Below are 69073 nucleotides of genomic sequence, written 5' to 3' on the forward strand. Positions count from 1 at the left end.
GTGACCCTGACCAGGACCAGTGGTTACGGTGAGTGAGTGGGAAAGGGTGGCGGGGGGGGGGGGTCATCAGTTGGTTTCTTCATTTGTTCCTTGGTTTATTCATTGGTTCTTTTGTTGGATCATTTGTTCGTTCGTTGTTTCGTTCGTTTATTTGCTGTTTTGTTCATTGGATCACAGTGGAGGCTCCTGCAAACTATCTGCTGTCAGTCACACATGGACTGGCAAACATGTTTATTATTCAGTGACTCTTTATTTACACTGAAAGGGTTTTTTTTTTTTTTTTTAAAAAAAAAAAAAAAAAAAAATCAGTTTTGGTAGAAGCTGATTTTGTATACATTTTTGCTCAGGAGAGTGCACTTGAAGCTCAGATTATGTTGAACACTGATACATATTTTTATTGGGCAGCAGAAAACACGTCAACATGTTTCAACAGTTTATATATGTAGAATTAGCCTACGCAGAAGAGCTGTGAGCACAATTTAATGAGAAAATCATTGTGTGCATCACATTTTCATACATTTTTCCCCGTTTTTATGCCCTAGAAGAGATCAGTGTTACGTGTTTATTTAAATAAATCTTTTTTTTTTTATTTTAAAGATACATTTCATGCGCCAACATTACCCAAATGTATAGAAGCAGAACTTATCCTGAGATTTTGAACAGCAGCACTTTGCTCACAGCGAAAATTCTTTGCCACGCTGTTCAATTTGCCTCCCATGATCCAGTTTTAACGTGACGTTAAATACCATCACAAACAATGTAAGTGGCAGGGATGGGGCTACTTTCCTTTGGCCTGAATTAGTAATGTGAGTCACTGTCCAGCCCACCGACACACCTGGCCTCAGTCCCAGCATTCGCTAATGCTGGAGTCGCTCCGGCCGTGGGGGGGATGCCAGCCGTCGGCTCCCTCGATGATACGGCGGATCACCGTGGCGGAAGTGATCAGCATGTGTCCTATGGCTTGAAGCAGCGTAGAGGCAACGCGGAGAGCCTCCCTGCAATGTGGCGGGAAAAAGAGAAGAGGAGAGGGGAGGAAAGGGTTCGTAGAGGCACCTGAATTCCGTGAAATGAACTGAAACATTATTTTTATTATTATTAAAACTCTATCCAAGTTAACCATCACTTTCTGTGGTACACTAAAAAAATTAGCAAACTGTGTTGCCCTGAGAGTGACGAAGATCTTCAGCGTCATGGCAACGTATCAGTTTACATTTATTTACTTATTTAGCATACACTTTTCTCCAAAGTGACTTCCAATGAACGCTATGTAGTGTTATCAGCCCACACACCTTATTCACCCTGGTGACTTACACTGCTAGATACACTACTTACACTGGGTCACTCATCTATACATCAGTGGAACACACACACACACTGTGGGTGAACTTGAACGACATGTCTTTGGACTGTGGGAGGAAACCAGAGTACCCAGAGACCATGCAAACTCCACACAGACTGAGCAGGGATTGAACGCACATCCTCTCGCACCACCCAGGACCTGTGAGACAGCAGCGCTACTCACTTACTTTAGTTTAACTACTAAAATACACCTACTTTCCAACAACAAAAAAAAAGAGCGACAGTGTTCACAGGAGTTACACCTGTGCTTGCTCGAACACCCAGGGGGTTCACATTGTGCCCCTGCTGCGCTTGAGGTCATCAGGACACCCTCCGGCAGCCCACGTTCCTCACCTGAGCACCTTCTTTGGTCCGAGGCACTTGAAGTCTGCACTGATCGAGTAGAGGCCCTGGAAGGTGGCCTTGACGCTCAGAGAACCGAAAACATCACGCGGGTTGAGACGGTAGAGGTCAAAGGTCACGCTCGCTATGTCGCGTCCGGTTCGGGGCTTCTTGTTTCCCATGGAGTACAGAAGAGCGCCCTTCTTTGAGCCCTAATGGGATTGTGAGGGATCTGAACACACTTGCAAAAAAGAGCAGTGTAGCAGCACTATGCAGTTTAGCTTCCACTCTGTCTCTCACAGTATGCAGCGTGTGACACCTTTACCCACTCTTGACTACCACACACTAGCAGATGGACACGCACACAGCCGCAGTCATGCTAAGTGACAAACGTTCTCACTGCTTGTGGGCTCCACGTCTGTCCTGGTTCGAGGGCAATCAGCACCGTGTTGTCTGGCAGGGCGAGCAGGAAGTCGTCGGAGTCGATCTCGGTGCCGTCCTCCTCGCACACAAGACACAGGGACACGGCCGAGAGGAAGAGGGCCTGAGCGGCCTGTGGGAGAGGCATCGCGTGTGCTTCTTATGTGACTCACAAACCGCTTGTAACGCTTTGTGTTTCAGCCATTTCCTGGTGAACTAAGCTTTGCTTTCAATCTGCTGAATCGGCGCTATAAGTTATGATTTTAGAGAAATGTTTAATGAAAAAAATCAAATCCTAAGCATGATGGCATCACACATGTGAACTGTACCTGTCCAGTTTTTTGGGTCCTTCATCTGGTTCAAGTGAATCGCAGGGTTAGAGCTGTACAGTCAGTCTCTACTCTTGCCACTTACCCTCTCTCTGAGCTCCTGCAGGGTACCAGCCGTCACGCCCTTCCTTGAACCCCTGTCTTGGGAGCACACCCTGAAGGGCTTTTGGGGGACCGACCACACACGCCTCGACACGGACCTGACATCGTGCGAGAGGAGATTTCCTTCACTCGCTACATATGCTGAAGCTCATGTGACACTTTGGAGATCTGGAGCCAAGATCACGATCCCCACCAAACATTACAACGTTGGGAAAAGCCGAAGGGAAGATAAGGAGTCGAGCAGCGGCCAGACGGATGGACCGAATCGCAGCGATGACGGACACTAGTGGAGGACAGACGTCTCTGACATCAGATACCGTTTATGAGATACTGCTTGTGTGGGCAACTATCTCAGAGTCAACGTGGACTCGACGACGCTTTAATAACGTACACTGACCGTTCGAGAGAGTGGACATGAACGGAAAGGGTTAAACACATATTTACACAATTACTACCGCTAGCTGGACTTTGTCATCTGGATTTTCGCCTTTTTCCCTGAGCGGCACTTTTATTTAGCCCCCATGTTTATAAAATGCTACATGACAGGGCCTTGAACCAATAGGCCAAGATTTACCAGAAATCAAAGTGATCAGTCAACTCTGAACTGGAAAATATCTTAATCGCCAGTGACATATTCTTTTTTTCCCCCCAGTACCAACCTTTAGTCAGGTAGAGAGAGAGAGAGAGGAGCCCCTGAAAGGATTTAAAAACATGGTAAAACACAGTAAAGTCTAGAGGAACCGGGAAGTGAGTGAGAAACATAAAGCTGTGCAGAAAAGAACGCTGCTTACATATATATCCTAGAGCACTCTGTATCCCTTGATGAAGTGGGTGTCATAACGTGTAATTTAACTTACTTTATCAGAGATGAGGTGGCTTCCATTCCTATGTACTGTATTCCAGGATTGATTTATCCTTCGTTTTCCTCTGACTCTTCCTTTCCCCTGCGTGTCTTTTTCAAGATCTCACACTCTCACAGGGAAATGGTGTGGTGTTCGCAATGTTCTTCTCTTTGGCTCTCGAAGGACTTTAGACTGACCGCTGTGATTCAGACACACAGATAGAGTGGAGCAAAGTCCCTCCGGAATGCCCTGCGTGTCCATCGCAGGCAACCCTGCTTACCTTTTTATTTTCTTTTTTTTTCTAACATTTTTAGAAACTATTTATTAGATACATTTTCAAAAATGTACCAATGTTTTAAAACATTTTACCACATTATTTACATACTGAGTAGCAGCTTACAGTGTTATGCTACAGTGATTTACCCATTATACAACTGGGTAATTTGTAATAGCGCAATTTTAGGGTAAGTGCCTTTCATAAGGGTACTGGAGCAGGAGGTGGATCGTTGTAGGACAGAGGTGGCAGCAATAGCAGTCTTACAGTCAACAAACTAGTATAGATATCACATTGGTTTAAAAAATTTATGTAGTCTCCTAGGTCTTGTGTGTATGATGTACATACCTTGCAATTTTGCACTTAATTTTGATATGTTATATATTGAATCACTTACTTTTACTTCATCTGACAAAGTAAGTTGGAGATTGAGGACAATTAAAATTTTTAATAAAACACCAAGAATTACACTGCACATGATGAAATACAGCAAACAGTCAACAAACACTTAGCGATTTAGGAACTGCCTGTCCTAAGCTGTGTCAGAGTGGAACAAAACTTTTTAAATATATGTTTTGTATTTTTAAGAGTAGACATGATTTTCTTATCATCTGCATGTTACATGTAAAAGAGTCACTGAAATTCGATGAAATAAATCCAACCTTTAGGGTGGTCAGTGAGCTGCCTGAAGCTGAAACAGCTCTCAATTTGGAAAAAAGAAACTACAAATCCCATCATGCACCTCTGCGTAGTGACGCTATGCCTGGAAACAACACTTCCGGTATATCTGTTGGCGGGACTGCCGTTGGTTTTCTTTTTGTTGTGTCGCTTCTTTTTCTTGTAGTCATTTGTAAAGATTTTGTTGTTTTGCCGTTGTTGTTTAAAGTGGCAATTGTTTCCATAAGCTCGGATTCGAAGTAGGGCATTGTAGCACACAGCTGCGTTTTTAAAATCATTCTTTCTTCCGCGTAGTACTAGAAAGAGTCGCGACGCGAAGAAGAGATCCAACAACATGGAAACGCGACGGGCCGTAGCAAAGGACGGGACAGGTGTGTACTTCACTTTGACTTTCCCTTCACTACACTACAGTAACACAACACAACACATCGAACCGAAGTGGGCTGAGGACGCGTATCTCCAGGGCGGCTGTCGTCGTGTCGACCGGGTTCTCGTCCGCTCGCTGACGCGTCTCTCTCCCCTCCCATCAGCAGTGCGAGTTTTTACCTTTTTTATAGAGATACTTTATTCTTTACGGTATAAAAATACTAAGCAGAAATGTGCAGTCAAGCCCCACGTAACACAGCTGTGAAAAAAGCAGTGTGTCTCTATGATCACTCACTGCATGGTTGAAAACTGGACTTCCAAGTTCGCATCATCATGTTCTAGTAAGTAAATAAACAAACTGTTAAGAGTTCTGGTTTTCAAGTCATAAACAAGGTCAAGTTATAAAATTGAAATAGTTGTTGGTTTTAATTAAGGCAGTTATTGCCCCACCAGGCTGGCTGTTGTCTAAGTTGACTTATGTTAATCACACACACAGTAATTGACTATTTACACAGCAAGGTATTTTTTACAGTGTCAGCTGAGGGTAAGTACTTTGATCAAAGGCACTGCGGGAGGAGGTGGGATTCCAACCTGAAATCTCTATACTGTATTAATTGCAGCCCTAAACACAAGGTCACTGTCTGTCCTAATACACATTATTGTTCTTTCATTCAGAAGTGCTTTTTTTTATTCTGATTTTGAGACAAACAAGGCTTTTATTTGCTTTGCTGTAAAATAAAATGTGCTTTTTTTTTTTTTAACTGAGTTTATTAAACTTGCACCACACTGAGGTTCTTCCATTGCAGTGTTACTGTACTGCTGGTGCTTAGTACACTGTTGCTCACTCATACACCACAGGTGTCCCTCGATTTACTAAATTAATGTCTCCTGGTGCAGATTTTAAAATTTTAGATGCCAGAAGCGTATTTGCGGTAATTTTAAAGGGGAATAATAACAATGTATCCCCAACCTATCTGAAAACCCCAAACCAATTTTCTGAAATATCACTAAAATATATTCAAACACCTGTATTTATAACATCTCTATGTCAAGCCCTGATTTCAGCACGATATAAAACATTTACATTTGTTTATTTAGCAGTTGCTTTTTTTTCCCCTTACAAAAGCGACATCTCAGAAAACAATACAGATGTGCATTACACCTGTTACCTTTGCTGTCTTGCTTCCTCAAGGTACAGAAAACTCCAGGGTGGAGTTATTGCTCTGGGGTAATTTTCACTTTCCTTTTTAATTGATTGGTTCTTTGGAGGATGAGGAGTAAAACCGAGGAGCGATCCAGTGGGCTTGTTGTGTTTATTGTGAGCAACTTGCTAAAACTGTGCACTGCTGCTACATTACTGCACCTTTGGATACATTTCATTGTAATGATTTCTTTTTATTCTATCAATCAAAAATTGGGTTTCAAAAGCAAAGAACCATGATACTGAAATTTCAGATGGTTCTTCAATTGAGGGATGCCTGTATAGTGCTTTGGTGTTTAGCCAGTCTGTCTGTTAGCTTTATAGAAGTTATACAGTGAAGACTAATGTCTTGTTTTTCTTCAATGCCAGAGGAAGCTCTGCCCCTCTCCTCACTTCGCCTTTTAGCTCCACCTTTGCGGCTGGTCTCGGCTGCAGTGTGGCAGGTGATGAAACGACGAGATGTGCTGCATTATGGGAAACTGGAGGAGTTTGTGACCTCAGTCTCAGAGACAGTCCCTGAGTTGCTGAGCCAGAGACACAAGGCCAAACTGGTCTTGGGTCTGAAAGCAAGGGTAAGAGGCAGAAGGAGCACATGAAAATGGGTTTGAAACTAAGAAAGAAGCAGGTGGCATGAATTAAAAAATTCCTTAAGTGATCAAGTTCTTATTTTTCATTCAGTTGTTGTTGTCTTGCAGTTGGTTCTTGAGATGTGTCGTGGACAGACACCCCCTGACCCTCATGTCATTCTGCCTCACCTGGAGCAGATCCAGAACCCCATCCCTCCTGATCGGCGTAAAAATGTAGGGGACCTTCCACGGACTTCGGCATCTCCCTCAGCCCATGGATTACTGCTTATGTGTTGGCAGAAAATATTCAGTAACTTCATTTTAAAATGGGCCTCTATTCCATGAAACACTCTGTTCTTTGTTTTTCTTCTTTACTGTGCGTCTACACTGTGGTCCAGAGGAAAGACAGCAAGGTGGAGACGTCCATCTCCAACTTCCATGAGTTGGTAAAGACACTCCTGAATGATCCTGCACAAAGAGAACATTTTTTCCAGGTAGAGCTGCTCATTTTGGGGTTGATTAGTTTATTATGTACTTGTTACTCAGCGGTATAAATGAGTGAATATTTGTAAGTCTGTTACCATTACAATAAATGTATAACTCGTGCATTACCACCTAACATGCACTTTTTAACCATTGGTTTGGTTTAAGTTAAACAGCCTTGTCATTACTTTGGCTTCAAATTTGAATCCTTATGTAATATACCTACTGAATAGCATTGTGTTGACCACTTTGAATCTCACCTGCTGCTGTAGTACTCTGAGCAAGGTATTTACCCTAAATCGCTCCAGTAAAAATTACACAGCTGTATAAATAGGTAAACAATTGTTGGTAGTTTAATAGCTCAGCGAATGAATGTCATATCCAGTAGTGTAACCAGTTGAACAAAATATGAATCTTAAGCATGTGGTTATTTATGTTCACAACAGTTTTTCATCTGTGTGTTTTGTTTAAAGTTTAACATCCATCATGGCATATGTCTTTCTGTCTTTATTACTACTGTGTTTTGCTGTGCCTCTGCATTCTTTCCCTTTGCATCTCCAGGAGGTGTTCCCAGTAGAATATGGCCCCCAGTTTGAGCAGGCTCTGGAGAAGCTGCTGTGGGAGTTCCTGACCAGACTGGATCAGCTTTTGCCTGTGCCCGACCTAGCTCAGGTATGAAAATGCAGCACCGTTCCCCTCAGTGGTGCCTTGACCATCTTGAGCACACGCAAAATTAAGAAGTTTTGTTATGCCTTTTATCGGATTAACGTGTTTCATTTTTGTTACACGTTTATTTGTGCATTATGGCTTTTCATCAGACGGTGTCATGGCTCAGCTCCTCACCTGCTGTCCTAGAGGAATGCGCGCGGTCTGTCTCCCAGCCCGAGTTGCTAAGATCCCTGCTCCAGCACCACAAGTGTCTCGGACATCTAGATGTACCTGGTAGGTCACTGTTGGAGAATGCACAGATAACACTCCGTAGTGCCAGTTGCGGTGGTCCTCTTGTTCTGTTCAAGTCCCTGGCATTGAGCCTGCTGTCACTGAAGTATTATCTACTTTACTTTTTTGTGTCAGAGCTTAAGAATTCAGACACTATAACACGTATTAGTCATTATTTTGTGCCATTTCATTCTCTGCACCACCTATATTTGCCTCTGCTTCCTCTTTACCCCTCAGGAAACCTGCCATCTACTTTGGGAGACTCCATCCTCTTGTCCATGTCTCTCCCACCTTCAGGCAGAGTGCAGAGGCCTGAAGTGCTGACCGAAACCAGCAGCCAGCTCACAGACAGTTGCACAAAAGCCTTAATGTTGTCCAGTGACAAATATGGCGCTGATGCTGGTTCCCCTGTCCAGCCTGTGATGGAACAGATGAAACGCGTGGAATTGACTAACACAGTCTCAGCAGACAGGATGTCAGGTGGTGCCCAAAGAACAGCCAGAGGGGCAGGTGAAGAGTCTCAAAGTGTTATTGACAGTTCGGGTGACCAAGAGGTCAAACTGAAGTCAGGGTCACATTTTGACAAAACTGGGGAAGAAGATGATGGTTTGGGGAAGATGATGGAAGGAGGGGAAATTCAACAAAAAAAACATCAAAGACTCAAAAGAAAGCGAGAACAAGACGAGGAAGATAATGACGGAGATAATAGCAATCATGACTATAGTGATGATGATGTTAGAAGTAGCTTTAGCAGTGGTGATGACACGAATGCTGAGCAAGAGGAGCAGGGTGATGCAGTTAATGGGCAACAGAAGAAGAGGGGAGTACTGCCTGAAACCCCTGTCCCTCAACAGCACCAACAGCTGGGTGAGGAGGAGCGCTTGTCTCTGATCGCTTGCTGCATGAGTCACCAGCCACGGGTCGTGATCCGCCAGCTCAGCCTCTCGGACACCTCCATCCCCGTGCGGTCACTCCTTTGTCTACCTGGCGACAGATGTCACAGTGCAGCATCTCCAGAGAAAAAGGACAGGGGCTCACCAGAGTGCAAGGAACAAGCGGTGGCCCAACAGCAGAGGCGTAGGAATAGAACGGTGATGCCCAGGAAGCAGTTGCTGGAGTCATTTGATAAAGAGTAAGGAAGTGGAATGAGAAAACTCCAGCGCACTTATGCTTGTACTGCAGTTTAACATTGCTCCAATAAAGGTCTGTTTGTGGTTATGTTGTCCCTGTTCTTGTAATGTGCAAATACTGTTGTCATGCACAATAGGAACTGTGCCGACTCCCTGCTAACTTTGAGCGCATCGCCTGCCTTTTCCCAGCGGAGTCAAAGCAGAGGTAAATCGTGTTCTCTTACCGCAGTATTAATGTCTTGTGTATGGCTAAATTAGGTTCTGCCGTGTTTACAGCTCACGTCAGTGTGTGTTTGCGATCAGTGTTGATGGGATGTATCGGTCAATAACTGGCATAGAATAGAAGTTTGTGGATAGTGTGTGGTTTTTAAATATTTTCTGTCATTTTAAACTAGTCTTAATTTTAACGTGACGTTAATACAAACATTAAAATGAAACTGTTTTATTTGTTATAGGTATATCCAAAATTTTGACAGACCTTACTTGTAAACAAGATGAGGAACGTCTGCACTATTGCTCTTGCTGATTTCATACATAAAGAAAAATGAAAAGTGGCCAGAAACTGATGGACGTTGAGTTTGTGATGAATCGGCGAGCTGTCGAGATGGCATAGGAAGTTGTGCAATTGAATTTTTAATTTCACTAAGTTTAAATTCGGCTTAATTTTAATGCAGTTTGAAGATAAAAATTGACTGTTCTGTCCAGGGTGTACCCTGCCTTGTACCCTGTTCCTGGTTTCTTGGATAGCCTCCAGACCACTTGCATTTAACAAGCTGTTATTGATAATAATTGGAAGTGTTGGAGTATTTGATTTATGTTCATCCGGGGTTTCATTGGAACCTAATTAATACATGTGTAGAGGACTGTACTGTGCAGCTTTGATTCATTGTAACAAACACTAGTTGAATTATGTTGTAAACTGAGGACCTAAGGTCCTGTAGTAATATTCTCGTAAGGTTTATGTACTGTCTCTATATACGCTGTAATAACTATTGTTCAGTGATGTACAGTCATGCTATACATGTGGCTCTAACTTTCTCTTCCTTAGGCAGGGCTGTCAGGACTCCAGAAGAGGATGATATTGTGTTTGATTCTGAAGATGAGAGCACAAAGAATTTCAAAGGACGGGCAAGTACCATGTTTAACAATCTCTCCCGTTATTTCTGCAGCATCAGACAGCTCTATGCAAGTTAAAGAAACTGATGTGTTGTCTGGTTTGAGAAGTGGAGTCTGTTGGTGTTTTGGAAGTCATAACTTCTTTCCCTGTATCCACAGCTGTTTCTGAAGCGATACTACAGGACAAAGCATAACACCTATGTCCCCACACTCAGAGAGTTCTGGAAGCCAAGTCTGTCTGTCAACCACAGCCTCAGATGAGCAGCTGAATCCCACCCCAGATATTACCTCCTTCCCTATGTGTCACTCAGTAGTGTCAGGACAACACAATCTGTGCACTTTTTTTTAGAGGAACAATAGGGTTTCACTTGGAGAGTACAATCCAAATCCTGCACCTCATCCCAAGGCTGGTCAGTCTTCAGTATTTTATTTACAGTATTTTTGTAATATTGAGACTGAGTTCACATCTTTTAAACTATCATGGAAATAACCTTCCACAAGCACTTTTTAAATATTTAACTATCTAATAGCTTTTTTTCCCTACAATAAAGTAATTTAAAAAGGTGGGTCCTTTTCTGTTGGTTCACCAGCTTTACTTCACCTAACCTGGTCTGGCTTCTTGTGCTACCTTGCCGTTGAAAGGAGCCTCCATAAGCTTAGCTACAACAATATTCAGAGACGTTTGTCTTCAAGAAGCACGAGTCCCTGGACTGCCTTTTTCTGTAACACATACGACTAATGGAGTTCTGCTTGAAACACCCTGCTTTACAGCCCTAGTTACCCCTCTTGCAGTATCAGTTTAACAATTTTCTGTGGCTGCAGAAACCAGTACAGAAGAGTCTGGAACAGGATACAATATTGGTGATTAGGAGACAGAAACAGGGAAGTAGAGTACAGCACTTTATTAGAGATACATGATATCACGAATTACATGAGGTCTGCATTTGTAATGCTGTGGACATGTTCACGTTTCAACAACAGTGATCTTTTTAGCTAATTTTATCTGAAGGTTCCCCTTTGGTTCTCAACAACCTGGTTTGGTTACCATTATCTCCACCCCCTGAAGAACCAACAATTTGGGAATGGCAGGCAACTACCTGAACTTGGCTTCTCCTCAAGGAGGTTTGGGTTAAAATGTTTGCTCCTCCTGTGTCCTGCATCATGACCTCAGAGTCTGGTGCCCATTCCTCCCGTCACGGTGATGGTCTCCCCCGTCAGGTAGGAGGCATCATCAGAACACAAGAAAGCAATGACTCTGCCCACTTCATCTGGTTGTCCAATCCTGCAATGGCACAGCTGTCACCATAGTTGCCAGCACTAATCTCCTCACAGTCTGGCTCAATGGTGAACAACCAAGACTAAACTACAACAAACAGCACTAGTAAGTAGTCAATCACTTTTCACAAGTCTGTCACAATAATGCTACAAAATTGTGCACAGGATAAAAATTGACATTTTGTTTTGTTTGGCTGATGTGAAGGGTCACCTTTTGATGGCCATTTGTCTGTTGAACTCCTCCATAATGCCTTCATTCTCCCAAAGCTGAATGAAAAAAGCAACAGCAGAAACAGGTGACAAATGTGGAGCTCCATGCATTGTCAAGGAAAATTATTTGGAAGCTACAATTTGCACGTGAGCTGAAAATCTGTGAAGCTTAAGTGGGCAGGAGTAAGGTGTGCTCCCTGAACAAGGAAGGCAAACGGTATGGTGCTCCTCACCGCGGAACTAAAGCGGGTCTTAATAATGCCGGGGGCCACGCAATTCACCCGGATGTTGCTGTGACCGAGTTCTGGGGCAAGAGCGCGGGTCAGTCCCAGCAGCGCGGTCTTACTGACGCTGTAGGGTCCCAGGCCCTGTGGAAGCAAACGTTCACTGCACAGTACTGACAAGAAATAGTATCTATCAAATAGCTTTACAAAGGTTGCTTGTGGGAAAAACTAACAACTTGGGCAGCTTGGACCCTCAGGTCTGTTTAGAAAGAAAAATAGACATTTTAAAAATAAAGGTTGATTCCACCGTGTTGCAGCCCATGGTCAAGTACACATAACCCTTCCTAGCACCCAGTTCTCCCGCTTCCCCTCACCTGCATGGGCTGGTATCCAGCAACTGAAGAAATGAACACGATGGAGCCGCCCCTGGAACAAAAACCAATCAGACGTGTACTTCTGAGCTACAGACCATACATCTACTATGTAGACAGCCTTTTTTTTCTTGTGTCTTGAGCACATTTAATCTGTTTTATTGCATTTTCTCACACCGTTTTCCTACCACCACCTTGACACCCTTGCCTTTTCACCAACCCTCCTCACCCTTTCTTCTCCATCTGAGGCACCACCAGTTTGGTCAAAAGAAATGCTGACTTGACATTAACATCCAGGATCTGAGGGGGGAGAGAGAGAGAGACAGACGCACACACATGCACAACAGGTTTCTATCTGAAGAGCAGACCGAGCCATCAGCTAACATTGATTTGTACATATAAATATTAACGGTGACACTGTCTTCACAAATCCCTTGTAATTCTTACCTTGTCCCAGACTTCTTCTGTAGACTCCATAATGTTGCCAAAAAAGGGGTTGACTGCTGCGTTGGAAACTAGGATGTCCACACCACCGCAGTGCTCCACTGTCTGTGAAACATTTTAATAGTCAATAGGAAAGCAACCAAAAGGCCTCCAGCAGTATAGACGTGGCAACTGGAATACGCTCGGCCCCTGCTTAGTGGACCATCACTCTACAGAAAGACTCATCAAAAATAAAACTTTCTTCGCACCACACGAGTCCCATCATGATGGACAGATGGCCAATAATAACAACAATATAGAAAAAAAATGTCAATTTTTTTTGCATTTTTAAATTCAGTCTGGTGTGAGATTCCGAAACTGGGCAGAAGAGGTGTCTTTTGTAGTCGAGGGCTCTCTCAGAGAAAGACAGAGAGGGAAAGTGTGAGCGCGCGTATGAAAAAACGTTAAAGACACTTTAATGTTTACTGTTCCAATCACGTTTCACCTTTTTCCAATCGCTTTATTATTTCCTCTTCAGTTTCAATCGTTATCGTTTCCCTTTTCTTGGATGCATCACCATAACTTGCATCAAATTTACACTTTGGTGCCATGGTTAGGAGGGTAAAAACAAAAAATGAAAGCCAAATACAGTAAGTCATGAGATGCTTAACAGGAAAAGAAGTCTCTGTCCTACCTCGGGCTCATGTGTCCTGCCCACAAGCCTACAAACCGCTGGAGACATCCAATGTTTTGATGCGCACTGCAAAGTAGCGCTTGTTCGTTATTACGAACCATTGTATATACCGTAACTAGAATTTTTAATATAATAGTCTTAATTATGAAGTTTTCATTTGATTGTTACTTAAGGGTGACGACCAAAAAAAAAAAAAAAAAAAAAAAACAAACAACTTCTGGTTAGTAAGGGGGTGGTCTGCAAGTATGGGTTGTACGTAAATCGGATGTACGTAACTCAGGGACTGCCTGTATATCCGTCGTCGTTCACAAGTGTAGGCGCCCTTGAGAGAGACTGTGATAATGAATGACTTTACACTACTACATGTGCACCACTATACCTTTTATGCAAATCACTACTCAGTGATTTGTGCATATATTTGTATATCAATTACACAGTGAAATCTATTATTCAAATTTTATAACATGTTGCATACCATGTATGTTACTGTGGTCTTTTGCACAGCATAAGAATTTGCAGCATGTTTCACATTTAAGTGGAAATAGTGATATAAAAGAATGCTTATATTCTTGCTAATATTTAATTTGAGCATAAACCAATGTTTTTGTTTTGAATTGCTGAAAAGGAAAATTACTCCTATGCGTAAAGTTGAAAGCAAATCTCTTTTTATCTTTGAATTGATAATATATGCATGGGATTAGTAAAAATGATACTTTCCATTTTAATTTGTATGAAAAACCGCATTCGCATCTGTACGAATTAGTTTAAATTTGACAGTTGTGGATTTTGATCAGCTCTGTCACATCCCTAAATAAACAAATGATTTGAAAATAGTATGAAATATTTTCAGGCTCATGTATGCACTTTCTTCTGGCACTGCCCATGTTGTCCCCCATGCAAAGGGGACACAAGGGAGAGTCTGATGTGGAGAGAAACTTTTGATTGTTGCTCTCACAGTGGTTAATGTTGGTAAAAAAAAAAAAAAAAAAACACACGTTATAAATTGTGTGGGGGGGGGGGGGGGGGGGACTGACATGCTAGGCAAAAACGGCTGTTGTTTTTGGATTCAGTGCCCCAAAATTAGGAGAAAAAAATGTAGTCTTCAGTCAGCAAAACTGATGCAGGGTGGCCTAATCGCTGGTACATTAAACTACACTGCTTGGAGAAAAGCGTCAGATAAATATACATGTTTTGCACCGTATCCATCATTGCTCAAGTCACAATGACCACGTTTCGGTTTTGTGGGGGAAGCTGCTCAAGCTAACACTGCAGCTCCATAGTTCCAAAGTTAGGTAGCCATGTACACAATGAAACAGTCATCTCTTCATGCAGTGCTACTGCGATAAACTGTAGTGTATTCACCTACTCTTCCAGTGCATTAAAGTCCAGTGTGGAAATATTCAAGTGCAGCAAGAGTCAATACTTTTACCATGTTCACCAGTCTTTCTCTGTCCTCCCTCTTTCCCACGTTGCATGTAGTGCCTGTGACTTGTATGTTCTCAGCCTGCAGTAGAGACACGGCTTTGTCAACGTTCTCCTTGCGCCGGCTGCTCACCACCACATGAGCCCCTCTCTGTCCTAAGGCTCGCGCTGCAGCTAACCCTATACTGCAAACAAAGAGTAAAACGGCAGAAGTACTGTGAATTTCCCACAGCTTGATTAATGGAGTACAAGATGGCACACTCAACGTTAACTCTGCACACCTCTTTAAAATGTATACTTTGAAAAGAGTATAAGCATAGTATAACCTTCTGAGCACGGTACTTACCCTAAATTGCTCCAGTAGATGTATAAATGATTGGTTAATTCTAAGTAGATTAACATCGTAAGACGCTTTGGAGAAAAGTGTCAGCTAAATGAATAAATGTAAAACTAAACCATACAGCAGTATCAGTAGCAGGTAAAGATCAGTGCTACTGCCTATGAGCTCAAAGGACCCAGGTTCGAATCCCACCTCCTGCTGTAGTACCCTTACACAAGGTACTGAACCTGAATTGATACAGTAAAAAAAAATACAATAATTGACTAATTTGAAAAAGAGGGTAAGTCGCTTTGGAACTAAATAAGTGCAAATATACCCATCTGTTGATGCAGTCACTATGGCGATCTTTCCTGCTAGGTTGCCTTGGGACATCATCCTCCTCCCAGTGGCGTAATTCATCAGCAGAGACCTGGCTACACACTTCAACATTGCCTAGGAAAAGGGGGAATTGCGAAATGTATAGAAATAAAATATACTGTAACACAAGCAGGCATCTGTTTTAAGTTTGCCACCGTAAGCCTTATTACTCATCTGTCAAAACAGATTAGTCCTGTTCCTTTAAAACAATGTAAATACACACACACACACACACACACACACACACACACACACATTGTCTGAAACCGCTTGTCCTATACGGGGTCACGGGGAACCAGAGCCTAACCCGGCAACTCAGGGCACAAGGCTGGAGGGGGAGGGGACACACCCAGGACGGGACGCCAGTTTGTCGCAAGGCACCCCAAGCGGGACTCGAACCCCAGACCCACCGGAGAGCAGGACCCGGTCCAACCCACCATGCCCCCCACAATGTAAATACTGAGTATTAAAAAAATTTTAATGTAACACTTGAGCTGGCTTACAGAATAAATGAAATAGAATAAATCTGACATGACACCCCAGCCAAGTTCAAGGAAGTCTGCTATTTTTTGTTCTGCAATACCTGACAGGTTATTACACTACTGATAATATCACAAATGCATGACATGTGGATGTGGCACATTAATTAATGGAAATTAAAGACACAGTAATGTAGAAACATGCCTCTCATAATTTTTATATCAATTGTATGACTTTACTGTTTGCTTGGGCTGCGTATCATCTGTTCAGGCAGGCATGGAGGATGGAAAAGGACTGTAACAGTACAGTATACAGGGTAAAGAGGACGCCGGTCTACATTCTAGCCACAGAACAGGAGACACACTCATTGTAGGCACCCCGAAAATTAATTTATAACTATTGGTTTGCCAAAAAAAAAAAAAAAATCTTTTCTGCACATTTCAAATGAGGTGGCTCTACCAGCCATTAACCATAAGTGTCTGGATTCATTATTGTGATTTTTTGACAATTAACACATTAACACAGCTCCAGCTGATCCAAATAAATGTTAATATCAAACCTCCATGAAAGTTCTCCAGCTGATACAAAACGCTGCTGAGCTGTGTTTCACCTACCAAAGCGTTTCCATATATCCCCCTGCTCGTCGCTCTCCAATGGCTTCCTGTAGCTGCCTGTATTCAGCGTAACACTCCGATTATGACCTACGAAACCATCAACAGATCTGCTGTCCAAACATCTGATCGCTCTCTACACCCCCACCAGACTGCTGTGCTCCTCCACCTCGGTGGACCAACGTCAAAACGTCAAAGGTTTTCACTTCTGGCACCAATGTGGCTCTGAACGGCCTCCCTCTGCCCCTCACAACTGCTGAATCCCTCGGTATCTCAAAAAGAGTTTTCAAACTCCACTCTTTCAGACTCAGTTCTTCCTGACCTCTTTTTTGCTCCATGATATTAATTTGCGTGGCGTTACCTGTCAGAATTAACCTTCAGATTTTCTACCAATTCTATATGCTGCCACAGTAACGTATGTTGAGTTACGCGGTGACGTCACACTCTCTCACGGCACTTAAGCAATGTTGTGACTCTATGAACTAGCGCACTTTGTTTTATTCTTGACTTGCACCTCGCTGTGAATACTGTGTAAATGAAGAGAAGTCACTACATTTTAGTAAGATGTGTTAAACATTAAATGTTACTATTTAAAAGGCCCGTGAGACGAACTTACCACCGCAGAGCAACACCAACACGGCGACCGGAGCGCGAGCGACACTTTTTCTGCGCACGAGTCCGAAGTCCAAATTGCAGCGCGAGCTCCGCTGACGACGTCCGCTCGACTTCCATCGTAACTGGGGGTCACGTGTCCTGGATGTTCTCGTGTTTGGGGCGGGAAGGCACTTCCGGTCTGTGGCTTTAAAATAATGGCGCAAGTTTCTAAGTGAAGTGAACGTTATTCTCACTTTACTTGACAAATGTGTCGTAGTTTAAAAACGTACCCATTAATGATTAATGTGTAGAGTGGAGAATATAAAACATGTGGTGACGTAAAAATCGCGATCCAAAGCTGTGGATAAGCCGGCACGAGGTGCAGAGTGTTTTGTGATTCGGCTTCGGTAATAATTGGAAATATTATTAAAAATACTGCATTAATAATAATAATAATAATATGAAACGACTACAGACAGTGAACTAGCTGTTGAAAGACTCAGGTGTGGAAAGGAGAGTGCAGAGAGGCTCTGCTAGACACCTGAAGAGGGGGGAAGGCAGGTAAAATAAAAATTTGTAAAACAAGGTTTGGCCAAAACTGGCTGTCATGAAGTTGACATTCATGTCCTTGAGGGTTCAGTGACACACCAGAAAAAGAAACTGAAGTGGAACATGGAGGAGTGTTTCAAGACAGCAGCCGGTGAATAAAAGTATTCAAAGCAGATATTTCTTCCCTGACTGTTAATGTACTACCTGTCATCGGGTACTATTACCTCAGTCATTACCGTGTGTAGGAATTCAAAAAATACACGGGGACAAGTGACAGCTGTAGACGAGCGCAGTGCCGCTTGGGTGCGGGTTTGAGTCCAGCTCCGATTGCGGAGTTTGCATGTTCCCCTTGTGTCTGTGTGGGTTTCCTCCCGCAGTCCAAAGACACGTTTCAGGTGAGTTGATGACTCTAACCTGCCTGTAGTGTGTGAATGTGTGTAGCTACCATCCCGATATCCAATCGTAGTTGTACCCCTCCTAGTCCGGCACACAGCGATTCTGGGATAGGCTCCAGACACTCACAACCCTGACCAGGACAAGCAGTTAAAGGAAGTGAGTGATACCTGTAAGAACTGAACATTTTTTTCAAAATGCAGCCCTAACATGGATGCATTCAGTGTCCTTTTTGTCTGTACTTGCATACAGTACTTTTTTTCTAAAGCAGATTTTGTAGAAATAATGTAGGTCAGCATTGGAGAGAAAATTATATTCTCCATTTTGTCTTTCGTACCAGGGGAGTAACAGAATGTAAGGTGAAGCACCACTGGCAGGCTTTTGTCACTAAAAACCTGCTACACACTGTTCTTCTGCACTAGTATGATGGCAGTATTGGATATCATTTGTTATTCAAAGATGGAACGCTGAACATGTGCACACGCAGCAATCAAATTGGCACACAGTTTTATTCATACAAAGTAGAACACTGGAATGTAACATTTGGATCACATTCTGGCTCATTCCAGAGGAGATACCCTTGGTCTCACTAGGATAAATATGATACGGAAAACCTATTCATGTAACTTCGCTATTACCGCACCAACAGAAAAAGCTGCACTAAACTGCAACTACAACTGCATTAAAGCTTAAATGTTGTGTTAAACACACTATACTTAAAAAAAAAAATTAACCCAGCTTTATCCTTCCCTTTATCTTAAAAGGGAAGAGCCCCTATCTTGTAAATGTTTCAGAGCAACAAATACCAGCTGCAGTGGAGATTTTTTACAAAGCCAAAAACATGCATAAACCCTAGTGGTGGTGCATATCAGGAATTATGTATTTTATTACTTATTTTTTACTTTAGTCTGTTGTCAAAGACAGTAACGAGTTAATAATTTAATATTAAAATGTTCCCTCCTACTGTAGGAGTTTGGTCCTAAGTTAAAATTACTTGGGTATGTTTGCACAGTTACTACAGTGGACCCCCTACACAAGAGCAGGGAGTCTGCACTCCTGAATTTCTTCATAGATGACTGTATTTTGATTATTAGAGCATTACATATTGAAAGCTTGACTTGTATATATGGAAATAAATAAAACAACTAAAGCTGTTAAAACAGGCGGTGTTTCTATGGGTATGTGTGCGTATCCGTGAATTTGTGGGCGCACGCGAGAGACAGCTCATCTTGGATTCCCTGACTCCAGCGGCCTGGTTTTCTCTTAGCTATCATTTCCAAACACAGTGTTGAGCTGCTGGGTGACTCTGATGAAGGTGGTCCTGCGGCTTAACTCTTTCAGTTTGGCGGCACCCACGTAGGTGCAGGTGGATCGCACCCCTCCCAGGACATCTCGAATCGTTTCCTCCACCGGGCCCTTGTATGCCACCTCTACCGTCTTCCCCTCCGACGCCCTGGCAAAAAAGCACCAATTAATAGCAATGGAGCCCTTGCACACTGGCGCACACACAGAGAAAGAGCGATGATGGTGCCTTCAACACGCAACACCTTCATCGGAGACTGAACTGTCTCTCCTAAATGGTCATTTACCTGCAATACAGATGTGGCTTAAGATCTTACTGTCATCTCAACTTGCACTTCTACAACCACTGCAGCTTTCATAGACCTTTCATCTGAGTTCCCACTGAACTGCCAGCTGGGTCTTTGTTCTCACCTGTACTCCGCCACCCCTCCAGAATGCTTCTTCATGGCTATGTCGGAACTCATGCCGTAAAAGAGCTTGTACTTCTTCCCGTTCTTTTCAATGACCTCGCCTCCGCTCTCGGAGTGACCAGCCAACATCCCGCCCAGCATGACAAAGTCTGCGCCGGCACCTGCCCGCGACACGACGCAAGCAGTGTGTCAAGCTCTCTGCGCATCAAATACAGTACATCGTTCCTCTGCCCCAGCAGATTGTAGCAAACTACCTGTGAAACGACACTAAATTTTACCTATATTTACATTCCTATCTTTTCAGGTGCTCCGACTGCAAGGTGAGGCCTCTAAGTACCACGGTGCCTCTGTGTCAGAAGCAGTGCATCGCATCCTAAGGAAACTCACCAAAGGCCTTGGACACATCACCTGGGCAGGTACACCCTCCATCCTGAAACACAGATGACATAATGTGGCGACGAAAGGGACACACAGGAACGTCTGACACTAAAAGCAACAGGTGCACATACAATAAGAACGACTGAAATTGATTGTATAAAATCTAGCAGCTGGTAGCGTAGTTGTTACAGCTGCTGGCTTTGGAGCAAAAGGTTGCAGGTCCGAAGCCCACCTCCAGCTGTAGTACCCTTGAGCACAGTACTTGCCCTAAATTGCTTGAGTAAAACTACCCGGCTGTACAAATGGGGACATACTGTAGGTATGTGATTGTAAGTTACTTTGATAGAAAGTTTCAGTTAAATGTAACAACCACCTTGAGAGCATAAGGCCCAAATGAATTGTAGTAAACGTGCGGAACGAAAGAGTCTGACGTGTTTTACCAGTGTAAATGACTCACAGATATGATGTGTCCCCCAAGACCATGGGCAGCGTCAGCGCACTCGATCACAGCACTTAGCTGGGGGTACCCCACCCCGGTTTTCTTGCGAGTTGTGCACACTGAGCCTGGAGGCAGACAAACAGCAAAGATCAGTTAGGAACGCGTTTGGAAAGACGGCACACGGGAGAGAAGGCGATGCAACGCGTCCGAGGGCAAGAGTAATGGTACATCACCTGGTCCAATGCCGACTTTGATGATGTCAGCACCAGCAAGAATCAGCTCCTCCACCATCTCTCCGGTAACCACATTCCCTGCCTGTGGCACAGTCATCATCATCATTATGAGCATTCCAGATGTACACACGCCACCTTTCGAACTGCTCGTATCCTTCTAGAAACACCTCTGTGAAGCGTTGCTCTCGCTATGTGACCGAGACGGACCACCAACCATGATGGTGTGGGACGGGAACTTCTGCCGTACGTCCTTGACGAAGTGCACAAAGTGCTCCGAGTAGCCGTTGGCCACGTCCACGCAGATGTACTGCAGCTGGGTCACGGCAGCCAACACGGCACAGAGCCTCTCAAAGTCAGCCTCGCTGGTGCCCGTGCTCACGGCCACGCTCTGGGCAGAGGGGATGAGAAACCAACCACATTCGTCAAACAAGGTAAAATGTAATGCCTCACACCAATCTGTCACTGGTACTTCAAAGCACAGGTTCTTAACCCTTTTCACACTGTGGACCCCTTCGGCAGTGCGGTGAAGCCTACGGACCCCTTTTCATGGGGCAGCTGGCAGTATAGTGGTTAGAGCTGCTGCCTTTGGACCCAAAAGGTCGCAAGTTCGAATCCCACCTCATGCACCTAGATGAAGGTACTTACCCCAAGGTGCTCCAGTAAAATTACCCAGATGTATCAATGAGTAAATACTGGGAGGAGCTTAACATTGTAAGTGACTTTGGTGAAGAGTATCAGCTAAATATAATTATGTATTTAAATGCATAAAATATATGTAGGATTACAAAGGAAACCACACACACACACTGTCTGAAACCACTTGTCCTGAGCAGGGTTGTGGTGAGCTGGAGCCTAACTCGGCAGCACAGGGCACAAGGCTGGAGAGGGAGGGGGCACACCCAGGACAGGAAGCCAGTCTGTTGCAAGGCACTCCAAGCAGGATTCGGACCCCAGACCCACCAGAGAGCAGGACCTGGCCAAACCCGCTGCACCTCCACAAAGGAAACCAATTAACTGGAAAACATATTTTCTTTTTTTTTTTTTTTTTTTATTGAAGGAAATGCTACATTTCAGTTATATTTATATTTATTCATTTAGCAGACACTTTGTCTAAAGCGACGTACATCTCAGCAAAAGTACAATTTATGCATTACAGTTAGCAGTCAGTGGAAATAAAGATGTAAATTTTTTCCACATCTAAGTTCAAGGACCCCCCGAAGGTTAAGAATCACAAGTTTAAGGTAAAATATCACCGTTCCCCACTGTTGCAAAGATTTCTCTGCTTGCACTGCATTTTCCATTGTGAATGAAAACATAAGCGAAACGAATCAGATTTCAAATATAAATAAAAAACATCTGAAGAGAAACTGTCCCCTCAATCCATACAGATTCAACTGCAGCAGTAAATTCTGTTGTTCCTAAAATGCAACTCTCAACTAAATCTTCCAGTTACAGTTTAAATGAAACTTGGAAAGTTATGCCACATTTTTGGCTCTCCTGAGATAGAGCTACACGTTTCTGCATTTGCTCGGTGTTTCAGCTCTGTCTCTACTCTCACCTGTTGCTTCAATTAAAAGAAAGCCTAAATTTTAATGTAATCACAATCTGGGCTGTAAACTGTGAAACGGTATGACATTATGTAGTAACATAAAACAATATTTATATCATTTATTTAACATAACAGACGTATACGGCACCTCCAGACACTGCGGATGCTGTGCGCCGAACTCCTTCCACTCGTCCACCGAGTAGTGCTTGTGGACGGTCGTGAAGAGGGAGAACTGGGGGAACGGGAGACACAAAAAGGTCCGTAAGGACGGGAATTGTACCGCAGCGGCGACCGGCGTCGGCAGGACGCAGCCATACCTTGTGCAGAGCCAGAGCCATCTCAAAGGTCCCCACCGTGTCCATGTTGGCAGCGATGATGGGGATCCCTGTGTAGCTGTGCTTCGAGTTCCTAAAGGTAAAGCTGCGCATGAGGTCCACCTGACACACAGCGGGGGTGGGGGGTATGGGGGTGACGAATGTGGAACATAAAGATTACTAATGGGACCATAGTAATAGCCTTCACTGGGCTACTGGTGTCACACAGTGAGTCTCTCCAGTTATAACAGTAACTTTCCATTTTCATCACTAACCCTCCTCATGAAGGGTCAGTAGCAGCACATCATGATCTGTTCATATATGATATACTGTGTATATATATATATATATTATATAGATCATATTTATTCATGTAGCTGACTCGACTTGCAAAGGTACTTACACTGATTTACCCATTTATTCTTATTATTCCTAAGTACTTTTACTGGAACAGGGTAAGTTACCTTCTCAGGCTGCTACTACTAGTACAGCTGGAGGTGAGGCTCGAACCTAAGTCCAACTGTTTAGGTCCAAAAAGCCTAAGCAGCAGCTCTAACCACTGCACTATCTATCGCTGCATCAGTCGAGCAAGGCAGCCTGGGCACTACGGGCAGGGGCGGGACTCGACCCAACAGCCGTCGCGCGCTCCGCTCCCCCACGCACCTCGCTGCGCGACTTGAGCGTGCTCCTCTTGGGCCGCAGCAGCACGTCCTTGAAGTCCAGCTTGACGTCGCTCTCGATGCGCGGCATGTCGCTCGTGCGCTGAAAGGAGCCGCGCACGTGCGTGAAGCCGCGTGAACCGTCAACGCGCAAACGCGACAAACATCCTCGGCGGCGCCACCGGCGCGCACGTGCGTGCCCACAAAGTTATAAGCTACTTTACTTACCGTGCAGTCAAACGTCAAGGTTAATATTTCAGTTGGGTTGACGTCGATTGACTCACCTCGAAATGCTTCAATTGTGAAATTAAAATATTCAAAATCCTACAGTGCAGTAATTAACTGAATGGGCAGGTACGTTGTTAACACAGGAAAATGCCCCCCTGGCTCTTAAACTTCCGTTATGTGTTTAATTCCCCTCTTCGCTTCTTTCTTCCGGCACTAAGAACGGAAGAACCGGAACCAAAGTCAAGGGCGCATTTTTTTTACACCGAAATTGTTCGGCCGTGACCAGACAGAAGATGTAGTTTGAACGCCATGTGCTCTCTTGACTTAGACAGAGAAGCCGTTTTCTAAAAAACTACAAATAGGGGCATCATGGGACAGCGTGACTTGAGCAGCTCATCCGGAATGCGAATTGGCTCCAGGTGAAACTTGCTTGTTATTAAACACCAAACGTTAATCCCAGATATACGAAAATAAATACTTTTGAATGAGGTTATGTCATTTCTGTCTGAAAAGTGCGGAAAAAACTAAACGCATTCAAAAACTGGCAAAATGACAAAGTGTATCCCTCTTGCGAGCCTTTCATTTAAGTAAACCAGGGGGATGTATACCGCTGTTACACAGGAAAAAAAATTGCGCTATGAAGGAGCGGGGAGTGTTTGTCTCAAAGTTATAATCTGTTCACTTACATCGAACGTGCGCTCTTGATCTGTCTAGGCTGTTGTTCTTCATTCTCTCGATATTACAGGACTTTAACATGTTAATTAAAGTTAAGGTAAGACCTCGTAATTTTTTTCCCCCTTTCTAAAATAACCATCATCATGTCATTGCTACTTGCTTACAGGATTTGTGTTTATATCTAGAACGTCGCATTAATCCGTGTTTCCTCTCGTTTAGACTCTCACGGGCAAAGAAATAGAGATCGATATAGAGCCCACAGACAAGGTAAGATCTCAGTGTGACCAATCATCAATCGAAAGGTGCAGAACAAACTTCTTGTTTTCCCGGCGTTTTTGTGTGCGGGGGGGGGGGGCTGCTTTAATCATTAAATTAATGGATTATTGCAGCACGTGACTTGTTTACATTAGTTTTCGCCGGAGTTATTACTCAGTCCGTTGAGTCACTACTGATAATACTAGCTTGTTTGTATTATTATTATTCAATTTATTATCATTGTTGTTGTTTAACGTGTGTGTTATCTATTCAGTCCACTGTGTGACTGTTTGGAATTCACTCGCGGAGCTTCTTCTTTGTAAATGAAAATGTTAATCGAAACCAACACGCAACAGGAGCCCAGATAAATTTGTTAAACGTTTTATATTATTTTTACAGTACTTTGCATGGTCAGTGGAACGCAGTACACCAGTTCTTCAGTTTCGAAACACTGTTGCGACCGCAGCTTTTGCGCGTAACTCAAGTTGTTCGTAAGTCAAATCATTACGTCACAGTACGTAAACGCTTAACCATACAAACGTGCTTCAGGTTATTTGCTCATTAGGCAGTGTAAAAACACCTCTGGGAAAGTATAATGCTTTAAAAATGAGCAGTAGGGCTGTTTAATTTTCATGGGCTGCTCATCCTGTGCAGAGTCTTGGCGTTGCTGTGTTGAGGAGAGAGGCGAGGCTCCGGACCGACCCTTGACACAGCACACCTGTCCACCGGAGCATTTTTATTTCATTGTCCTCTATTTACTTGAAACAGTACTGACGTTAGCTCTACTTTAAAGCGGCCAATCACACACCTGTTGTACTAGTTTACATACTTGTACCAGTTTTTATAATCAGAGCCAGAATTTGTAAATGGAAGTACATTGGTTTTTTTGGGTGGCATGGTGGTGCAGCGAGCAGTGCTGCTGCCTTTCAGTGTCTGAGCTCTTTGAGCATAGGTTCAATTCCTGTTCAGTCTATGCTGAGTTTGCATGTTCTCCCGGTGCCAGCGTAGGTTTCCTCTGGGTGTTTTGGTTTCCTCCCACAGTCCAATGATAGATCAGGTGAACCTGCAGTGCTAAACTGCCTGTAGTGTATGAATGAATGAATGATTGAATGTGTGTGTATGTGTGTTTTTGGCTACTCTGTGATAGACTGACAGAGGTGTACATCCAGAGGTGTACCCCCTTTAAGCCTGGGGCCTGGTGATTTTGGGATAGGCTCCAGACCCCTGTGACCCTGAATGAATTTGCTTTCTTGTACCTTTAAAATGAAAGTCACAAGGGATCCCTCTGCTGGTTGAAGGAAGTGTCTGCAGAGGTGACGTTTTATAGGGACACATGCAACAAAGAAGGAGCAGTATATCTGTGAAACAGTGTGTACCATGGTATACGAACCCTGGGTCTGTGTGTGTGTGTGTGTGTGTGTGTGTGTGTGTGTGTGTGTGTGTGATCTCCAGTGTGTATGTATGTGATGGCTCTTTGTTTCCTCAGGTGGAGAGAATTAAGGAGCGTGTGGAAGAGAAAGAAGGGATTCCACCTCAGCAGCAGAGGCTCATCTACAGCGGGAAACAGATGTAAGACTCAGTAGGTCGTTCAGAGAGCCCTGCTTACATACATCCCATTTCCTTATGTCCTTTTAGGACCTGCAGTCAGGGTCCAGTGGAGTGGGACCTTATCTTCCCCCGCCCCCTCCCCTGTTCAGCCAGCGTAGTTGTTACCAGCAAGCAGATGGATGATGATTCAAGTGTCTTACTGTACTGAGCAGGTGACTCATGTTCTTGTGTCTCTCTCAGGAATGATGAGAAGACTGCTGCAGACTACAAAATCCAGGGAGGCTCAGTGCTTCACCTGGTTTTGGCCCTAAGAGGAGGGGCTCCTTACACTCCTCGGTTATGTTTGCCCACCGGTGAGCAGAGCAGTGAAGTGACCCTTGTGACTCTGTGTTTTTGAGTGCTGTGATGTCGCGCTGTTTGGAGCTCTTAGCACTGACGTATTGATTATGTGGAGTGCATTATAATCGTCGTCATGATCAGCAGTCACTCGAATTCTGCAATGTGTATTTTGAGTTTGCAGCCCGAGAAGCTGTTTAAGAAATGCTCTCCTCTACAGTTTTAGTTTTTGCTGTTGTTTTTGTGAATAAAAAGCAAAGTTCATAATCTGTTGTTCTTGTGTGGAAGTCAGCTGCTTTTTTTTTTTTTGTTTTGTTTTTGATTCTGGAAGGAGATGTTTTTGCATCTTTTATTATATCTTATACATCAGTTGTATTGTACTCATTACATCACTAAGCTTGAGTGGACTTGGCTTATTGGAGCACCCGGCTGCATTGCACCGACTCCATCGTACAGTTACGCTGTACCATTGAAGTAGTATGTACCACTACTAGAACATTGTAAATAATTTCTGTGCATACACAGACATGCTGCAGCAGTGCCTATAAACAGTGTTAAGGAGCATAGAGAAGATGCACTGAGATACTGTGTACATAAGCACTGAGAATATACAAAGTGCACAGTGCAAAGGTGATGTTGGGGTTTCTGTGTCTTTAAAATGTTGTCCATTGGAGCCTTAAGGTGTAAATAATAATGTGCATCGTGGCACAGTAAGAAAAGAATTAATTGCATCAACTTAACATATAATCCACTTTATATTGTGTTTGAAATGTAAAGACCAAGTTCAGTAAGCTGACAAATGACCATGTAACTGAATTTTTCAGCTAAAATTCAGTTTTGGTTTATGGAGCATCAGGAGCTGCTGGGTGTGTGTTGAAGAGTGATGCTGTGTTTGTGGACTTTGCATGTTGCCCCTGTGTTTGTGTTTTCTCTTACAGGATAAACACACATTCCAGGGGAGTGTGCATGAAATGCACGTGTGTGCGATTACCCTACAGTGGAGTGGCAACCATAGTATTATTGACGTTTTTCTAGGAGAGGCTCTTAGCTTGTGGCCTAGAAATGGCTAAGGACCTCTGGGCTGGAGGAAGGATAGAAATAATACTTAAAACACAAGAGCTTCCAGGCCATGTGTGATTGCGCACGAATTTCCCATGGGCTTTTACGGTAAGTTGTTAATCATGAAAATATATATTTCTGTTCTTTAGAAGAGATTCTTAAAACAGCAGTGAAATAACTAGCACTATTTATAGGAGGGGAGTGTTTGTTGTAGCTTTTATAACCGTAACAATATTTATAGCAGTAGAGTCAGACTTTGTACACTTGGCAGGCTGTAAATGTGGCATATTTAGTTTAATCTGAATAAAATCCTCATGTCTGCAGCAATTTTCACACACAAAAGATGCATTTAATCAGCTCTGCATAAAGATTTTATTAACATTTGTGTTGCAACTCATAGAAAACATAAGAAATCAAAGTAAATACTATACAAATGGTGCCCTTGGGTGCTGTGTGTGTGTGGCGAGTAAAATGTGTCATTTACCCCAGAGTGAAAGGAAAACCTTCACATCAGATATATTAATCAGAGATTAGACGCAATATTTGAAATGTTAATTTTTAAACACGTTTAACTTTCATTTAAGATGCAGCATTTAAACGACTATTTAAATATTACCAGAGAAACAACCTTTATCGATCAGAAATTTTAGGGAAATGAGTGTTGACTATTCCACGTGTTCACCTGAATGTGTCCTCAATGAGCAACAATGCGAGCGAAGCAAATATATTCAGGGGATGATTTATGAGGCTCCGCAATGTGGCAGTAAAACCGTCGTATGCTCTGTGAAACACAGCACGACGCAGCAACTTTGGTCTTGGGTGCTCGCAGACAGAGGGCCAGGCTCTGAAGCCCAGGGCCGTTCAGTGCTCGGTGAGACACGGTAAAGGTTTTACCAAGATTCCATAAATGCGCCATTTTTTGAAGGCTAAAAGTGGTGAAGGGAACATTCAGGAATGATTATGTGATAATCAGCATCCAGCAGGAATAAAACATTTGGTACACAGGGTTCTCTTAAGGCCAAGGGGGGGATGTGTGTGTGTATACTGTTCATGGGAAGGTCACATGATGCATATATGTTACATTACTAATTATCCATCCACCAAATTTCAATAACCAACTGCTTGTCCTGAGCAGGGTCACAGTGGACCAGAGCCTATCCAGGAAGCACTAGGTGCAAGGTTGGGGGGGGAGGTGGGCACTGTAGGTGGGACCCCGTCCATCTCATGGTTATTACGTTAAATTATACTGGTACAGAGAAGTGTGGCCTACTTGAGCAGACACACACACGCACCCCCTCCAGTTTACAAATGATTGTTCCTGCAGCTTGGGGACCTTTTTGACACTTTTGCTAAATGAGATTGTCAGTATCCCAGCATGATTTCAGCACCGTTTTTGTTTCATTGTGAGAACTTCGCAGCAACACCTTGTCTCTTCTTGCTTGTGGCATATTGTGTGTTCTCAACACAGCCTGCGCATAAAGGTGTGTGTTCTGTCCCACATCGCCCTGGGTACGGAACTGCACTTTTACTGCACCCGCAGTTCCACAGGTAACAGTGTTTTCACGCACTGATGTCCACTTCGCCGGAAACACGTGGCACCGGAGGGGCTTTGGTGCAAACGGTTATGCCGATGGCAGACAAAAGGACAGTCGCAGTTTTGTTCTGTGCAAAATCGCCAAGTGTGTAACTTGGGAAGAGCTGCAACTGGTGTGTAATCGGCGCAATGAATTGTACATGTTTCACACACTGAGCAGATGCATTTCCCCAAAGTGCCGTCCAGTTGCGGTGAGACAGCAACGGCACTCGCTGTGCCACAGTCCACGTGCAGCAAAACTCCCCATTTCACCAGTCTGTGCCGCAGTGACTTTGGCAGAACACATGGATTCGGACATGTTGTTTGGGAACCTCTGCGTGCGTTTCTGTGTTTACATCCTATGTCCAGCATCTGCCTGCCAAGCTGAAACAATGAGAACACGCCATCTAACCATGGGATGATCCCACTGCCGCCTCTGAGTTCAGCACCTGGCACCCATTTATGGAGGGAAACATCTGGTTTTACTTTCCCTTCCCAGCACTGACACCAAACCCAGCGACTGTCGGTAAGTACGAGGGCGTCTCGCTCGCTCTGAGACATCTTGAGCAGTAGGAGACCGCCTCCCCACCGGAAGGTGGTCGTTTAAGACACATAAAGTGGTCGTGATTCCAGCTTGCAGAGGATAAGCAGCCTGAAGTGCTGAAGTGAAAGAGGCAGCTGTGTAACTAACTGACATTGATGATGATAGTCATTCATAGCCCACATACAGAAAGGAGAAGAGCCTGTGTGACTGCTGCCTCTCACATACATCACTAGTCAGAGTTCATAAATATCAGGTTTCTAGATGTGTGTGTGGGGCAGCAGGGTTGGGGATTCACATTAAGTTCTTGTTTTATCTCTGTTCTGGCTGTATCTTCATGATTCTCTTAACTTAAATATGGCTGCAGAATGTGTGTATGTATACGTTTGTTTGTGTCCGTCCAAATGTTTGCATGATTCTGTGTGAACTTTGGTTCATCTTCTGTTTGTCTTGCAGCGTTTTGCCTACTGGACATCAGTTTGATCTCCCTCTTCACCTGTGTATCGAACCCCCTGAACATGTGTCCACAGTCGTCCGCATATGACTCGAAGGTACAGTTAAGCGATGCACCCAGGAGCAGACAGAAATCTTTTTAACCCTGACGAAAAATGCCATGAGCAGTAACAGTAGCAATGTTCTAGTATTGATTATATCATTAAGGCAACATTAAAACGCTGCCACTGCTTCCGCAGATGTTTCTTAAACTAACGGAATTTTTCCATTGACATTTACACCTGCCCTGTAAAAGAAGAAAAAGCAAACCTCTACATTCACAGGAACGTAAAAACAAAACAAACAAAAACAGATTTTAAAAAATTTGAAATGATTAAAAAGTAGCAGTTTGAAGTCTTACTATAATTAAAAACTGAATGGAAATCACCATTACATTATGTACGTACAAATCCTTTAGTGTATGCATTTGAATTTCTAAAAAAAAAAAAAAAAAAAAACCAACTATAGGCTATCTGCAAGTAAAAATTAAAGAACTAAAACTATCTGAGCTCTAAGTTCTAATAAAAATTGAGAAAATATAATTGAGACAAAAAGGTGATTTGTACATGTGATAAATAAAATGGAAACAGTTAGACACACATAGGTGCCGTGTCTTGGTGCGAGTGCAGGAAATAAACAGGTCAGTGTCCTGGAGTGAGAATATTATAAAGACACGGAAAACTTCCACCTGTGCTCCAATATTACCTGAATGGAACAGCTGATTTAGCAAGAGCGTCCACAGAATCCAACGAACCCAGTCCATCCCCTCCTGTTCAATAACTCATCATGAGTGTGACAATACCTCAATTAAAATAACCATAATTAAAACTAAAATCTATACTTTGATATATACATGTATATATGTGCGTGAAGGCATGTGTCTGTGTGTACCTATGTGAACCATACAGAGTGTAAAACGATTCTCCTCTGTGTGTGAGAGAGAGAGAGTTCAGCAGTCTGCCGATTTCTGCACCCCTACATCAATCTCCCCCTCCTCAGAGAGAGGTGATCTCTCCTCCATCCCCCCTCCAGCTTGCTTCTCTTCCTCCGCTGGGTAAACCACCACGCAGAACTTCTGCCCTCCATACGTCAGCTTGTCTGTGGACACGGAGAGCCTTATTAGTGCTGACCGCGGTACCGCGGAGTGTTACTGCCCAGTGGCAGCTATCCGGTTTCCCGCATTTACTCCAGCATCGCACTCTGCTAGGGCACAATTACACCGATATGGCCTGTGAACCATACACATTTCGTCCTACAGCAGAGTCTCAGCTTATGGAAATATACACCCTTTTTTACTACGGCACTGTGTTTGTACTGTGGTGTTTCTGCCTGTTACCGTCGTCCAACTTCCCACTCATACTTTAGTCTCTATTCTCATTCCAGATACCTGCATTGGGTGTTTGGGGACAGAAATACATATTTGGTGTCAGCCTGGATATTTTCCTTCCGTTTATAAACGTAGTCACAGTCCTTCCAGAACCTTCTATGTGCTTCCGGCTTCCTGTCACATCGGCAACATCAGTCACTCATAACCTTAATAAGGTTAATAAGTCATAACCCTTAACTGATAAGCTTTTGTCCAAAGTGACATACGACGTAAAGCTGTTCACAATTATTTACCCATGTAAACAGCTGGGTAATTAACTGGAGTAATTCAGAGTAAGTGCACTGCTCAGTGAATGAATAAATGAAACATAACAATTGAAGACAAGTTTTGCTAGATATTAACGAATCTGTTAATGTTATATCATTGTCATGCATAAAATTTAGATTAATTTTAGGTGATATATTTTTTTCGTATTTTTCATCCAGGGAGCAACTATTTCCCCCATTAGAAATAACAGTAATTCTACCAAAGTGAATTTGTCAAACTGGGTGATTTCACTGAAGAAATTAACCTCATCATGAGCTCATTATGTGAAGGTAGAGTAGTGAAAGTAGAGGCTCTCTGCAGATGTGTGTCACATACAGCACTAGTAGTGAAGTAAAAGGGAGTAATACCACAGTGTCGCTCACTATGCTGCGCTGTTACCTCCCTTGTACGGCATTGTTTAAGAAAGGCAGCGTACCAACAAAGGTGTTGAAGCACTGGGGCTTCTTGTCCCAGTAGACACCCAGGAAGTAGACTGGGACCCCCGTGAGCATGATGGCCAGACCAATGCCGCACACCACCGGCTCAGAATACAGGGAGAAGATGAGCAGGAAGGCCCAGAAGAGCAGGTAGATCACGGGCCACACCAGGCTTATCTGGGGGGTCATGAACGAACACACACACACACACACACACACACACACACACACACACACACACACACACACACACACACACACACACACACACACACACAATGTTGAAGGCAGGTGACTTTCTGTAACATGACCGCATACATATTTGTGATATAATCACATATAAATAAAATATATCAGATACTGTATATCACATGACTTTTATATAACTAAAAATAGCCGATTCATAAAAGCCAGGTTGTTAGAATAATGCCTAATAACGGCAAATAATTCAGCCAATGATGAGACAGTAATTTCCCCAAGGACACCGTATAACAGTTACATGGATTTATATCCCCTCAGTAGACAAACTATATGTTGAACTGAACGGGAGCAGCAACTGAGCCACAAACTGAGCTCATGTGGCCACATTAAATGTCTTCCTGTTACAGACAGTAAAAGTTGAAACACATCCCGGACAGAGGAGAGTCAACCCCCCACCCCGACTCACCTTGATTGGCCGATGCATCTCCGGCTGCTTGACGCGCAACACGATCTGTCCGGCCACAGTGACCCCATAGAAGAGGTAGTTGATGAAACCAACGTAGTTGATGAGTGTGTACATGTCACTGGTGCACAGCATCAGCAGGGTGGACACGCACTGGATGGGACAGAGACGGACATCAGGGGCCAAAGACTCGTCTTCGTGATGCGGCAGCTTGGGAGAGGAAGAGCAGGGGACCCCCCCCAACCGTGTTCTGGGTCTCGCCTTTCCAGTGGGGCTGGAACTCACCGTGAAGAGGAGCGCTGGGATTGGGGTGCACCGCTTGACGTGAATCATGGCCAAGAGGCTGGGAAGGTGTCCCTCTCTGGCCCCCGCAAAAAAGAGCCTGCGGCAGGGAGAGAAAGTCGATGCGTTACGGACGCTCGCCACCTCTCGGGCTGGAGTTTGTCCAAGAGGAGAGACAGGGAGACAAAGATGCCATCAAGCCATGGGCAGCAGCGCATTAACAGCAGTACAGCAGTGCTCAGCGGTGCATTAAAAAGTGAACAGGACAGGAGGAGAGGCAGCGACAGGGTCACACTGATCCACCCGAGGGGGCCGGGAGGAGGGCGCGGAGGACGGCCGAACCCCAGCGACACACAGGAGATGTTGGTGATAGAGAGGAAGGGAAGAGGGAGGTGCGTGGACAGGGATGGGAAGTGTGGACTGACCGGGACGAGGTGAAGAGGGATCCATTGACCCCCCCGAAGGTAGAGAGAGCCACAGAGATGGGCATGATCCATGACATCACTCCCAGAAGCTTCTCACCAAATGTCTGAGAAGAGGGGTGGGTGGAGAGAGATGTCGGTTAAAGCGACAGTAAGCGATCATGTAGAAACGCAAACGGTCACGTCCCGGAGGAGGGAGAGCGGGTCGACCCACGGACCTCACAGAGCAATGATGAGACAGGCGACAGCACGGAATAAACCAAAAACAAGTGAGGAGGAAGGAAAGAAACGACACTTCAAACGAGGTGAATGAGTGCAACGTGAGATCTGGTACAACGATTCCTAAAATAACTGAGAAAGGATTTAAGCGCCAACCGCAGGCGGGACCGAGACGACCAGCAGCAGGAGAGCTCATTGATAGAGGTGTGAGCGAAATTGGCCGGAGGGAGGGACGGACGGACGGACGGACTCCTCACCACAGCCACGGCGTTGGAGGCCAGCAGCTCCTGAGGGCTCATCGCGGTGACGTAGGCGATGTTGGCGAAGACGTAGACGAACGTCACGAGGGGGATGGAGATGAAGATGGCTCGGGGCAGGTTCCTGGGCAGGGCCGAGAGAAACAGGCACATCATTTCGTTGACTGCACATGGGGGTGGGGGGATGCAGCTGGCTTGACGCCGGCGCTCACGTGTAAGGGTCCACGAGCTCCTCCGTAACGTAGTTGAGGAAGTTCCAGCCGCCGTAAGCGAAGGATCCCTGCAGGAAGGCGAGGGCGATGAGCCCAACGTCATACTCCTGGAAGCTCTCGAAGGCGTGGGCCGGCTCCAGCCAGTAGTACTCGCCTGGGAGAGAGCGAGATGGACAGACAGCGAGGATCAGTGCGACAGACAGGTACATTCATGGTTTTTGCAGCTCAACTACCCAGACAGGTAGTGTTTGTTGAGCATTGACCCTAAGGGACTTGCACACGTCACCCAGAAGGACACAACTCATGTTGTTTTTGAACAGAGAGCGTGCGAGTGTGAGAGAGACTGAGGGTGGATGGAAGCAGAGATGCAGAGGCCTCAGAGGCACAGAAGGTATGTGGACTTTAATCCGCTGCTCGGTCACTCGGCGGTAATGCCGGTCCCGAGGGAATCACGCGAGTCCCGCTCAATCCCCCCAGACCCGCTAACCCCCTTCGCCTCTCTGAGATCTTCTTAAAACAGCTACGCTTAACTTTCAGAAGCAGCAGAAGGGATGTAGTGAATGTCAGACACATCGCAAATGTCTGTAAATCTACTTTACATTAGTATTTCTTTATGTAGACGTACATGTCAGGGGAAAATACTAAAAGTGTATCAGAACAGAACTCCTCCTGAGGAGTCTCTCTCACACACACACACACACACACACACACACACACACACACACACCTTCAGAAGCCGCTTGTCCCAAGTGGGGTCACGGGGAGCCGGAGTCTAACCCGGCAACACAGGGCGCAAGGCTGGAGGGGGAGGGGACACACCCAGGATGGGACATTAGTCCATCACAAGGCACCCCAAGCAGGGCTCGAACCCCAGACCCAGCGGAGAGCAGAACGCTGCCAAACCCGCTGCGCCACCGCACCCTCTTGCTAAATAAATGTCATCATCATCATCATCATCATCATCTGAACCATTTGTCCCATACAGGGTCGCGAGGAGCCGGAGCCTAACCCGGCAACACAGAGCGTAAGGTTGGAGGGGGAGGGGACACACCCAGAATGGGACGCCAGTCCATCACAAGGCACCCCAAGCGGGATTAAACCCCAGACCCACGGAGAGCAGGACAAGGTCCAACCCACTGCTCCCCCCTGCTAAATAAATAATTACCCCCCGCCAAAAAAAAAAAAAAAAACCCCCACACAAAACAAACAGGTGAGTACAAGACAGTGGGGCGATGGCTTTGTTTGCAGCGGCCGGTTCCCACGTACGGTTCATTACATTTATCGCCCATCTGAGACTCACGCAGACCAAAGTGTCACACTGTTTGCTCTGTATGTTGGGCCCATTGTTGCGCTGTTCCCGCTTCTTACTACTGAGACGTGTGGAATTACCGCGATTGCCGATGTTGTTACTAGCAGATCCCGAAACATCCAGCCCTGTCAGCATTATAGTGGCCATCAGAACTGGATGACCTTTCCGCAGATCTTCAGGAATGCTGCGCTTTCATTTACCCAGAGTTCACTGCTCTGCAGGAGGTGATGAAATGAACTTTTTTTTTTGGCGGAACTAAGCAAGGGGGATGATATCTGCGACAGCCCTCGAAAAGCCTGCGGCCAAAGGTCTTGGGGTTGCTCATTTATGATGCAATGCACGTGACTTGTTATCGGGTTCAGCTGATGCGGGTCATCAGGAAGGAAGGGAGGGAGGGAGGTCAGTGGTCTGGCGGAAAGGAACAAAAAGACATTTGTGATGTCCAGCAAGAACCAGGTGACACAGCGGTCCCACTCCACTGGTGTGGTTTCTGTGGCGACGCACATCTCGGCGCCTGTTCTGGCACAGCAAATGGATGCTAGCAAACAGAGAATGGCGCCGGGCAGTGAAGCTTAATGCAGAGATGTGCATCCACCAGAGCTCAAGACAAGAAGCACAGTGGTTGTGTTCTGAAAGTACTACTTCCACATGAAGCACTTGCAGCCTGGAGCCTGCAGGTCCCACACACAAGAGGTTCAAAGTGAAAAGGTCAAAGGTTCTCAGTTCTGGCTCTCATGTGGTGCCGTGAGCTCCCTCTCTCCCTCAGAGCTGCTGAATCCCTCTCAACACACAAGAAGGTCCTTGAAACATCTTTTTCAGACCCACTTCACCCTGATCTCCCACGTGCTCCATCAACATGTACTACGTAAATAATGAAATAAACCCCACATACGGCCAATCGTTTATTATACCACTGTGTGAGACAAACTGACTGTACTCAAGGATCACGCATCTGCAGCCACGTCTCTCTGCGCTGTTGTGACGCACCATCGTTTTGTTTACCGAGATGGACGTCGCTTTGGAGAAAAGCATCTGCTAAACAAATAAATGTAAATGTATCCAATAGTCGAATGGAAACTAAATCTCTGCCTGCTGCCAACGTCATCTCTTCGGTGTTTCTGCTGTGTGGGGAAACTAACATTAGGACATGTAAAACCCTTTTGGACACAAGGGAAAAGGCTGGACAACAAAACAGAACTTAATTCACATTCACAATAATCTAAAGAAAGTGCAGAGCAGGCAGCAGACAGGGACACATGCGCGCAAACACGCACACGCACGGGAGAAGGACAAGACTGAGCCGTACCCTTGCAGATCTGCACGATGCCCATGATAATGATGAGGGCCAGAGCGAGCAGCTTCCCCGCCGTGAAGATGTCCTGGACTCGGGTGGCCCAGCGCACGCTGGCACAGTTGACCCACGTCAGCAACACTGTAGGACGAGGAAAAACTCAGTGAGGGTTGTGGACACGTTCCTTATTGCAGAGCAGCCAAAGGACCTTCACAAGCATTGGTGCGGTGAAGATAACGGCCGTTCCATCGTGGGACCCAACTGAGATGAGGTTTGTGCACAAGGGAAGCAGAACCCAGGTCCGACTCATGAAATGAAGGGCTGTGATTTTCTCCGATGGACAAACCATCAGTGAACATTGTACAACAGGGTGGGGATCATCTCAGCCAGAAGTGGACACCGCTGTGGACACACTGACTGGCAGCGCCAGACAGGCGAGCGCAGAATCACGTGAAGAGGAGCGGCGACATAGCAGCACACCGGCGCGGCACGTTTTGCCATAAAACCATTAAAATCCATCGACCTTCGGTCCAAACTCAACTCGCTGAACTACCAAGGGAGACTTTGTCCAGCCGAGACTCACTCAACACACTTGTTTGCCGTCACATTTCAAACCCCTTCGTCGTGTCAAAGGTCATCAAACCCACATCGCTGCCCATTCTGCTGGAATAATTAGGACCCCGAAACACCCAGAGGAGCTGGTGATGAGACTTTTTTTTGGTGTTTTGTAGCCAGTTGTGTTGCAATCTAGCAGATGTCTGGGGAGAAACATGGAGGAGGCCTAAGGGAGGAGACCACAAAGTCCTGACTACAGCAAAATCTCACAATACACATAACACACCTCTGTGTCACACTACAGACCAGTGAAAAAATACACTAATGCAGGTTCACAGCCCCTTATCCAAATCCCTTGGGGCCAGATGTGTTTCGGAACAGAATTTTCAGGACTTCAGAAAGGTAATGCAGTACCGAGATACAGATACTGTATATTATGTAACACCCCCCACAGGTTCTAAGGCAGCATCTCCTCATCAAACACATTAATATTTCAGTAGCAAAATGTATGAATAGACTATAAATAGTACAACATGGGCAGCTGGTGTGTAGGGGTTAGAGCTACTGCCTCGGACCCAAAAGGTCACAGGTTTGAATCCCACCTCCACCTGTAGTACCCTTGAGCAAGGTACTTACTCCCAGTTTGCTCCAGTAAAAATTATCCACCTGTATAAATGGGTAAATAGTCACTTGACACTAAGCTGCTAAATAAATAAATGCATTATGGTTTATTTATACAGTAAAAATGTGGTAACAAATAGCGGGACAAAGTGTAAATCTAGTATTCCTCAAGTCTAAGAAAAAAAACTCAGCAAAACTTGAGACGCACACAGGTCTAGAGTGACCTAAACACCTGTGCACGCAATATACACGTGCAGTAAATGTTAATTTCTCTGGGAGCTTGAGGCTCTCCAAGAGGGAACATCAGCGCCGCCATCATCAGCTTTTCTTTTCACAGGTCGGCGCCAAAATTTCGAGATGCTTTTCAGTTTTCGGCACGTTCCAGATTTCGGAACTGCCCACCTGTACAACAAAACGGTCATCTTTGTGAGGACTACGTACAGCCATCTACAAGTGAACACTTTCCCTGGATGCCATGACAGCTGTAGACAAACACGCCCGAGGGGACGTAACGTGATCCACACGTTGCCAAGGGAACACAGTCATGCTGAAGCCTCCATCTTTGCCCGTGTGAGGAGAAAAACAACCTAAGAGGTTACGGTAGGGAGGGTCCACACAATATTCATAACTCCATATGACTCTTTTGAGCTGAAGTCCCTGACACAGGACTCAGTCCTTATAAGAGGACTGTGAACTTGGAGGAGCGAAAATCCCAGTGATGAAGGCGGCAGAAAAGAAAAAAAGGAAATCCGTCCTGCTCGCTCTGCTAACTCTTCACCCAGTTTCCTCGAGCCATGGAGAAGAATGGCCCGGCAACGAGGGTGACACAAAAATATGGCCACTCAGCTTTTTTTTCCCCCCCCGGAAACCTGCCAGGCGACACTTACCTGACTAAAACCCGGTACGGAAACAGCTGACCCAGTCCGATCAGCGTGTGTTCCAGTGAGAGCCGGGGACTGCATTAGCCTCACTAATCTCTACTCCTCGAAAGACCAAAAACTGGCCAGAATGCAAAGTCAGCACAACGGAAGGGCCCCCATATCAATGAGAGAGTGCTAATCTGCCCAGCAATAGGTTCACACTTTGTGCAGTTATATCACTCAAATTAAATATGGACAGATGTGTAAAGTCTGCGCATAATTGGGCTCATGTGAGGCCCTGTGAGAGACCAAGAACATGGGTTATTGCTCACAGCAGGTGTCCACAGGAAACAATATTAAAGACTGTGGATATTTCTGAGCTGTATGGCTGTTTAGAGTGTGGGGTGCAAGTCCACTTCTTTCAGAGGAAGAAGTGGGATACGAGGTTCTTCTGTTTTGTGGGTGGTGCTGGGCCACTGCTTGGCCATTTCTGTGTCTCCTGGTCTCGGTGTCACACCTCTACGTGATATTCCTACCTGACGTGTGAGGTTTGTACAAAGGACCCTAAATCATCTACCACCCCCCCGACCCCATCACTGACTGCTGGTTCTCCACGTTTTCAAGTCCTCCTCACAACCCAATGCCTTACAGCTCAGTTTTGATTTATTTGGACATGGTGCCCTTCCAAAAAGTGTTGCCTTGGTGCCCTGGCATGAGGTTTGTGTTTGACTCCTGGATATGTCAAGTTGAAAAGAAAAAGTGAAACACGGTAAGCATGAGCAGAGGAACCGATGTCCAACAAGGTTACTCACACAGACAGACTGCAGCCAACAGCCGCAGCCCATTCTCAGGAGGAAAGCAGGTGGGGAACAGGGGCTGCAGCACGTAGTTGGAGAAAGTGAGTGCGATTACAGCCTGGTTGGTGGGGTAGATGACCAGCACGGCAATCCACAGGCGCAGGAACCTGGAAAGAGGGACACGGTTGGCAACACGCTCACAGAGCAGGGCTGGAAGCAGCAGGACACACAAAAGTCACAAACTAGGAAACTGGACACGTGTGTTGGTGCTGGTGGCGGCTGGAGAAGAACGAACCAAACTGATCATTTTTCCCCATTTTACACACAACAGTTTAGAGGAACGGTTTTCGATTCCAATATTAGACAATTTTAATTCTCTGTCATGAAAATCTGTGCAAGATTCTGAGTGACGTGCATCTCTTCGAGCAGCGTGGTGACGGTTCAGCCCTTCTTGTGTGGCTTCGACTGAATGCATGTTCAAATTTTCACCTCAGTTAAATGTGAATATTTTAAATATTTCCTCGGTCGTGTGAATATATATATAAAAAAAATTTCACCTCCGTTCGGTTTTGATGAAAGTGACAGAGCCACCAGCGAGTTTGTGTTTGTGTCTCAGCAGCTGGTGTCTCAACAGCATTCGATATTCTTAAAAAAGAAGCGTTAATTCATCTTCTCGCACCCTTCTGCTAACAAGTGTTCTACCTCTAGATGTTTTGCAGCGATGCGTACACCATGGCTTTAATAACCAACATGGCACTGCTTTCACTGGCTTTGCTCTGAGCTCATCGCCGCTTCTCCTCAGCTCTCACCCTGCTAGTCCTCCAAAGATGTCCTTCACGTAGGAGTAGTCCCCCCCCGACTTGGGGATGGTGACGCCCAGCTCTGCATAGCACAGTGCCCCGATGGCAGTGATGATTCCCGTCACGATCCACACAATGAGCGCCAGGCCGACCGAGCTGGCGTTCTCCAGGACTCCCTTTGGACTCACGAATATCCCTGAGCCAATGATATTACCTGACAGCGAGGGGGAAGAGAGGAAAAAAAAAAAAAAAGGATGTTATTATCACTGCGTCTACTGTCGCTTCGCAGTGTACTCAGCTCACAAGGTTGTACCATTAAAGGGAAAGTAGGGCAGTGTCTCGGGTTTCTAGACGGAGACTGTCCAGTAATAATCCTTACTCATTAGTATGAAACATTATCAGCATTCCTAGTAGAGCTGTCTGGAGGGATGAGCACAACGAGAGCAGAGGCCCTGATCATGCATACCTGGATTTAAATATATAAAGACCTGGCTCTCCAGCACCTACACATTTACACTGGTGTCCTGCTGACATCTGAAATGTGGTCGTGTTTAAAAAAAAAAAAAAAAAAAAAAAACAAACAAGTGCAGAGACACTTAAATTCAGAATTTATCCAGATATTTACCCTTATTCCTTTCTCTGACTCTTTGCTCGAACACAACTTTCAGTGTTAACTTAGTTACTTAGCATTTATAGAGTTGGGAAATTTTTCATGGGGCAATTCAGGGTAAGTACCTTGTTCAAGGGTTCTACAGCAGGAGGTGGGATTTGAACTTGTGACTTTTGGAGATGAAGGCAGCAGCTCTAACCATTATGCCCCTACATTTGGGAGACTTTAAAAACAAAAGCTATTTGAGAAGTGACATCCAAGACACTTCTGTGGAACGAAACAAAGGGCGACAGAAGGTGGTCATGGAGTATGTCTAACCCTAACCTGTCAGACACCCGCAAGACAGTGCGAGCAGTTATGGCACCAGCCAAAGAGAAGAAGGAAAGACGAGGCGGTGCGAGGCACAGGAAGAACCTCAAAAGAGTGACATGACAGATGGGGAGCAGGTCAGCAGATCAAAAGGCGGACTTCTGTCAACAGGAGACGCGTTATGAACTTGCTCTGCTGACCTGGTGTCATAGAACAAAGAGACTGATGAGCATTGGTCTCACTGAGGAGTCTTTGTGGAGCTGCTGGTGTCCACAGCTATTTTTTAGTGCTCCGTCAAGGTGTTGCAGTGGAGGATCAGCAGGGTTCTGCACAAGAGGAAGCCTGTGTCGTAGACATCATGACCAACTTCACATTTTCAAGAACATGTGACTCAAACCACACCAAGCCCAAAGGCTCACGTGCACATCAAGCTGGGGGTTGGGGTGGAGCTCTTAAGTGAACTTACACACACTTCTATCAGCTTGTTCCTAGATCTCTCTAGCATTGTATCTAGTGATCCTTCTTAGCATGAACGCTCCATCCCCGCCGCTCATGTGAGCCCAACATGTTCCACAGCAACTGCAGGATCAGGACCATGACAATACTGTGAACCTAAGCAGCAGAACTGCCATACACCGGTGAACGGTTTCCATCCCAAGCGCAGTTTAAAACCACTAACCAGACCTTGACTCCAACCACACATCTGGGCTCCTTTCCTCAATCTCAGGATCCTGTTTCATTTAACCTCATTCCAGTCGAACACAACTGAGAACTTCACGACTTACTCATCAATCGCATGATCCAGAATGAAAGCTAAAATGAAAAATTTCTCTTTATCTAATTTATCCAGCAATTACTAGAGAAAAACCTCACTGTGTAAAACTGTAATGAACCAACAGCCCAGGTAGGACAGATCAAGCAATCAAGTAATATGTAACCAGGTACGGCCACAGTTAAAATCTTATGTTCAAGTGAAAAACCCACACAGTCATTGTTTGCTTGCACAATGACAGGTGCTCTTTGGCAGTGAACGTCAAGTCCTTTCCAAGATTGAGTTCTTATGCCACACTTTGTAGCTCCATGCCATACTGTAGAGCCCCCAGCCACTCAGCTGGTCCTGCATCTCAAACATTTAATTCCCAATTAAATACAAAATCCCCCAGCACACACCAGGCTGACCATGCTGGTGAAGGGGTTTCGAAACCCACTGCTCTCCTGTTATATAACCCTTTATAACATTTTAATTCTGGAGAGCACAAGAAGAATGTGCATACTGGAATACCATCAGCATAAACCCCTTTGATTGGATTTCTTTGCTTAAGAGACGCTTTCTCCCCTTTCATGGTGTTCCAGGACCTAGAGGTGTCTCGGCTGATTCTCCATAAGTCGCTGAAGCCCCAAAGTGAGCCGAAGATCTTCTAGTCGGCTCTTGTCTGAGCGGTCTTCGTTGCTGCCAACAGGGTCAAGACTTCCCCAAGACTTGGCTCCACATTTAAGCTGCTCACTGTGCACGGGATTCCAAGTGGGCAACGTGTAAAAGTTGTCCCCTATCCCCTTTCCTTTACAGACGAGCTTCGTCGAGGGCAGGATACCAGGAACAGCTAACAGTTGCAGGGCAATAAATCACACAGTTTGATAACATGACTGAACATGAGTGGTGTGCAGGTGCACAAGAAGAGTTTGGAGCTTGACTGCGGGAACCAAAGGTCTCGAATCTGCTGTGGCAGGAATAGTCTTTGAAGAAGGAGGAGGACCTGAATAACGTGACAGCCTGTCTTGTGCCTTATTGGGGTCATTGGGTTTCTGCTTCACTGAAAAGCCCGGGGTTCTTGGCAGAGGAGCACCAAATGGCTCCATTAGGAATGGGCTCCCCACACCCAACTCTATCTTAAAGACCATTCCAGAAGTCTCTTGTTCTCAGTTCCCGGTGGGCTGCATGTTGAGCCAGCTCACCTTCCAACCCATCGCTTTGGGCGAATTTGTCAAAATACTCGTTACTTTTCACCACAAATTGTCTTCTCAAAAATGATGTGGTGAAATATGTCATTTCAGGAATACATGGTGAAAACAGCTGGAATCAAAGGGACTTTATCACTACTAAAGATATATCTGTTATTAACATAACGCTGCGTAATACTTAACGTGAGAAGGGAGGGGGGGGGAAAAAAAAAAAAAAAAAAAAAAAAAAAAAAAGGCTTAGGCAGCATCTTGACAAGAACAGCGCTGCTCATCTGCATTTCACAGCAGAGGCCTTACCCATCAGTCCAAGAAGTTCTCGCTGGATGTTCTTCACTCAAGGTCACCACAACAGTGGGCCAACACCCAGCAAGTGTACAGAGTCCAGGGCCAACACCCCTGCAAGTGTTAACTGGATTGATGTGGTTTGTACCTCAACTGCATTACAGTTGAGAGGCCGGTACAAGGTGCACAATTATTACGGTTCAGCCTCAACCCATAGCTTAGCAAGCTGCAGCAGCAGGAATCACTCTTAACCTACCCACAGGATAACTGGTAGTGTAGTGGTTAGAGCTGTTGCCTTTTAACCCAAAGGTTGTAGGTTTGACTCTTACCGCTAGCTGCAGTATCCTTGAGCAAGGTACTTAACCCAAAATTTCTCCAGTAAAATTACCCAGCTGTACAAATGGGTAAATAATTGTAAGCAGATCAACACTGTAAGCTGCTTTGGAAGAAGTCTGAGCTAAACGAACAAATGTGAACACTGCCTCTGACACATGTCAAGGCAGGGGGACAAAAGTACAGTACAAGACAAAGGTTTGAGTAAATGCTGGCAACCTGGGCAGAACTTGGGAGGAGCTGGACAGAAGAGTCCAAGCACAGCAACCCACAGGGGTCCTGCACTTTGGGAACTGCTGCAGAAGAAATGCTGCTGGATGAGTTCCTACTGAAACCTGTCAACCAGATTCCAGCAACTGTGCTCAAACATTTGACTGAGACTACATAACCGAAACGCGGAATGACGTGTCCCTGGCACCATTCTAGTCATGCATCAAGTCTCACCTATGATTAGTCCTACCTGATAAGAGGCAATAATTGACATGTCTCAGGGTACAGAACCCAAGTGCAGTTGAAAATTAATCAAGTCCAAGGTGAACTGAAGAAATGACTGAATCAGGTGTCCCAAGTCACCTGAAAGGCCCAAGCGAGGCGCACCTGCCGGAGGTGTGGTCACCTGACCTTCACCCAGCAACTTCGGACTAGAGCCAACAGTGCAAGATTGATGGGTGGGCAATGAACCGATGCTGCAGTAGCTGGTTTCAGCAAACCTAATTATAATTATTTAGCAAACTCCTTTTTCTAGATGACACGTGGTATGGTGGACTTTACAACCAGTTGCCACTCATTACAGCAGGGTATTTTTTACTGCACCAGTTCACACTTAGCAGCTGAATCAGAGGAGCAGGATTTGAACCCAAGTCCTTCACTCTGCGAGGACGGAACCCCAACGGGGACGGCAGGACTCACCCACAATGATGCCGCAGGCGCTGATCAGGCCGATCTCCTTCTTGAGAGCCACTCCACCAGTGCCCGCGTCCTTGCCCGGGTCCGAGGAGCCGTCCCCGCCAGTGGAGGGGGGCGCGCCTCCCCGGTGCCGCGCACCGTCCGTCATCGCTGCCGGTTCTCGAGGTCACTGATGGTGTTGGGCTCGAATCGCTTCTAGTCCTTTGATGGCTTTTTTTTTTTTTTTTTTTTTTTTATTTATTAATTATATCTCATGCTCATGTAGTCGAAGTATCGAGGTTAGTCACCAATAAAAAAAGGCAAACACTGTGTGTGGCAAAAAAAACCATGTAAACAAGAGTCCGCAAAATATCGCGGGGATTTATGTAAAAAACGTTAAAAAAGGGACCGTTAATAACGGCGTTATTATTGCGCTCGGAAGGCACACTTAGGTCAGATAATAATTACGTTATTCATAAAGCTGGTGCGCAATTATTACGGTTCAGCCTGAGATGCACTGATTTCTTTATTATGGGAACCTGTGTTTTTACTCTCTGTTAGGAAAAAAAAGGGAAACGGCGATGTGATTATTCACAATAACTGCAGCGAGACGTTTCCTGAGAAGAGGCTGGAAAAACCGCGACAGGACCGCACCGGGACTCGCGGGAGCACAGACCGACAGCTCTGCAGGGAGTCGCCGCGTGGGGCCGAGCGCAGAAATTGTTACATTTATCCTTGATGATCACATACAGGTCACAGGCGCAGAGCAGCTGGAACAGCGACACGCTCCGCTTGCTTATGCGGATACAAAATAAAGGCTGACAGCGTAGTGTTCATTAAAATATATAATAATAATAATAAGGAAATACCCGCGCGTGGGGGCAGAAGCTCCGGTGGGCGCGTGAACAGGCGCCCTGGGGGGTGAGTCAGCGCGACTCTCCGCGTCTCAAACACAAGAAGTTTTCTCACAGCGTCCGCGGTGTCCCGAGCGCCGGCGGCATCCCGGTAAACAAAAACACAAATAAAAAGCAAGAAGCGCTGCGGTGTCGCTCTTTAACTGTATCCGTTACTCCGCCTCCGCAGCATCAGCGACCACCTTCTTCCGCAAAACACCCGCAACCACTTGTTTTATATGTGCGCCGCCTGTGTACCACAGTAAAACCTCCCACTTCCACCATCCCCACCGGCCCCACCGGCACCCCCAGGCCCACTGGCCCCGCCCCGCCCCGCCCCAAGCCCCTCCCACAGCCCCGCCCCGGCGCGCTCCCGTCTCTCCCTGAATTGTTATTCTCCTTAGCGCAGTCCCCCCCATGCCCCCCCACCCTCCCCATGGCCCCAGGTGTCCAAACCTATTTTTAGCGCCTTCGCAGTCTATTACCCGTGACTGATCGCTGCAGTCCTCGCTGTCTTTGGAGAATGTAAATGTATTCCCTAATTGGACACTTGTTTGCGCTACTAGCGCGTGCTTTCAGCGCCGTGTGTGCGCGCATGCGCGTCGTCAGCTGGTGGGAGAAGACGTGCAAAAACTCAAGCCTTCAAGGAGACCTGAAATGGGTTTTGGCGGCATTGGCTGTCAGCCGGTGCCCTGGATAAACTTTATCCATAAAGCCGGACGCCGTGGCCAAGCGTCGCACGCACACGTCATATTAATGAGACAGAAGTACGGCACACACGTAGCGGACTTGTCCCGCTCATTCGCTGTCGGCGGCTGCTCCTCTAATCTCTCAGCCAACCAGCCTAAGCGGATAGGACAACGTTCCTTTGTCACCGGCCGACAACAATGGCGTTTGAGAGCATCTGAGAGCTGGTAGCTTGTGAGCGAGGTCACTCGCTCGTGGGCACGGCCAATGGCACGGCCGCTCAACATCGATTGTCCTCGGGTCTGTCCCCAAGGTGACCGTCTGCGGGAAGTGCGGAGGCTCCTCGGTCCTGTTAGCCCCTCTCACGGCTGCAACGTTGAGAAAAGCACCGAACAAGGGCTTTGCCTGGAGCCGAGTGTGATCCCAGCGCCCTGTGTGCTGAACGTTCAGAGGCCGTGTGACTGCGGTGGACTGTGTGTGTGTGTGTGTGTGTGTCTGTGTGTGTGTTGTGTGTTTGCTTGTCTCCGTTTGAAGTGGAGAAGCCTAGATGAGTGGTTTAATCACAGAGCAGATTCTGGCAGGAGGTTGTGACCCCACCGCGACTGTGTGGATAATTCGATCCCCCTCCCTCCCCACCGGAGAGAGAGACCCCAGATTTCACCATGTTTACTGTCCACACGCCACTGTTTGTGGAAGGAGATAAGCTGAGAGAATGGGTGTCAGTTCTGCTCTTTGGAGAATGAGTCCAGGTCCTCCATGCGCAGCTGGGACAAGGTGATAGTGAGACAAAGCTGGACGGAGAGTGAAGGACACAGGACAATGGCGGAAGAGGGACGGCAGGGATCGTGGTATAAGCCCTGGATTTGGCCCGAGTCTACACTCCAGCTACGATGCCTGACTCAGCACTTGCGAGCTTAGTATCGAAAAAAAAATTCCCTGACACTGATCTCCGCTGACGTCCTGCCCCCCCGACGTACGGGTGCACCGATCCCACGTATGATCCAGACTCGCAAAGACCCCCAGCAGCTCTCCCTGGCATGTATAAAAACAGGGTGAAAATCCTATTTCGGAGACACGTACTGCACACAGACACGTTCACTTGGACAGGAAAAGAGCGCTCCAGTTATGAAATCGAGATGACGCGCACTGGACACGGACACACACACGCACAGGAGCTAAGGCCTGGGCAGGGAGAACGTTGATGATCCTGCAGTTAATATGTAGCTCTTCTCTTTCCTGCCTATTAACTGCCCAGTGGCTGGAAAATGGGGACAATAACATGTAAACAGGGAGGTAATGAGAGACTCAGTGAACCGGTATGGGACAGGCACGCAGCCCGAGAGCGCAGCGATTGATCGCCAGCGTGGAGCAGTCGGCGCACGAATTGAAGATGCAGTTACTCTGCTTTTACCCTGACTACTGGTGTTCCCAAACAGAGCGACGTCACCAAAGAGCCCGAGCTTTGATCAGACGAACTTGATGCTTCAGAAATCACACAAACCACCGCATGTGACCCTTCTGACCCCGACGTTAATGTGTAACAGCTGATAGTGTTACTGGGTAGAGCTGTTGCCTTCGGAACTGATGATCGTGGGTTTGATCCTCACCAACTGTAACTGTACCCTTGAGCAAGGTATTAAAAGTTACCCTGTTGTGTACATGGGTAAAAAATTGTTGGTAGCTTAACACAGTAAGTTGCTCTGGAAGAAAGAACTGACAGCTCTTACCAGGGTAAAAGGGTTAAATAATGGAGCGTGTTCTTGGCTCATACACCCTCCTTCTCCCTGTCTCTCACCCCCATTATCATCCTACAGCCTCCTGTCTCTGCTCTTCCTCGGACCCTAACCCTCTGGATCAGAGGTGCGCTGTTTGTTGCAGACTCTGCACTCTTGTTTACTGCATTCCAAGGCATCACTGCTGTTAGGACACTTTAGTGACTGTAACCAGAGAGGGGTGTGTGGTAACCCTCACCCTCAGAGGGGTAGCATTCTGCCAGGGGTGGGGGCAAGGAGGAAAGAAACACACTGCTTATGCAGTTGAAAAGATGTTCCTTTGGTCAAAGGTGGGGCAGCATGGTGGGGCAGGAGGTCTCGCAGCACCTGGGCTGTGTGATTGGTTGTGGGTTCGATCCCTGCTCAGCCTGTGCAGAGTTTGCATGTTCTTCCTGTCCTCGCATGGGTTTAGCGCTGGGTGCTCTGGTTTCCGCCCACAGTCGAAACACATGTTTCAGGTGAACTGGTGGCTCTAGATTGCCCAGTGTGTGTCTGTGTGCTACACTATATACATTTTGCTTTGGAGAAAATCATCCAAGAATTAATAAGAGCGAGTGTAGGAAGAGGCAGCGAACAGCAGCGGGGGGATCCAGGACGCGAAGAGGAAACGCACCGCGACCACAGAGTGCTGAGAGAACAGTGTGCTTACATCTCACAGGAAGTTCGAGGGAGGCAGAGAGCGAGAGGCGGCGAGAGGAAGCGAGGGAGGGGCGTCGCTCAAAGCATGCGTGTGCAGCTCCGTGTGTAATCCGACCCGCATGTTTACAGCACACATCGAGACACATGTGCCCCTGGCAGAGAACAATATGTCCGGGCAGGCAGCGGTCCTCGCGTGTCTCCTCCAAGAGCGGGACCGTGCCCCACCCCACCCCCTTGTGTCTGTTTGTCTGCCTCCACTCAGCCACTTGGACGTCCCCGGACCCCTGGATCTCCTCAGTGCCTCTTTATTTGTGCCACATTTCCCCCTAAGCGCTTCCTTCCTGATACTCTGCTCTGTCCTCAGGTTAAAATGCACAGGAGCTGATGTCCACATGAAGGTCATAATCAATAGGAACAGTGTGGCCCCTGTGTCTCCAGACTCGGATTCCCCCCCAAAGCGCCTCCAACAAGTCCTGAGTCTCAGCCACAGCTCGCATCTCCTCTCTCAGGCCACGTGTATCGGCATCGGTGATAAGAGTGCGTCGCCTGTGTTATACACAGTGATACAAGTCTGCAGTGTCTGGACACGCCGGATGTCCCACAGTGAACCTGTGTGAATGACAGGTCGATATGGTATACAGTAATAGCTCCATAATGTACAATAATAACTCTGTATGAAAAACAATAATAGCTGTATAGTGTACTATAATAACTACAGTAATAACTGTATCTGTACAATTATAGCTCTCTATATGGTATACAATGATAACTCTGCAGCATAAGATGCATAAGGAACACAATAATAGCTATATGGTACACAATAATATCTATCTACTGCACAATCATAGATATATATGGCACACTATAAGAGCTATATACTGTACGGTAATACCTGTATATAGTATACAATAGTAACTATATGGTACGCAACAGGAGATAAATACTGTACAATACCGACTCCATACAATACAGTGTATTAGAACTTTGTACTGCTATTTACTTCCTCTCACCCCAACCCTTCTCTTGCCGTCAGACCCCTCCCACGAGAAGCGGTTTTACTTGACTGTTTTTATGGAAGTGTTCCAGTCTGGCTGGATCCAGTTCGTACTGCTTTCTCATCCCCTCGCCCCCCACCCCATGTAGTGTGTGACTTTTGCACCATCGTGAGGGTTTCTTTAGTCAGCAAATTGTCCGTCTGAACTCCTTTGCTGAGAAAGAGGGCTGGGAAGAGAGAGAGGAGCGCTGGTTCTGTTTCTCACTACAGTAACACAGTGATACTGGGAAGGTTCACAGCATTTACTACGATTTCATACAGCAAGTGTAGGCTTGTGTACATCTGCATTTGAACAGTGCATGAGATTTTTTTCCCAAATAACTTTACTGAGTTAATAGTGTTACATTAGAACTGTATTACATCATAGCAGCATTAGAAATATAGAGTTTCTATGTGTTTCTGTCTGCTGTCACAGGGACTCGGTTGCTTCTCCAAGAGTCACACTGCATCCCCTCTATGTGTGCATGACACCCTGTGTGTGTTTGCGAGGGTGTTTCCCTGCAGGTCTGCACATATTTATGTGACACTTTTCACTAAGGTGAATTACAATGATTTACCCATTTACACAGCCGGGCCCTTTTACTGGATCAGTTCAGGGTGTGTACCGACTCAAGGCTATTACAGATGCAGGTGGGATTCAAACATCTGACTTTGAGATCCAAGGGCAACAGCTCCGGCCGCTACACTACCAGCTGTTCTATCAGTGTGTTCAGTCCTCTGGATGTGTGTGAGTCTTTGTGTTCATATTTCGTTCTGTGTGTGTGTGTGTGTGTGTGTGTGTGTGTGTGTGTGTGTGTGTGTGTGTGTGTGTGTATAAATGGGTAAACAATTATAACCTTAACACTGTAAGTGACTTTGGAGGAATGCATCAGCTAAATGAACAAATGTGTGTTTATGTTCCTATCTCTAAGAGCCGCTTACACTGCACATCTCCTCTGCTTGTCAGCTGTTCTATGAAATATTAATCCATTTGCTGCACAGCTTGAGTTAAAAATATCTGTGAGGACATGAGAGCAACACAATTCATAAATGCTAATAGTAAGTTATGCACATTTATTGTCCTTATGCTCTCAAAGTCAAAGCAACTAAAACTTTTTTTTGCAAATACATGTTTCCATTTAGTTGAAATCTATCTATCTATCTATCTATCTACTTTTTTTCTTTTGTTTGGAAATCTGACACTTTTATTACTGACCACTGATACACAGATGTGAAGGATCTTTGTGCCAAAACCAAATGCCATACTATTCAGAGATCAATTTATTTACTTATTTTTTAATTTACTTTATTTACTTATTAAGTATTTATGTGATGCTGTTCTCCAAAGCAACTTATTATTATTTTACCCATTTGTACAACTGGGTAAATTTAGTGGAGCAGTATTAGGGTAAGTATTAGGTTCATATGTTGGAAAGAAACAAACTGCACTTAAAAATCACGCGTCTGCATCTAAGAGTCTCTTCCTGTTAATGTAATGAACACATTTTATTTTCTATGAGATGTTTGTCGATATGGAAAAAAGTGTCTGCTAAATTTACAAACGTACCTTACGCAGGTTTATTGCGCTGCAGATGGGATTTGAACCTGCAGCCTGAGGCTCTATAAGCAGCAACTCCAACCACTGCACTGCATCAGCTGTCCCCATATTCACTGCCTTCATTCCCCTCTATGGCTGACAGTAAATAAATGTAACTCCTTCTATGTTTTCTGGCCCCCCCTGCTTGTTCTTTCTAGTTTGCTTCTCTTTCGGTTCCTTTTCTCCTCTGTTCTGCCTTCTGATGGATAACTTTCACATTACCATTTCAGCACTAAAATCTTGCAGATATATGCCGCATGCAACAATAATAAGCTATAATACGTATTCAAAGTCATAAAATTCAGTCTTACGTATATATCTGCTGTCAACTCAAAGCACTTAATAACATCCGCCACACATTTGAACAGATTTCACGGTGGCTTCAGCAGCACCGATTGGATTGTGTTATGTAATCCGATGAATCTGAATACTTGGGTTTGGTGCATGTTGCTGTCTTCTGAACATGAAGATCCATGTACAGTATGCATGGATTATAAAGTATATTACACAGTGTGTATATGTTTATATGTATTCATGTTCATGTTTAAATATACAGCTTCTTCCCTATTTATGACCTATGCGACTTTTGACAATCCGTACATGCGACCGAAAAAAAAATACTGTATAAATTAAAAAAAAATAAGAACAATAGATGGATGGATAGATAGAAAAAAAATGTGGGGGTGGGTTCAGTGTGTTCAGCTGGTGATCGCTGTATAGCTGGTCTGGGGTTCAAACCCTACTTGGGGTGCCTTGCACCAGACGGGTGTCCTGTCCTGGGTGTGTCCCCACCCGCCTTGGCCCTGCACCCTGCGTTGCCGGGTAAGGCTCCGGCTCAACATGACCCCTGCTTCAGAGAAGCGATTGTTGCCGACGGATGTAAAAATTATACGTAGATATAAAAATTACACTTGGTTGTATGTCCACTAGTGCTAACAGCTGTGCACGTACCATAATGACCATCGCACGATATCCTGGCATTGTGTAAGTCGCATAGGTCGTAAGTAGGGGAGAAGCTGTACATATTCGTGTTCAGAATATTTAGTACATTTAACTGACAGCAGTGCTGCATCCTTCCCATTGTTACACCGCCATCTAGTGTAGGTCACTTGCTACTGCAACATGTTTCCTGTTCTCTCCCGGTTTTCCAGTGCACAAAAACTATCATTGTGATATTATCACTTTCATGTCGTCACTTTCATTATTGGGCAGCACAGTGGCACAGTGAGTAGCACTGCTGTCGAGGATGTGGGTTCGATCCCCACTCTGCCTGTGTGGAGTTTGCATGTTTGCATGTTCTCCTGTTGTCTGCGTGGGTTTCCTCTGGGTGCTCTGGTTTCCTCCCACACTCCATAGACATGCTGTTCAGGTTCCCCCATAGTGTGTGAGTGACAGAAAGAGTGTGTGTTCCACTGATGTATGGATGAGTGACCCAGTGTGAGTAGTGTATCTAGCAGTGTAAATCACCTTGGTGAGTAAGGTGTGTGGGCTGATAACACTACAGAGAGTTCATTGGAGGTCACTTTGGAGAAAAGTATCTGATAAATGTAATGTCATGTGTTGCATGAATCGGCACGTTACTTCACATTTTTCCACAAAAAGAAGCAAAATAATCAGATGCATTTACATGTATAATAGTTACTTAAGAAAGTAAAGATTTTATGTTTTTATATTACATTTCATATCTTTGCGCACCCATATGATATCAACTGTACAGTGATTTTAGGGAAAAATTTTAGTGAAAAACGGACAAGAGAAAGAAAAATATACAGGAAGAAAATGGTGCAACAGCAAGGAAATTAAGAGTTTCTTGCTGGTAACTATTTGCCATAACTATGGTACATACCTCCCGCTCATGTTTTACATACTTTAACTTGTTTGTTCCTGCATGGCATGCTGCCTTACAGTTTAAAGTATGTAAAAACTGAAAGTTAATGTCTAGTGTGCATTGTGGAGCTATAAGGAACAAAACAGCAAATGGCATCTCTGAAGAGAATATTTGGAAGGAGTAATACCTCATTGTCTCCAAAAAGTGACAAGAACCAAATGTCTAGTGGCCTTCAGCTGGTAACAGAAAATGAAACAGTGAGCGGAGAGTGTCGTGAACTGCCTGAGATTCGACTCGTGCTGCTCGGTGGGAGAAACTCTGGAAAGAGCTCAGCGGGAAACATCATCCTGGGCAGAGCCGCTTTCCAGATCGATACCAGAAGCATGGAATGCGTTTGGGCACAGAGTGAAACTGGTGAGAAGAGGATCATGGTAGTTGACACTCCAGGATGGGACTACTTTCAAGCAGAGCCTGTCCAACAGCAAGTGAAACAGCAGCTTGCGTCTAGCCTACACCTCTGTAGACCAGGACCCCATGCCTTCCTCCTGGTCATCCCTATTGACTCAGAGGTGCTCTTGAAAAAGGTGGAAGCCCACATGGAACTTCTTGGATCATATGGCTGGGACTATACTCTAGTGCTGTTCACCTGTGGGGACCGATTGCAGCACTCAACCATAGAAGAGCACATTGAGAGCAGAGGCAGAGCCCTGAAGAGTCTCACAGAGAAGTGTGGGAACAGGATTCATGTTCTAAACAGTTACGAAAAGCAAGACAGATCACAGGTTAACAAGCTGCTGGATAAAATAGAGAACATGGCAGGGACCAGGAGCAGAAGCTACTACCACATTAGGCTTTGGCAACATGAACAAGAACATACTGGTGAAAGCAAAAGGGACAAGGAAGAAGGAGCAGGAAATCGTGGGTTCCCTGGAATGCGTGAGTCAGCTACTTACATACAGTGGTGTGAAAAAGAAGATAAACTCTTTTAATTTTGTGGTTTACAAATTTCTAAGAACAACCTGAAATTTTATGACTTTACAGTTGCAGTATTTTTATATTAGAAAAGATACAGATTCTTTGTGAGACTGAGATCAGGATTTTGACCGTGCCACTGCAGGACCCTTACCTTTTTGTTCTTCAGACACTCTAGAGTAGCTTTGATCTTGTGCCTGGAATCACTGTCCTGCTAAAGGGTGAGCTTTCTCCAAAGCTGAAGCTGGTTTTGCAGTGTTTCCCTGTATTTTGCTTCATCCATCCTTCTATTCTGACTAGATGTTGAATAGATGTCCATTCCCTGTTGATGAAAAACAGCCCCACAACATGATACTGTCGCCACCATACTTTACTGTAGGGATAATATTTCTTGTGGCATACATAGTGTTGTTTGAATATGGAAGGGTCACGTAAGACAAGTAAATTCATAAAGAACCAGCTTAAAGCATCTTTGGAGTTCCTAGAATCTGCAAGAATGTCCCAGCTGTGACATGGGAAAGATTTTTGTGGTAAGATAAGACCAAGAAGGAACTTTTTAGCCAAAATTCAAAACTGTTTCTGTGAGGGGTTTGAATATTTGTGCGCTTGTGGCTACCTTGCAGTGGACTAGTGTCCCAGTGAAGATGTACCCCTCCTAGATGAGTACCTAAATCATTCTAGGTTGGACTCTAGCCCACCCTAACTAGGACAAGTGGTTAGCATGTGAGTTAATTCATTAAACGAGCACCTACAGCCAGAGGCCAAAATAGTCCTGTCCTCTACCTGTCAGTAGTTAAAAATGTCTGAAAAGTTACTGAGTTCCAGACAGCATTAAAATCTATAAATGTCTATGATTACGTAACTGTGATAAAAAGAAGTTATGGTGAACATATGTGACTGGTGTTGCTAATAACATATGAGCCATTCAGTATATAGGCCAAGACTATTATACAGTAAGCACCTCTTTGCACTGCTTATTCTTGGCTTATGACCTTTTAGCGCAGAAGTTTGAATTGGAACAAACACACACACACATTTTCAGAACCGCTCATCCCATACGGGGTCACGGGGAACCGGAGCCAACCCGGGAACACAGGGCGTAAGGCCGGAGGGGGAGGGGACACACCCAGGACGGGACACCAGTCCGTCGCAAGGCACCCCAAGCGGGACTCGAACCCCAGACCCACTGGAGAGCAGGACTGTGAGCCAACCCACTGCGCCACCGCACCCCCCTTGGAACAAACAAATGCTGGTAAATGCAACTATGCCAAATGAATTTTCCTGATAAGTACCACTGTCCATGTAGCCCTATGTCAATCATAATTTCCTGATGTACTAGTGTATGGAGTTAATATGTGTAATGCAATCTTTACTTGAAGATCTGATTTCTTCAGATATTTCTGTAGCTAGGAAATGGTCAGTACACATTGCAGAAGGGATCCTGGTCACCTCAGAAAAATTACTATGATTTACATTTCAGCATCAGATACTGTTATGGTTACTGAGGTGTCCTTCTCAGCTTTGGACCTGTCCACCCATGTCTGTGTTATTTCATTCCTCACATTTAATATTGTATTTACGTGAACAGTGGTCTTTCACAATCCTTGTCTTCAGTCCTGTTACTTCAGCTTCTTCTTGACATTGTTTTCACTCATTCATTTCAGTGACTCCAGATGCTGGAAGGAACAAAAAGCTTAGAGGAGCGAGAGAAATGGTGCAATCTCAACCGAAAGAAGACGAGTCACATGGACAGCTCTCCTCCAGACAAGGCATGGACAGACACATGACACATGGAGATGTTCTCCTGGAACTCTCTGAAGTGTTGGCACAGCTCATGGAGAAACTCAGACTTACACACAAGGAAGAGGTCAGACAGGAAGCAGAGCGACAGTCTATGGCAACAGCAGAGCAGCACAGAGGAGCACTGAAGGAGATACAGAGGCTGGAGACTGAGGTGGAGAGGCTGAGAAACATCTGTCAGGAGAAGGAAGGAGAGATGGAAAAGTTGAGAGAGAAGAATGTGGAGAAGGACAGGAAGATACAGACACTGAAGGAAAGTTGTGAAGAAGGAGAGAGGCAGAAGGAGAGACTTAGGGAGGAACTGACTGCTGTCAGGCTTGAGCTCAGCAATTTCATGTCAGAGACAGAGGAGCTCAGGCGACAACACGAGGAGAAGATCAGAGAGGCAGAGCGGTACAAGACCATTCTTCAGCAGTTCGGTGCCTTGGCAGCACAGGTCAGTCTAGCATCCACCAGGGAGTAGAGCCAGGAAGGAATAATATATCAGTGTTCATTAACAGCCCTTTATATGAGGGCTGATAAACAGGCAAACTCCCGGTTTACAAACTCTCTTTATCCAAAAATTCTGTATAACGGCTCTTGGCTTTTGAAGCCCAGTTTTTGGATTTACGGCTCAGAGTTTCTGGTCCTTTGACAGCAAAATTTCCTGTTTTTGACCTAGATTCTCTGTATTTAACCACAGACTCTCTCACACTCACCATGGTGCACCGTGACGTGTGGGGTGTCTTTTCCCATCTGAAAAAAAATAAGAGAAGGTCAACCATGGGAAAGAAGGTCAACCGTTGCATACACACCTAAAGGTGCTAAAGCGGCACACTGATCGTACCTGTGTAGAGCTCACTTTGGTATTCTCAGGATTTTTTTTTTTAATCATTTTATTTTGAGATCCCAAAGGTGATGAAGCAAGCTGAATCATGGAGTAGGAGAATACAAAATATCACCCCTCTACCCACACAAAAAAATAAACAAACTGCTCATAAGCAGTCATTCATTTTCAGTGACCACTAGTCCCGAGCAGGGTCACAGTGACCTGGAACCTATCCCAGAAGAATTAGGTACAAGGCTCAAAGGGATGTGGTACACACCCTGAACACGAAAGTTGTTCGTTATAGCTTAATAAGGGCAATTTAAAGTGACCTGTTCAGAGGAAGGGGGGTGCGGTGACGCAGTGGCACAGTGTGTTGGACGGGGTCCTGCTCTCCAGTGGGTCTGGGATTTGAGTCCTGCTTGGGGTGCGTTGCAATGGACTGGCGTCCTGTCCTGGGTGTGTCCCCTCCCCCTCCGGCCTTTCGCCCTGTGTTGCCGGGTTAGGCTCCGGCTCCCTGCGACCCCGTATGGGACAAGTGGCTTCAGATGATGTGTGATGTATGTTCACCTGAATTGCATCTCTTTGGAAGGAAGCCCACAGAAAGATGAAGAAAACACACAAACTCCACCCAGACTAAGTGGGAGTCAAACCCATGTTCTCTCACCACTCAGACACCGAGTAGAGGTGTTACTCACTGCTCCATCAAATCACCTGCTGCTAAGCAGTTAACTTCATATAATGAATAAAGATACATGAGTGAAAATATTCAGAAGTAGATTCCGGGTTATAGTGGTGGGAGACACATCCACCTCCAGGACAGGTAAAGGTAATATTTAAAAAAAGATCCTCACAAATGTGGGGCTTTTAAAGCTTCTTAAATGCATCAGGTCTCCAGTCACATTCATGTTTTTCTACCTCTTCTATCTATGACTTATTTCTGGTCTTTTTACAGCCGTTGTCCCGCTCTTTCTCTTCCGTTATCAGCTAGTTTTCCCACGTCTTGATTCCTCCCCCTTTTTTTCCAGTTCAAGACACTTAAAAATATCTTCCAAATTATACATTTTGTATCACACATCTTTCAAGAAATCTGGATGTATCATCAATGACTTAACACCTGGGGTCCAAACAAAATGCTCCATCTGAATAGAATTAACAGCCCTGAAAGTGAATTTGATTCCTGTCCTTCCACAAATTCTCAGTGAACGAATTAAGAGATAACTAAGATGATAGAAATCTTATTTCTTGCCAATTTCTCACATAATTAAACAAATTGGAGTAAAAAAATAGAGTCCCAGTGGCAGAGGGGTTTCAGCATTGTGACTTTATGTTCTCAATCCCTTTGTGACCAACGTCGGGATTCGCTTTTTTGGAGCACCTTTGTCGATGTTCTTCTCTATTATCCAGAGTTGTGTCGTGGAATTTGCAGTGACTGCAGAAAGTTCCAGGTTTACCTGCAGCCTGACTCTGATGGTCATGTATGTTTCACCCGTCACTCTGAGCACTTTCCCCATGAGGGTGATCGACAGGCCTTTGGCCATGTAGAATATCCGCATTTTTGAGTTGGATCACGTCAAATAAAACTGCAGAAGCAACATACTGGAACACTTGACCTGTTCTAGAGTCATCTGGCACCTAGTTCCCTACAGCAAAAGCCCTCATATGTCACACTAGGAAATTACACACTGAGAGAAATTATGGAGAAACCCAGGAGACCAGTAGGAGACCTGATGGTGAGGGATATGTCTATGGTTCTGGGGAAAAGTCTCGTCTCATTAAATTTCTAGTATTTTATTCCTTCATTTTGTGTATTTGTATCCTTCTTAATTTCAGACCACTTTTTATGCAGCGGTGTAGTGATTAACCTCGCAGCACCCGGGCTGCGTGTTCAGGCATGGGTTTGAATCCAGGTGCTTCAGTTCCCTCTCACAGCCCAAAGGAGTGTGAATTCATGACCTAACTTACCTGTAGTGTGTGAACGTGAGTGTGTGTCCTCCCCAGGGTCTTTCCCGACTCATATTTTTTGTTTCTGGTGTCAATTCCAGAATACCACAAACCTACATTATTACAATCACTTGTTGATAGGGAGTGAATGATCGTGTTAATTTAATCACAACAGGACTCTTTTTTAAAAAAAAATTAAATCCAGAAACAAATGCTATAACTGCCAATATTTGCACAAATTTTAAAATGATCAAAAGCCAGTAGAAGATTTTTTTTTTAAAATTCAAACACAATGCAGTCAATAAAGAAGAATATTGTTTCTATATTTCCTCAACAAAACTTTTAGGATGAGGCTTTTCTTCTTACAGAACTTAGAGAATACTGTGTACCATACAGTACTGGCAAGCTGAGATAATAGAAAAACTGAAGAAATCTGGAAGCCAATATGAGTATAATAATATATCTACTAATGTAGGGGGGAATGAAGCCCATACAAAAGCTCATTATTTCCACCCAAGCTGCATATAGAAATTTGTAACAAATCACTACAGATGTTCATTGTGGAGATGTGAACAAGACAAGTATAAATCTGACTACTGATTAACATATGCTTTTCTTTGCCATAAAAGGAAAAAGTACTGTCATAGTATTGTATTGCGACGAAGTTTTGCCAGGTTTTAAAGAAGCTACATTTTTCTCTGCTGTGCATCCATACGCCCATCCTTCCTTCTTCCTTTTCGGATCATCTAGTTTTAAACAGACCATTAAATCTCCTTAAGAGAAAGTTCTCCTACATATACCCATGTTGCACAAAACAAGCTAATTTTCTAGTAGAAACATCACAAGAGAAAAATACAAGCACTTTTTTTTGGTTTTCAAAGCAGGAGAAGGGGGTTAGTGAAGGACAGGAGATCATTTTCTCAGCCTGCTGGTCTCTCAAGGCTGGATGTTGACCTCCAGATGCCCATAAACCTGCCTGAGGGCCTGGCAGTCCAGGCTGGCCATGAGCCAGGCTTGCCCAGACCTCCGAGGCTTGAAGGACTCTGTCCACGTCAAGGTGGAGTTGGTTGGGATGAGGCTGAAATGCAAACACAGAGACAGGAGGAGGTACAGAAGAATGGTGTGAATACAAACTAGATGAGCATTACGGAGCAGTTTTAGGGTATCAGCTGGGTTTGGAGTACAGATAAGGTAGGATCCACAAGTTAAAGGTAGAAAATAAGGAATACAATTCAAGTAAAAGTTGTACTTTTTCAGAAAAGTTCCCCTCCAGGAAACTGAAACTTTCAAACAAAGCACCTTATTCAGTGGTGCAATAGATGTTACCTTGGGGTGATAATAGACGATACCCTTCCCAGAGGTATAAAGTGTATGATGTTTTGGTCAGAATTCCTGCACCATTTCTGTCAAGGATTCAGTCTACCTGTACTGCTTTTTTTTGGCCAACATGAGTCCTGGGCCCTCCATGCGCACTGATACATCTTCCAGATTAAACTTGAAGGGGTTGGTGAACTCCACTGTGACTAGCATCTCCTCGCTGACCCTTGCTGTTCCACTGACCTGCAGCAAAGTCATGACATGGTCAAGAGACTCACACAACCTGCAGGAGAAGCCTTTTTATCATCTCTTCTTTAGAACCAGAACTCATATATCACAGCTAAAGAGGAATCTCAGATGACCTACCTTGATGGAGAGCTTGGGGGTGTGCAAGGAGACCACGTGCATGGCAGTGATGATTTGGCCACTCTCATCCACGCGCCCCGTAATAATGAAGTGGAGATTGGCCTGATCCACCAGCTTCCTCAGGTATTCCTGGGATTTCACATCCACAATCACCACTTTGGCTGCCACAGAAACAGGAACACGCACCTGAGTGTTCATGTAACATCACCTGAGCAGGACACATGTCTCCATGTAACACAGTTAAATACACAAAAGGAAATATTACTTTATTCTACAGATCAATAGATCCTGATTCACAGCGGTTCAATAAACCAAGCACACAATAAGACAACAAAATTCAATCCAAGAAATGAAAGTGGGGATGAAAGTATGACGGTATTAGTTTACATTTACACCATGAATATCACCTATAACTGTTATTCCGCAAGGTTTCCACAAAAGTACTGATTTTTTAAAATCACATTATCGGACGATCCAGAAACCTTGATGCATTAACAAGGAAGTAGCCGATTCTACCATTTGACCCCATTGACTTACATTCAAAGGGTTTCAGTGTCACATTCTGGGTCTTGAGAATAAACTCAGAGCTCGTGACTCCAGTGTAGTAAACCACATTGCCACTGATGTAGACATTAGTAGTGCGGTGGGAGTCGCTCTGGTTCCGGAACTCCAGGCTGAGCTGGAAGTCGTTGCCCACCATGACATCTTGGACGCTTGCCTTCATCTCCACGTCGGCTGGCGGCAGAGTGGACTGGATCCGGCTGCAGCCAAACTCCTCTGCCTTCTGCAGCACCGTCCTCTCCTCCTCAGTGTCTGTGTGGGAGGCAGGCGGTCAGCATGTCAACAGGCGCCTAGGTGTCGTCCTGGGGTCAACAAGCACCTGATTTATAAGCTGTAACTGCAGATCATTCTTCCGCGATTTTGTTTTCCTCTCCTCAGTCGGCAGCTGGACACTTCATCAACACTTAAGCATCACTTCGTCACCATAAGTTATACTGGCGATGGCTATACTTCCAATGTCTATTTATGTATTTATTTAACTGTTCATTTGTTTATCATTAATTGCTGTCCTGGGGGGGGGCGCGGTGGAGCAGCGGGTTTGGCCTGGTCCCACTCTCTGGTGTGTCTGGGGTCAGAGTCCCGCTTGGGGTGCCTTGTGATGGACTGGCGTCCTGTCCTGGGTATGTCCCCTCTCCCTCCAGCCTTGCACCCTGTGTTGCTGCATTAAGCTCCGGTTCGCTGCAATCTGCTTGGGGTAAGCGGTTTCAGTCAGGGTGTGTGTGTGTGTGTATGTTGTTGTCCTTAACCTCATTTATCCTCAGTTGTTTTGGATGCATATCATGTCTCTTTCAGACATGTTTCTTTTGTACAGTGTTGGTCATTCCTTTGTTTGATCTGTAACTTGTGAAAACACTCTATAAAGTTCTACATCACAGTAAACTGTATTGTAGTGTAACTGTCTCAGATACTAAATCTCAGTGGTTCAGTCAACAGCATGATTGTCTTCCAAGAAGGGTGTAGCAGCAGTTTCTCATCAGGAATTTGATTCTTCAAATATGCTAATACAGTATATTTGCTTTGGTTTGGTAGTTGATTTGTAACCTGAAAGCTTACAGGTTCAATTACAGTGAACTATTAGCGTGAAGAAATAAAATCTTGTCCCTTCAGCAAAAGGGTATCAAATTCCGAAAACCAACAAGCATTCCATAAATGACAAAAATTACAGGACATTACAGGGTTAGCGGAGTGGTTAGAGACGCTTCCTTCATCTCAAAGAACCTTGCTCCAAATCCAGCCTTCTACTATATGGCACTTACCTTAAAATTGCTGCAATAAAAATGCCCAGGTTTTAACATGGGTGAAGTGTTATAAGTAGCTTAATATTGTAATTTTCTTTGGTGAAAAGCATCAGTTAAATGAATTAGGTAAAAAAAAGCAGACGTAGTGATAACGCTGCAGGGTGGTCACATGACCCAACATACCCTCAGCGAATTTGTACTGGCTTGTGATGTCCCTTGCTGACTCTTTGCCGATGTCCTTGGTCAGCACCATTCGTCCCACGTGGGACTTGTTTACCCTCACTGGTTCCAGGGTGCCATTCTTGTTCCGTTGATAGAACACAACATCACTGTTCACCTGCAAGAAGGTTTTGGAGAAACTCAAGCACGTTTTTAGCTCCATTTCCTGCTGTATCACCTGAAGATGTCAGGAAGGGTATCTGGACATGATCAGACACAAACTCAAAAATATGAACAAAACAATAAAAACTCGTGTGGATCCTTAGATTGACAACAATCCTGAATTAATACGTTTTGCCTCATACTACAATTAATTAATAAATACTAATCAAAATGAAGGAGTAGCAAAATAAAAGGAACTTAAACGTTTACCTCTGCAAAAATAAATGGCGCATCAAAGGGATAGCAGACCTGTCCATGTTTGATGGCATGAACAGAAGCTGGACCACACCTGTATAAACCTAATAAATGAAATATTCAACAAATTCATACTATTTATCAACTAACTGAACATTTCTCAACATGTCACTCAAGGCTGCAGTTAATTCAATTCTATGTATTTTACAATATATGAATGATGTCATCCTGCTTATTCACCCAATTTCATTTTTAGTTTCACTTTTAAACCTTAAATGTTTTCTACAATGGGGTCTAACACCAAACTCAAAAATAAGCCTGATATTACAAGCTTGAGCAATATCACTGACCTCACAGCTGCTGATGGCTGTGAATTGTATGATGAATTACTTTGTTGTCGTTGTATGCTTGTTAATTGCGCTTGTATTTGAGTATTAGACTTATACTTGTAACTGACACAAAACATTATATTAACAGTGTTGGTTGACCAGGACCCAGCAGCTCAGAAATGATGCTGGTAGGTGTTGACAGATGGTCTCTCCTTGGCTTGATGATACTCACCATCACTGGTCTCCTGAGGGGTGGCATCCACAACCTGCCAGCCTCCAAAGCCCTGGGGCAGGTCAGTCCTGGCCATGTAGCACTCGTTCCAGCAGTGGTAATTCCTGCAGAGCAGGCAAAGGAACACCTCTGCACGTTATCAATATACTGAACCATGGCATACTGAACCACTTCTTTCTTGAACCCAGGAAGAATTTAAAGAATCGAGGTGTGGAAACACGAGTGACTGACACTAACAAGCTATTTTAAATAAAAAATTTATTAGTTTTGCTGTCGAAGTTGTTTTACTGTTTTTTTTTCCATCATAGGGAGACAATTAGCATCAGCACATTTGGCTGTGCACTGCATGTTATTGCTTCTGTCGGGACTGACCAGATGGAGTCCTTTGTGCGCTCTTTATCAACCTTCCCATTCTCATCCAGGATGATGTCAGTTCTCAAGTTGCCGTCATTGTCGTGGGCAGAGTAGAAGTTGGAGACCACCCTAGCTGGGATGCCCAGACACCGCAGGACTGAAGAGTGAGACAAAAGCAGATGAGACATTCACATATGTGACGCAATGTTTATGGAACTAGTCTTGTGCCCAAAAATGCCAGCTGTAATCTCAGGCTGGACCCGCCTTCGGATGACGGTGCTCAAATTGCTCGAGTGAATATTTGCGTACTGCAAGCTACAGCACTTCAGATAAACTATTTGCTGTTATGTTAATGAGAAAGACTGTCTTGACACTGTGCCCTGCTGCAGCTGGACCATGTGTTAAAAGCGAGGTACTCACAGGTGTTGAAGACACCAGCGTAGACCCAACACTGCGCGTAGCACACTCCTTGGTTGCTGTTCGCGTAATCTAGCAGGATTTCCACGCTGCCTGTCCAGGATGTGGGTGCCACCCCGTAGAAGTAATCTCCAGTCCAATTCCCCACCAGGACTCCATCGTCATCCTTTGAGTTCATCTGCAGTCCCCAGTTGGCCGTCCAACATGGAGACAACGTGGAAGTGGAGAGAGAGAAAGTAACAGGGTTAGAGGCTGCAGGAGACTGTGAACTGTAAAACAGATTAACAGGAAGATGAGAATTTCACAGAAATCTACAAGTTCCATTGTTGATCAGGTGTTTGATGCCATTCACTTTGTCCAATGGACATTTTGTATATTGAATGATTGTTCATTTCAGTCCAGATCAGTCCTGTTCTGAAGGAAACGTTTAAATGGCACGTGTTTTGGCAGAAACTATGAACTTGCCCTGCTACTTTTAGGGTTGTCAGGTCGTTGGGGATTAGTTTTGAAGAAACAAAAAGGTGGGGATTAGTTTTGGAGAGAGGTGGAAAAGATGTACATGGCGATGCTGTTGTAGAGAGTTGGCTGGGCAGATGATCTCACCATAGCTGAAGCCATGCGGGCCACTTTGACTGCATCTCCTCTATTGACAAGGGGCATGGTAGCCCGGTCCATCACTTGGAGACAGGCATCCAGAACTCCGTACTCAAACTACACCCAAGAAAAGCCGAGAAACATCTCAAAGTTCCACACGACCTTATCTGAAACCGGCATCAACTCTCTTCCGTTCATTCTACCATGAATATGACCGTCTGCTTGTTCCCAGTAGCAGAAACAAAGTGAGTTTATAGCACCTTTATTGCTTGTCTAAAACTGATTTCACCGAGGATAATACCTGGCCATAATTCCAAGGTCGGACTGAAATGTCACTGGCTTCCCCGTAGAAAATGATCCCAGATTCATTCAGGATGCACTCGTCTCGCTCTGCTTCGTCATTCAGGAACACTGTGTCAGCTGCGAGGGAACAACATCACACATGGATGTCGGACTGGTATGGACAGAGAAAAAACTTGGACTGGAATGACCATTTGAAAACTGTAATAATGTTTCAAGTTTTATGCATTATTATTATTATGCAAAAGTAGCCCTGACAACACTGTTTCTTTAATGTCATTATTTGTACTGATAGCACGCACCTGGTGACCAGGGGTTGAATAAGATGTAAACATCTCGGCTGGGGTCCTTCTGGGTCCTGCGAATGCCGTAGGGCGTGATGACCGCCACATACATGCGAAATCTTCCCACGATGCAGTCAGGAGCCGGAGTGATGCCCACTGTGACCATGTTGTCCATCGTCTGCACCACCCGCCCTCTCCATGACCCCGATAGCTCCTCATCGACGCGAAGTGGGATGTAGGTCCCTTTGCTGACCTGTGGGTAGCTGCCTAGGAGGTAAGAACAGTGTTTAATTATTTTAGTTTATTTAATGTGGATTGGAAAAGCAAAAAAAAAAAGCTGGTTGCACTTGACCATGGAAGAAGTCATTTCCCTTTTTGCCTTGGGTATGCCCGCTGCTTGGGCATTTCTGCCCTGCTGTGCCATGTTACCATCTCAGGATTACAGGGAAAATGGGAAATAACCTGTGACACCAGAGAGCTAAACCTGAGTCAAATCACGAGATATACAGTATTTGGGTTAATCACAATCCACAGCAGCTATAAAAGTAAAAAGCCAGAAAGAGCTTGAGCTTTTGAGCTTCTTCTAAATATATACCTTGGGTAACTATGGACTTAAGCAGAGCTGCACTTCGTTTACCACAAATACAAGTGAAGTGAAACACTGGTGTGACCAGTACACCCTTCCTTCCAGTCCACATGGAAAAATGTACTCTGCCCAGGGCTGAAAAGGCAGTTGAAGATCGGCTCACCAATTACAAACTCCACAAGGAAGTGGTCCTGGGTGGGCTTGTAGGGACGGTCAAAGGTGATCCTGATCTGGAACTCCTGACCCCGGCGCACGATGAGGTTCTCAGTGGCGTACAGATGTGTGTGGTGGTTCCTCTTGTTGATCTCATTTGGCTGGTTGAGCATGTTCACATCCCAGATGTCCAGGAATTCTATCAACACCAAGTCAGGACAGTAAGCTCACCACAGCCCACAAATACATTTGTATGGTAAAATGTGGTTCATATCTATGTATCAATTTTAACATATATTTTGTGAAAGATGCATTGACTGTATTAATGAAAAATGATGTATGTACTGTATCTTACATAAGCTGGGGTTTGCAGGTGGATAAGCTGTAATAAAAAAATTTTAAAATAAAAATAAAAGTAAGGTATAAGAGGTTATATCTTCTTGGCCTCAGGGCAGACAGAAAATTCTGCAGTCAGCATTGTATTTGCTGCTTATTGATCGAATATGCCCTGCAACAAAACCCTTAAACTTTTGTCTTAGTTCACGGAGAAGCTTTAATGAAAAAAACTGTTCAACTGTTCTACTGTTCAACTGTTTATGCAGTATACACTGTACTTTACTCTGACCATCTAGCAGGACAGTGTCCCTGTGGTGCGTGATGCAGGAAGTGACCAAGCACGGCAAGACTGTTATCAGCGGTGGAGCAGGCCGAGGCCTGGTATATCTACCACGCCACCCTTGCCAAAACCTAGGATGTGTTGCACGAGGAAGACTTTGGCCTCTGATAAGACCACTTTCTTGAAGGCACTTGAGTGACTTATGCGAATAATGAGGTTTCAAAGGTCACTAGAGAACCCAGCAGCCATAAAGCCAACAATGTGCCGACTGCAACCGTCTCCAGAACCTGTCTGCAGCACATTCTCCTCAAGCATGCATTGATAAATGACGTAGCCTGAGGGCAGGGTTGGCGGGTTCTCACCCTTGAGCGGCGGGGGGCCGCGAGGCATCAAGCCGAAGGGCTCAAACTCCGGGACATCTTTGCCATCGGTGTTGGAGTTGGCCACGGGCACGGAGCTGCGGCCGCGGTGGGAGATGGTGCTTCGCTGGGGGTGGCCTTCGGGGGCTGACATGGCAGTGCCAGGTGGAAGTTTTTTCACAGGTCTGGAGCCCAGAGAAGACCACAGGAGTTCAGTCAGGAGCACTACCCAGTCCACAGTGTCCTAAACTCACGCCTTCATACCGAAGGAAACAGAAGTGCCAGACTTTGAGCATGAAATATAGCTGCTTCTCTGATACGTCCACACATCAAGTTTTTTGAACAGTACGCAAACATTTCGGATTTTTCCACATATATTTGCAAATCATTTGTTTTTTTGTTGCTGCAGTTTACTGTGAGCATTTTGCTGCCGGGTGTGATGACTTCACTGAAGACATGTGACACGAAGCATCTCAAAAATGTTCACATCTGTTTGCTATTTTGCTCAACTGCATGCAGTAAATCTGAGTAAGCAGAAAACCCTCTCTGGAAGGAAATAATACAATAATGAGGTAACGTGAAGATTCTATTAGAGATCTGCATCTTCTCATGAGAGAAATACACAAAGGCCTTGAGTCTTTCATGATTTCAGCTTTGTTTGACTGCATTAAAAAATCAATTTCACTTCTCATCTGAAAGCTATTACATATTTTACATAAAGAGAAATGTGATTCTTATTACCTGGGGAAAAAAAATGACACAGTATGGCTCAACCGGAGCACTGACATTTGTGCACTGATACACTGCGAACACCGACAGAGTTCGGTGTCGATATGAGAAAAATGACAGAGAGCAGATTATCAGTAATGTCACATTAATATCAGTAACGCCAGACCTGAGGATTTTTGTTTAAAACGTTTGCGCTCTGCCAATTGTATCTCGTGCATCTATCCACTCAAAAAGTTCACTTTCCGCACCTTTGTGTGAAATAGCAGCCCCTGAGTTCTTTCCCACTCCTTGGGTGGGATTATATTCCTTATAATCGTTATATTAAACGAAAACTGCTCACAAATCGCCCATTGAAATAAATGCATTCACTCAAACAAATCCCCGGCACCCAGTTGTAATATGTAAGAAGCAGTACTTACCTGAAGGGTGTTTCCTGCGACTCAGACTTGGGATTTCACCCAAAAGGAAAAACATGCATTTATCCCAACTGACACAGTGAAAGCTCTGTTTGAGGCTCACCACACGCCCAAAGCCATCCAGATGTGCACAACTCGAAGTGCATGAATATAACACAGACCTTGGAAAGGCCATATTTTGAGTACGTTTTTCTATTGGTATTTTCAGGGACTGCACTTTTTTTGGGGGAGTGAGTTGAGGAATCTGAGGTTCTGTACAACCTTAGCAAACATCCAGCAGCTTGTACGGGAGTGGAGAAATTCAGTGGCAGCAGCTCTGACATCATAAAAAAAAACTCATCTCATCAAAATGTTTCACGTACTTCTCAGTTAGCACATATTAATTCATGAATAATACAATAATAACTACTATTATTATTATTTAATAACCAATGGTGCACAAATCTGTAATGCAGATTCCTAACTCCAAATAATAAGAAAAATAATAATAATAATTGCAGATTTGTGTGCCATTGGTTACAAAAACACAAATTTTAGTCATGAGGATTTAAGTTGCTCCGATGTTCTAATGGATTAATGGGGGACAAAGGGGACAAGTAAAAGAAAACCAGAAAAGAGCCAAACCAAAACATTCTTACAAATCAAATGTTCAGATGTGAGCAAAAAATACTGTGCAGCACAAGTAAAGTTGTAAAATCCTAAGCTACTAGACATAAGGAGACCTTGGAGTTAAACGTCTTCTCAGTATCGAATATCGACATATCAGGCTTAGAGCTCCAACTGTGCGCTCAAAGTTCTCGTGGGTTCATCGTTTTTGTTTTCCGCCCCATACGTTTAACACAATATCTCCAAGGTTTTATCAGGCATGGGGCCGTGTTG

General features: G+C 45.0%; 7 protein-coding genes across 9 annotated transcripts in view; 2 read left to right on the forward strand and 5 right to left on the reverse strand.

The window, feature by feature from the left end:
• Positions 1-369: 369 nt before the first annotated feature.
• On the reverse strand, positions 370-4385 carry cideb (cell death inducing DFFA like effector b). Its single transcript, XM_018748120.2, has 6 exons — positions 4310-4385; positions 3389-3572; positions 2515-2629; positions 2081-2233; positions 1693-1892; positions 370-995 (listed from the first exon to the last, which is right to left on the reverse strand). Exons 2-6 carry the CDS (start codon positions 3412-3414, stop codon positions 842-844), a joined length of 648 nt encoding a protein of 215 aa, XP_018603636.1. The 5' UTR covers positions 3415-3572; positions 4310-4385; the 3' UTR covers positions 370-841.
• Positions 4386-6151: 1766 nt separating this feature from the next.
• Positions 6152-10660, forward strand: tinf2 (TERF1 (TRF1)-interacting nuclear factor 2). Its single transcript, XM_029255952.1, has 9 exons — positions 6152-6464; positions 6588-6692; positions 6857-6952; positions 7503-7613; positions 7760-7883; positions 8118-9012; positions 9148-9215; positions 10059-10138; positions 10286-10660. Exons 1-9 carry the CDS (start codon positions 6237-6239, stop codon positions 10385-10387), a joined length of 1809 nt encoding a protein of 602 aa, XP_029111785.1. The 5' UTR covers positions 6152-6236; the 3' UTR covers positions 10388-10660.
• A 353-nt stretch (positions 10661-11013) lies between these two features.
• On the reverse strand, positions 11014-17268 carry dhrs4 (dehydrogenase/reductase (SDR family) member 4). Its single transcript, XM_018748121.2, has 9 exons — positions 17150-17268; positions 15402-15517; positions 14753-14930; positions 12654-12755; positions 12436-12506; positions 12210-12261; positions 11845-11979; positions 11613-11668; positions 11014-11408 (listed from the first exon to the last, which is right to left on the reverse strand). Exons 2-9 carry the CDS (start codon positions 15512-15514, stop codon positions 11294-11296), a joined length of 822 nt encoding a protein of 273 aa, XP_018603637.1. The 5' UTR covers positions 15515-15517; positions 17150-17268; the 3' UTR covers positions 11014-11293.
• A 1220-nt stretch (positions 17269-18488) lies between these two features.
• gmpr2 (guanosine monophosphate reductase 2) lies at positions 18489-23924 on the reverse strand. Of its 3 annotated transcripts, none has more exons than XM_018748139.2 (10): positions 23638-23924; positions 23358-23456; positions 22698-22817; positions 22529-22612; positions 21046-21219; positions 20832-20913; positions 20617-20723; positions 20169-20211; positions 19783-19942; positions 18490-19522 (listed from the first exon to the last, which is right to left on the reverse strand). In XM_018748139.2, the coding sequence occupies exons 2-10, from the start codon at positions 23442-23444 to the stop codon at positions 19333-19335; spliced, it is 1047 nt and encodes a 348-aa protein (XP_018603655.2). In that variant the 5' UTR covers positions 23445-23456; positions 23638-23924; the 3' UTR covers positions 18490-19332. The 3 variants fall into 3 exon arrangements, with proteins under 3 accessions (XP_018603656.2, XP_018603655.2, XP_018603654.2); XM_018748138.2 differs by having other exon boundaries at positions 18491-19522; positions 23582-23924; XM_018748140.2 differs by lacking the exon at positions 23638-23924 and having other exon boundaries at positions 18489-19522; positions 22698-22788; positions 23358-23427.
• Positions 23925-24116: 192 nt separating this feature from the next.
• On the forward strand, positions 24117-26646 carry LOC108932003 (NEDD8-like). Its single transcript, XM_018748141.2, has 4 exons — positions 24117-24353; positions 24476-24523; positions 25998-26080; positions 26300-26646. The coding sequence occupies exons 1-4, from the start codon at positions 24336-24338 to the stop codon at positions 26454-26456; spliced, it is 306 nt and encodes a 101-aa protein (XP_018603657.1). The 5' UTR covers positions 24117-24335; the 3' UTR covers positions 26457-26646.
• A 3867-nt stretch (positions 26647-30513) lies between these two features.
• Positions 30514-45984, reverse strand: slc7a8a (solute carrier family 7 member 8a). Its single transcript, XM_018748137.2, has 11 exons — positions 44822-45984; positions 40429-40633; positions 39635-39786; positions 36802-36927; positions 34187-34340; positions 33975-34098; positions 33502-33605; positions 33080-33176; positions 32798-32947; positions 32130-32307; positions 30514-31158 (listed from the first exon to the last, which is right to left on the reverse strand). Exons 1-11 carry the CDS (start codon positions 44964-44966, stop codon positions 31010-31012), a joined length of 1584 nt encoding a protein of 527 aa, XP_018603653.2. The 5' UTR covers positions 44967-45984; the 3' UTR covers positions 30514-31009.
• Positions 45985-59029: 13045 nt separating this feature from the next.
• Positions 59030-69073, reverse strand: part of f13a1b (coagulation factor XIII, A1 polypeptide b) — a 10135-nt gene continuing 91 nt past the window's right edge. Inside the window, exons 2-15 of the mRNA XM_018748136.1 lie at positions 67053-67234; positions 66085-66273; positions 65354-65602; positions 65053-65171; positions 64761-64868; positions 64161-64335; positions 63759-63897; positions 63387-63490; positions 62841-62929; positions 62433-62586; positions 60988-61263; positions 60451-60611; positions 60191-60327; positions 59030-59845 (exon numbers count right to left, since the gene is read on the reverse strand). Of these exons, the coding sequence (XP_018603652.1) occupies positions 59704-59845; positions 60191-60327; positions 60451-60611; positions 60988-61263; positions 62433-62586; positions 62841-62929; positions 63387-63490; positions 63759-63897; positions 64161-64335; positions 64761-64868; positions 65053-65171; positions 65354-65602; positions 66085-66273; positions 67053-67203 (2193 nt within the window). The 5' untranslated portion in view covers positions 67204-67234 and the 3' untranslated portion in view covers positions 59030-59703. The remainder of the gene's footprint in view (positions 59846-60190; positions 60328-60450; positions 60612-60987; positions 61264-62432; positions 62587-62840; positions 62930-63386; positions 63491-63758; positions 63898-64160; positions 64336-64760; positions 64869-65052; positions 65172-65353; positions 65603-66084; positions 66274-67052; positions 67235-69073) is intronic.

The sequence above is a fragment of the Scleropages formosus genome, chromosome 11 (genome assembly GCF_900964775.1).
Source record: "Scleropages formosus chromosome 11, fSclFor1.1, whole genome shotgun sequence".
In the NCBI taxonomy this organism is placed as follows: Eukaryota; Metazoa; Chordata; class Actinopteri; order Osteoglossiformes; family Osteoglossidae; genus Scleropages; species Scleropages formosus.

Coding starts and splice junctions, on each gene's coding strand:
- LOC108932003 (XM_018748141.2), top strand. Junction 24,524..25,997: donor ATATAGAGCCCACAGACAAG/GTAAGATCTCAG, acceptor TTGTTTCCTCAG/GTGGAGAGAATTAAGGAGCG. Junction 26,081..26,299: donor ATCTACAGCGGGAAACAGAT/GTAAGACTCAGT, acceptor TGTCTCTCTCAG/GAATGATGAGAAGACTGCTG.
- gmpr2 (XM_018748139.2), bottom strand. CDS start 23,444: ATGCCGCGCATCGAGAGCGACGTCAAGCTGGACTTCAAGGACGTGCTG. Junction 22,613..22,697: donor TGGCTCTGGCTCTGCACAAG/GTATGGCTGCGT, acceptor CCGTTCCCCCAG/TTCTCCCTCTTCACGACCGT. Junction 20,724..20,831: donor CAAAGTCGGCATTGGACCAG/GTGATGTACCAT, acceptor GTCTGCCTCCAG/GCTCAGTGTGCACAACTCGC.
- slc7a8a (XM_018748137.2), bottom strand. CDS start 44,966: ATGACGGACGGTGCGCGGCACCGGGGAGGCGCGCCCCCCTCCACTGGC. Junction 36,928..39,634: donor GTTGGCTGCAGTCTGTCTGT/GTGAGTAACCTT, acceptor CTCGTCCTACAG/TGTTGCTGACGTGGGTCAAC. Junction 33,177..33,501: donor TCCCTCTTCACCTCGTCCCG/GTCAGTCCACAC, acceptor TCCCTGCCGCAG/GCTCTTTTTTGCGGGGGCCA.
- tinf2 (XM_029255952.1), top strand. CDS start 6,237: ATGTCTTGTTTTTCTTCAATGCCAGAGGAAGCTCTGCCCCTCTCCTCA. Junction 6,953..7,502: donor AAAGAGAACATTTTTTCCAG/GTAGAGCTGCTC, acceptor TTGCATCTCCAG/GAGGTGTTCCCAGTAGAATA. Junction 10,139..10,285: donor CAAAGAATTTCAAAGGACGG/GCAAGTACCATG, acceptor CTGTATCCACAG/CTGTTTCTGAAGCGATACTA.
- dhrs4 (XM_018748121.2), bottom strand. CDS start 15,514: ATGTTGAAGTGTGTAGCCAGGTCTCTGCTGATGAATTACGCCACTGGG. Junction 12,507..12,653: donor CAGAAGAAGTCTGGGACAAG/GTAAGAATTACA, acceptor CTCCCCCCTCAG/ATCCTGGATGTTAATGTCAA. Junction 11,980..12,209: donor CTGGATACCAGCCCATGCAG/GTGAGGGGAAGC, acceptor TTGCTTCCACAG/GGCCTGGGACCCTACAGCGT.
- cideb (XM_018748120.2), bottom strand. CDS start 3,414: ATGGAAGCCACCTCATCTCTGATAAA. Junction 1,893..2,080: donor AGACGTGGAGCCCACAAGCA/GTGAGAACGTTT, acceptor CAATCCCATTAG/GGCTCAAAGAAGGGCGCTCT. Junction 996..1,692: donor GGACCAAAGAAGGTGCTCAG/GTGAGGAACGTG, acceptor GCCACATTGCAG/GGAGGCTCTCCGCGTTGCCT.